Source organism: Ylistrum balloti, unplaced genomic scaffold, assembly GCF_031769215.1.
Source record: "Ylistrum balloti isolate Yb309-2 unplaced genomic scaffold, AGI_CSIRO_Ybal_v1 Utg369894, whole genome shotgun sequence".
NCBI classification, from domain to species: domain Eukaryota; kingdom Metazoa; phylum Mollusca; class Bivalvia; order Pectinida; family Pectinidae; genus Ylistrum; species Ylistrum balloti.
Genome location: NW_026782025.1, coordinates 381,026 through 453,114, shown reverse-complemented (window position 1 = coordinate 453,114; position 72,089 = coordinate 381,026). Strand labels below are relative to the sequence as shown.

Sequence of the window (72,089 nt, the reverse complement as noted above, 5' to 3'; positions counted from 1 at the left end):
AATAAAACATAATTTGTAATTAACATGGTATCTAGGTCTAACCAGACACCAGAAACCAAATGATGGGTCCAAGAGGTCGCCGGTCTATAGTTAAAAGACCTCGCCGTGATTCAGAATCGAAGCTGTGAGGTAAAAAAAAACACCCCCCTAAAAAACGTGCTATCTGTTGCACGAACCATGTAAAGTAACATCATTATAAAGTTTACGGCAAAAGACACCTGCAAATCACCACATGCATGGATGAGACCTATTTCCTGTCACCAGCAAGGTTCCTTTATCAGTCGGTTAAATAATTTGACTGACTCATCACACAATGTTCAGGCTGAAGTCTAGTTAAACAATGGTCATCAGAATAGTGGAACAATTTCAGTGTGTATACCGTAGCTTAAACATAATGACCAGAGGCTGTTTCATAGTATGTAGTATTATAAGCGACGTTGTAGTCACCAAATAAGTGTCGCCGACGCAATTTTCAAAACACAATAAGGTTATCAATCTCCTAATTGTGAGTAGTAATACCTGATCGAACAGAAACGTAATATTATGCTTGTTTCAAAACATTTCACTTATCTAATTTTCTTAATACACCCTCCGACGCGACAGCCGATGTCAAATGAAGACGACTTAATTATGGTTTCGTCAGTGTCCTGAAAACTGGAGTTCTAAGGCTACAATATGGTGCAGCTGTTTGATGACAAGATATTTCAATACGACAGTAGCTGCTCTCAATGATTTTGTGTTATTTCTTGTGATTAAGTATGATCACTTTCTGTTTAGTATTTGTCCACGTGATCATATTCGAAAATATTATTTTAATGCGACCTTTCAATCGGTCATTTTCGCCAGATATGATAATGTGGTCTATTGGACATCTCCAAGGTAATTTTACAACAGGTAAGCATGGTTTCTGTACCTTAAAATGCGTGCATATTGACCTATAAATATTCTGCATTGCACATTGTGGGATAAATATAACGAAGTGAAACAGTATGGATTTAACTATACGGTTTGTTATTATAAATAAATATTTGAAATACGGAGACAAATTCAAACATTTAGAATGTGAAAGCTCATTAACGACATACCTATAAACAGTACATGTACAACTACGGTGGTCGCTGCTGCCAAATATGAACCTATCTTAATTAATTATAAGTTCGGCCATTACATTAATGGATTAAAAGTAGAAATGTACATGTTCCAGGTGTTCTCTAGTGGATGTTATCATGATCTTGGCCGCTTCCATGGACCATCTTCAAAAGGAGTTAGACATTATACACAGATATTCATGCAAGTGGCGACTTACCTATAGCCCTAAAAAGTAAGGTTATGCAGTAAACGCTAAGCCATTAGAGATTGAAACTCAGTCACAGTTTGTGAGAAAGAACTCGCATCATTAACCACCACCATCTTCGCGGAATTGAGTTTCACCCTACAACCTGAAAGACGATGAAGGTTTAGTTGACTCTTGTAAAAAAAGCAGGCGGACACTCAAATCACTTAAAAGTATTGATATTCATTATTCGCTATGTAGCTTTATGTATGGTACCACGCTTAAAGAAAAAATGAGTTTTATCGCGGGCATTTATCAAGTAATGAAAAACATTCAAATCGAGATTTTTTTGAAGATCAAATTACAGACTATGTTTTATCTTTAAAGAATGCATGGGCAATGTTTATTACAAATGTTGTGTCGTATTTATATTATGATAAATGGAAACATGATCTCTCTCCAAAGTGGAGTTAAAAAGGTATTGTGAAATCCATGTATCAAGTGGTCCTTATCTAATCCTGAATTTGTGTGCAAAATTTCCTCAATATACTTGGAAATTAGCAGATCTTATGTTACTATCAGTGAAAAATGAATTTGGAGAGGGTACATGTAGACTGAGTGAGAAAACTACAATTGATAACTTCAACACAATGTCTTTTTCTTGATAAGATAGTAAATATTGTAAATGATGAAGACTATGTAGACTTTTTATTTCTTGAGGACATCTAACAAACTGATTTTCTGTCGGGAAGTCGTGCGCGCGCCAATGTGGCTGATGACGAGTGGTAGAGTTGGATGCTGGTTGTTGCAGAGGGAGTTGAGTTGCTGTTCTCTGACATGAACTCGAGACTTTAAATTTAATATAACCTGATCTTATTTGTCTTTGATGTTCTGATCGATTTTCAAGTTGGAAACTGTAAATATCGTTTGTATTGTTTAGTGTTATTTTGAAATATCCGTGCAGAAGAAATAAATAATTTATCTGTCTGTTTGTAGACGTTTGTGTATACCGCTTGCTTTGAAGTTCACACGCGTGAACGTACGATGGATAGCATAAATCACGTGCTATTACGATAACTTTTGATAAACAAGTCAACGATTTTGGAACTCATTATATCTTATATATCTATAATATATAACATACATGTTACCGGCATTTTTATTAACAAAATTTATCAAAATGTGAAAAGCGTACAATTTTTTTTTTTGTTTTTTTTTTGTGTGTGTGTGTGTGTGTGTGTGTGTGTGTTTCATTATCTAAACTTTACTTAGACATGTACATGTATACAATTCTGAAAGTCGGACGTGATAAATGATGATCTTCGGCGAGGAGGCAAGGAAAAAAACAACTAAAATATCGCCGCTGTTATTTCACGTAAGAGAAAACCAGGAAAATACGACATGTTTTTCACTAAAAACAAATTCCTAAGGTGTTCACAGCGTTAGGCGTTGATATGAGGAGTAGTGACAGTGATTAAAATTTAAAATTGTTAAAACTTTGTGTTCTATGTCAAAGGTGAATGAAAATGACTAAACATGGTGCAAATGCAACAATATGAAGATGATTTTCTGAAAATATAAGACTTTCGATTGGTCGCTTTAGTTTTGCACCATTGTTATAGCATTGCGATGTACATATCCTTTACCTTACACCGTTGTTACAGCATTGCGATGTCTATATCCTTTACCTTACACCGTTGTTACAGCATTGCGATGTCTATATCCTTTACCTTACACTGTTGTTACAACATCGCGATGTCCATGTCCTTTACCTTACACCGTTGTTACAGCATTGCGATGTACATATCCTTTACCTTACACCGTTGTTACAACATCGCGATGTCCATGTCCTTTACCTTACACCGTTGTTACAGCATTGCGATGTACATATCCTTTACCTTACACCGTTGTTACAACATCGCGATGTCCACGTCCTTTACCTTACACCGTTGTTACAGCATTGCGATGTACATATCCTTTATCTTACATCGTTTTTAAAGCATTTCGATGTCCATATCCTTTACCTTACACCGTTGTTACAGCATTGCGATGTCTATATCCTTTACCTTACACCGTTGTTACAGCATAGCGAAGTCCATATCATTTACCTTACATCGTTGTTACAGCATTGCGATGTACATATCCTTTACCTTACACCGTTGTTACAGCATCGCGATGTCTATATCTTTTACCTTACACCGTTGTTACAGCATTGCGATGTACATATCCTTTACCTTACATCGTTGTTAAAGCATTGCGATGTCCATATCCTTTACCTTACACCGTTGTTACAGCATCGCGATGTCTATATCCTTTACCTTACATCGTTGTTACAACATCGCGACGTCCACGTCCTTTACCTTACACCGTTGTTACAGCATAGCGAAGTCAATATCATTTACCTTACATCGTTGTTACAGCATTGCGATGTCCATATCCTTTACCTTACACCGTTGTTACAGCATTGCGATGTCCATATCATTTACCTTACATCGTTGTTACAGCATTGCGACGTCCACGTCCTTTACCTTACATCATTGCGATGTCCATGTGCTTTACCTTACACCGTTGTTACAGCATTGCGATGTCTATATCCTTTACCTTACACCGTTGTTACAGCATAGCGAAGTCCATATCATTTACCTTACATCGTTGTTACAGCATTGCGATGCCCATATCCTTTACCTTACACCGTTGTTACAGCATCGCGATGTCCATATCCTTTACCTTACACCGTTGTTACAGCATTGCGACGTCCACGTCCTTTACCTTACATCATTGCGATGTCCATGTGCTTTACCTTACACCGTTGTTACAGCATTGCGATGTACATATCCTTTACCTTACACCAGTTCATTTGTTGTGCACACTCAGGTCGAGTGTTGTTTACCTTCATGTCACGAGTTGTTCACATGCAGGTCATATGTTGTTTATACTCTAATCAGGTCATTTCCTGTCTTTAGCCATGACCTTACATCCGGGATACATGTGATACAGTTACATGGCATTTAAGAATAGTCTTCTACCTATCAATAATTAAGTGTTCTCATAATAATGCCAAAATATGCAAATATTTTCATATACCGTAATGATTCCTCATTTATTGTTTCTATTTCAAGGGGTTCTATCTAAAGTGGTTTGGAATGCTTTAAAAATGTACATTTAGTACAACTATGGTGTATTTTTATTTTACATAAACATTTATGAAACTTCTCCCAAATGAACTTTGAACTTTTTTTTTCAATTATGGTGTTTTCTTTATATGTATGCTTAATTATTGCTTTATTTGTTATACACTGATACTGGTCTGGTACTTGGTAATGGATGGTTGCCTTTTTATTTGTCTCTAAAAAGCAACCTACATACAGGAAAATTTACTTGGAGATGACTTGTCATAGTTATTACCTATAACTGTAGATAATAGAGTTTGTGGAAAATTTAATATTGCCAACAAGTTTTCTCATTGTTATAACCTATAATTGTAGATAATAGACATCAATTTACAGTATAGTTTAGAGTTTTATTTTGATAAGAACATAAAATGCATCATTTCAACACTTGAAAATTTTATTAAACATACAAAGTAATTTTTAGTATTTGCTTCACTCCATAAAAAGTATATGTGTATACAATAAAAAATATATTTTTCTCAGATGCGACTGTCAAATTTGACACGAGTATATGAAATGGCCACTATTATAACTGGTGGTGACAAGATAAAATTTCCCCGAGTTGACATCACAATAAACTGGAAAATTCTAGTGGTAGATTTGTATAACACGTCATCAAGTTTACATTAATGATCAAATAAGCTTTGAGATATATATGAGTGAAAACATCATCTGTATACAGTTAAAGATTCATGTAGTTTTTTCATCTTTTCTAAGTCTATAACAAGCATAAAACTTAAGAACTGAAATTTATTATAAAAGGCCTCACACTGTGGCAGACTCCAAAACTGAAAAAACAAGGAGCTGCAAAGCCTGGCATTATCCCCTGTTGGTGTAAACCCAAATATGTTATATATATACCGGTATAACAATTTGTGAGATCACTTGATTATGTACCACTACTATCAAGTGAAGATCTGATACAGTAAAAGCACTAGTGCAAAATGTAATGTCAGCTTTTGTCAGTTATTAATTAAATTTCCTTACATCTGCACAACTTCAACATTTTATACATATATATATATCTTTTATATATCAACTTATAGTAAGAGTTTATATCTTGTTGTAGATCCTGTGTGTTTGACTGCTGATATTTGAATAGAGACTGGTGTTGTCCATGAACAAATGGATGCAACACTCTGTAATCGCTGGAGTAATAAAAGAAATCATAAGAAATTGAAAAATTTGATGGTAATAGAAAAAAGATAAAAAATAAAACGTCCTCAATAAAAAAGGCACAACTAGGGCACTAACCCAATATATACAGAAAGTTCTGTGGAGCTGAGTGGAATGGTTTCGAAATTGTAGCCTGGAAAAGAAAGTTAACACTGATTTTGTGAGGTGTTTTTGACAATGTTTCCATGGTAACAGAAAATATAACAAAAATGAAAGGTCGTCAATAGCAAAAGGAAAAACTACAGCACTATCTTACGATATACAGCAAGTTTTGTGAAGCAGAGTTGAACCGTTTTGAAGTTAAAGCTACCTCACTGATTTACATACAGGTGGCCTATTGAATGTTGGCTACCTCACTGATTTACATACAGGTGGCAAAATTAAATGTTGGCTACCTCACTGATTTAGTCAACAGGTGGCCTATTGAATGTTGGCTACCTCACTGATTAAATTACAGGTGGCCTATTGAATGTTGGCTACCTCACTGATTCACATACAGGTGGCCTATTGAATGTTGGCTACCTCACCGATTCACGTACAGGTGGCCTATTGAATGTTGGCTACCTCACTGATTCATGTACAGGTGGCCTATTGAATGTTGGCTACCTCACTGATTTACATACAGGTGGCCTATTGAATGTTGGCTACCTCACTGATTTACATACAGGTGGCCTATTGAATGTTGGCTACCTCACTGATTCATGTACAGGTGGCCTATTGAATGTTGGCTACCTCACTGATTCATGTACAGGTGGCCTATTGAATGTTGGCTACCTCACTGATTTACATACAGGTGGCCTATTGAATGTTGGCTACCTCACTGATTTACATACAGGTGGCCTATTGAATGTTGGCTACCTCACTGATTCAAGTACAGGTGGCCTATTGAATGTTGGCTACCTCACTGATTTACATACAGGTGGCCTATTGAATGTTGGCTACCTCACTGATTTACGTACAGGTGGCCTATTGAATGTTGGCTACCTCACTGATTTACGTACAGGTGGCCTCACTGATTTATACAGGTGGCCTATTGTTGGCTACCTCACTGATTTACATACAGGTGGCCTATTGAATGTTGGCTACCTCACTGATTTACATACAGGTGGCCTATTGAATGTTGGCTACCTCACTGATTTACATACAGGTGGCCTATTGAATGTTGGCTACCTCACTGATTGTTGGCTACCTCACTGATTCATACAGGTGGCCTACAGTTGTACCTCACTGATTTACATACAGGTGGCCTATTGAATGTTGGCTACCTCACTGATTTACATACAGGTGGCCTATTGAATGTTGGCTACCTCACTGATTTACATACAGGTGGCCTATTGAATGTTGGCTACCTCACTGATTTACATACAGGTGGCCTATTGAATGTTGGCTACCTCACTGATTCACATACAGGTGGCCTATTGAATGTTGGCTACCTCACTGATTTACATACAGGTGGCCTATTGAATGTTGGCTACCTCACTGATTCACGTACAGGTGGCCTATTGAATGTTGGCTACCTCACTGATTTACATACAGGTGGCCTACTGAATGTTGGCTACCTCACTGATTCATGTACAGGTGGCCTATTGAATGTTGGCTACCTCACTGATTCACGTACAGGTGGCCTATTGAATGTTGGCTACCTCACTGATTTACATACAGGTGGCCTATTGAATGTTGGCTACCTCACTGATTTACATACAGGTGGCCTATTGAATGTTGGCTACCTCACTGATTTACATACAGTTGTCATGATTATGTAAGCCAATGCTTCAACCCACTGAACTATCATGACCCTAGAGAACCATTGGATATACAGACATGTTTTGTTAGCTGTTTCCTGGGATGAATCCTCAGAAAAATCTGCTTTCCTGGTCACAGACCCAGAGGTAAAAAATGCAAAAATTCTCCTTATTCAAGTAAATTGGTAACTAGTCAATGTAGAGTACTATAACTGAGGTTTTGTCCATAGAGCAATTTATGACATACAGATTCATTTTAACATACTGGTTAAATTAATTTTTTTTTTTAATTCTCATCAAAAATCTCGGTACAGGGTAGGATACAACAGACATTTCCAGTCAATTTAATTCTTCTGTAACTTACCATTCAGCTTTCCAATCAAGTCATTCATTGGGACATGAACTACTTCAATGAATTCTGTAAAAAGATCAGATGAACTTTTATTTCATAAAATCTCTGATACTTAGTAGATTACATGTAAAAATGTTGAATGATGATCAAAGCATATGCATTTTAATTGTTTGTTTAACTGAAGAAAATTACTACCTCCAATATTACTAATAATTATCATTGTTAATTGTTAGTACAAAGTGATGTTTGTTTACAAGTGTAAAAGATGTTGTAGATAAAAATGACCTCGATGTGGTCAATTGTCAATAGGATCACAAAATCTTGCCACAATGATATTTTATTCCAAAATCACTTGTGATACCTCACTAACTCCTCATAATTCCAGAATCAATTGTGATACCTCACTAACTCCTCATAATTCCAAAATCAATTGTGATACCTCACTAACTCCTCATAATTCCAGAATCAATTGTGATACCTCACTAACTCCTCATAATTCCAGAATCAATTGTGATACCTCACTAACTCCTCATAATTCCAGAATCAATTGTGATACCTCACTAACTCCTCATAATTCCAGTCACTTGTGATACCTCACTAACTCCTCATAATTCCAGATACCTCACTAACTCCTCATAATTCCAGAATCAATTGTGATACCTCACTAACTCCTCATAATTCCAGAATCAATTGTGATACCTCACTAACTCCTCATAATTCCAGAATCAATTGTGATACCTCACTAACTCCTCATAATTCCAGAATCAATTGTGATACCTCACTAACTCCTCATAATTCCAGAATCACTTGTGATACCTCACTAACTCCTCATAATTCCAGAATCAATTGTGATACCTCACTAACTCCTCATAATTCCAGAATCAATTGTGATACCTCACTAACTCCTCATAATTCCAGAATCAATTGTGATACCTCACTAACTCCTCATAATTCCAGAATCACTTGTGATACCTCACTAACTCCTCATAATTCCAGAATCAATTGTGATACCTCACTAACTCCTCACATTAATTCTTCGGTGAAAACCAAGTACAATGTACATGAGGTTTAGCACTCCAACAAACTGAACTCAATAGTTTTTGTGGGGTATGATTAGTAAGCAAAATGTGACATATCGACAGGTATATAAAAGAATATCTGTTATTCTCTGCTCCAATCAGCTGTCAAGCTTATCGCTATACAGACAGAGTGAACTGAAGGGAAGTAACTCTGATGAATCAGAAAGTGTTGGTGTGTACTTACCAGACTCATCTTCAATCAGCCAGACAGGACACCAAATCATAAAGGAAAGAAAGGAAGTTTCAATAAATTATTTACAGAAAAAATGAAAATCCTTATAAAAGAAATCTATCATTTGTTTTCTGTTACAACCATCTTCTCTACATTTTCTACAAATTCTCCTAACTTTACAACAGTAGTGTAGTGTAAATAATTTCACACATTTTGTGGTTTGATGGGAATGAATGTATATTTCGTAAATTCTTGACAAATTAAGGCTCAAACTTCAACAACAGAAATGCAACATTAATTCAGGCATAGGACAGCATCATGACATTATTTTTATACGTCGTATAATCGTAAATTTTTTTTATTTATTGTACTTCGGGAGAGAAAGGCAGTTCTACTCACCTGGTGTAGGCTTTGGGTTTTTGTTGTCCTCTGTATCACCATCAATCTGAAACGGAATCAAATATAAACATATTTAGTCTGATCGTAATATGGGACGCTTTAATGTTTCTACACACTTGGATGAACTAAATCCTGTTTAGTAAATACAGATCAACTTAACCTTTAACGACATATGAATTATATGTCTGACATCAAATACAGGTGTATTACCTCTGCAGTGACGATCTGCAGTGTAGCACTTTCTGTCCCTGCATCCATACAGGTAACTGGAATATAAACATCAAAAGGTGGAAAGTATGAAACAAAACAATATATTAAACATTTGTTACATTTTAAGTCCTATTGTAGTTAGTACAGGATCACGTGTATCATATTGCGTTCAATCTGAGATTTTACATTTGAAGATAAAATCAGGTCTAAGTGTGGTAATTGAAACTCTCAAATAACCTGGTCGTCAAAAAGCATTCAGTGTTGGAAGTCCACTTTATTTTGTCAGGTCAACCAGATATCCTTAACTGTTTAAATCATGAAAAAGCTAGAATTTACTTGATATTTCTTTATTTTTGATCAAATTAAAAATAAACAAGAGACACATGGGCCTTAACGGTCATCTGACTATAAAGACCTATATATGAAAGAGGCCAAATAGGCCTAAAATGAATTGCTCAACTTCTCTACAGCTTACATAGAAGACATTGTTGGTTTATCAAGACATTTTCTGCAAACTTGAAATCTTATTCTTTATACATGCACTAAACAATTGCCATTACTCCAGACATATTGCTTGTTCAAAAAGCAAGCTACAGGTCCAATACTAAGACCCTTGGCCTTTAGGTTATTGAGAAAAAGTTGCTTAAGCAATGTGGTTAAAATTCATTCAAGAATTAAGAAAGAGCAGCATTTTGAAGCAAAATCTTATGTAACTTCCCCTTTTGGGACCTTGCCTACAAGTCCCTAGGGGTCGAATTAAATTTCTGATTTTAAAAGATAGTTACCTACCATTAGTGATGAACCAGACTAAAGCTTGTTGATATCAACTGAAGAAGAAAGGAGGAGTAGAGTTTTAAATCTAATTTCAGCACCTCCCACTTTGGGGCTCTGTCCCTAATGATGCATCAGACCAAATCTGATTGAAATCTATCCAGGTATGAAGAGGAGTAGGGTTTAAAAAAAAAGTTCACACATGAGGAACGATGGACGGCATACGGCGACAGATGATCTACTTTTTGGATCTTATGAAGTCAAAATGACAATTACAACAAAGTACATAAACTGATACATACAGATGTGATAGCTATACAATAGAATTGATTATAAGGATGTTACTCAGAATGAATTATCACAAAGAGATGTATATTATCACTTACTAGGAGATGTATGTTTTACTGTAGCAGTATAGCCTGTCTCCTCCTTCAGCTCCCTAACAGCAGTCTGCTCTGGTGTTTCATTTTTATCCATCAATCCTAAAAGAAAATCAAACACAAATAGAAATAGATTTCTTCTTAAATGAGAGAGTTTACTCATTCAACAAAATCATAATCAATGTTTTCAAAGCCTAATGCAAACCATTAAGAAAGTTTGTGTGATATCCTTCAAGCTTTTTAATCAAATACCAAAATTATGTTGATTTCACCTTTAACCCTGCCAAGAGTTTGTCTTTGTGTATCACCACATCTGTTGTAAAACTTACCTGCTGGCATTTCCAGTGTGTATCCTCTCATGGGAGGTCGGTATTGCTTAACAAGGACAAGACTATCAAACTTCAGCAGGCGTTTGAGGACAGCAATCACACAAACAGCTGCAAACAAACATACTTCTGTTAAATAACAATGAACAAAAAAACAAAGAGTTATTGACATGGATATCTATTAAAAAGGCAGGTGTCTTAATTTTAGGACGGAGAAAGTGAGAGTTTTAACTGTTGGTTTCATTGTAGGAAAATGTCAAGTTTAGGCACTGATATTACCATGGTTGGTGTACCAGTCAAAGGCAGCGCCCTCATATTCCACAACTACAGCCAGGAATCAATATACCCATGGTCAGACTTTGCATTGACTTCATGTACTTTTCCAGATATTATGGGATGTCTCTCTGGGTAAATGCTCTCCCAATACTAGTTGTTCTTCCAAAAAAGTTGACAGAATGTCTAAATAACAAGGACCGAAAGCACAATGTTTCCACAAAAGTGATTGATATAAATTGATCAAATTTGATTTGTCAGTCTGTTAAATAAATTCCTGTAAACTTGAAAGACTATTGAGTAATATGAACCATGGCCTATCCTAATTGCCAACATATTCAGCTCCTGTGACCTTGAAAGTTGGTCCAGGCCATTCATTTGACCAAACTTGATAGCCCTTCATCCAAGCATGCTACAGGTCCAATATCAGTACCCTTTACTTTCTGGGTATTGAGAAGTAATTGTTTAAAATATTTTAAAACACTTGACTTCTGTAACCTTGAAAGTTAGTCAATTGGTCAAAGTCATTATTTGGAACAAATTTGATAGCCTTCTACCCCAGCATGCCACAGGCCTAATATTTGGGCAGGTGAGCTAAAAATGCTAAACTGTATAGTTTACATTAAAGGTATATATTTGGAGCAAAGGATATTACATACATATATATTTATAGACACAGAAAAAGACAAGGCAAAGATCATTTACAACAAGTGAAATGAAAATATATGTTACAGGACTACAGAGCTATCTTTGTCGTGGTTTACTCACCATCACAGCCCGCATCAGTAGTGGTAGTTCTTTTGGCTGCTTCCCACAACCTGGGAACAACAAGGTCACGCTAGTGAGTAACAGCATTGTTAAATATACATTGCCCTTCACAGTTCAATATCGCAATTTTCAATTGACAGCATGTTATCATATATTGAAAGATATAAATACTCAAATCTGACATTCTTGCAATAATGTGCATTTTTGCAATAATGTGCTTTTTGCAATAATGTGCATTTTTGCAAAATGTCTTACAAGTCCAAAACTATTGTTCACAGATGGTTTACATATGAATTCAAATTTTTGTGAAAATTTATGACATTTTGTTCAAAACTATTTTGTTTCATTCATTGTTTAAAATCTGGCCTCTCCTTTGCTTTGGTTACTTTCAGGAGTTGAAATATATTATGAAAACGTATGTATTTGCAATTTTCATTGATGCATGAATCACTTTCAATTTTCTCATGAGCTCCTATGAATAAGCAAACAAAGGTCATCGACTTCTTGGATGGCTGTGTACATACATGGATGTAATAATTCATTAAGTAACTATATAAGTATCTTGTAATATAATGTAAAATATTCAAGTCTTAATTTCTTATTTTAAAATATACCAAAATACTCGGATTATGTGTAAAATTTCCATACCTGTAATTAACACCAAGTTTTAACAGGATTGAACAGAGCTATGTCTAAACATCACAATTTTGAGATAATTAAGAAAGGTCGAAGGGAAATAAGGGCATAATTCAATATCTTGTGTCCCTCTGGCCTACATCTTGTTACTGTGTAGTTGAAGTTGTTGGTTTCAGCGTCAACAATTTCAACATTTTCCTGTTGCTAGGGCACTTCTCTGAATAAAACTCTGGAAGTTTTAGCTGAATTCAACTATTTTTTTCTGAAATATCACCACAAATCACAGATTTTTATTAATACATTAATATATGCTGATTTGGTGAATCACTTTTCTATTAGCCCAAATATAAACACTTTGTATTTCTGTCTGCTTTTTGAGTTTTGAAAAAACAATTACATTAGGGTGAAATAACAAAACAATCAGTACAACAACTCTTTTTTTTGTTTATACTATTTCAAAATATTTTTCTATCAAAGCATTTCGTTTTCAAAAATGTTAGATTTTAGAACAATACCAAAAAAAAGATTTATTAAATTTTTCAAAATTTAATATTTTTTAGTTGTTATGGAAACTAGGGGTTGTCAAATCAAATTGAAAATTAGCATTATTCTAAAATGTAATTTTTGCATATTACCGGGGTATCTGAGAATCATTATTTTGCACTGTATTGAAAAAGAAAAAAAATTGCTGAATACAAAGTCTGCTTCAAAAATAATTCAGAGTTCTTGTTATTCAGGAAAAGACCGAGAAAAACAAGCAAAATTCAAGCAAAAATAAAAAAGGAAACTCAACAACACGAAGATTTTGTGTTGTTGAGTTTCCTTTTTTATTTTGATTATGTTTTTTTTTATTTTGATTATCTTTAAGAATTGTAGAAGTTTAAATGTATTAACATTAAAGACTAAGGACTCCAAATAACAGGATTTTTACCTGCTTTATCTAATGAAATATTTATCACCCACAACAAATCAAAGTTTTTTTTCATAAGCTTTTTCAATCTGAACTTACATTTAAAAGGAAATTCTCATATATGACTGTATTACAGTCTATTTAGGATGTTTGATTTCACAAACCTTTCTCTTCCTCGGGCATCAACATAGGTAATCTTGTTCAGAGCCATCCATTTACATCTCGCCACCTCCTGTTACAAAACATAACACATGATAAGTAATATAGATGTCAGAATAGCTGAGATAGGTCTCCACGGTTTATCTCAGTGTCAGATTTTTATACATTGTGCCAAATGAAGCACAAGCTGAGGTTGGAAAGCTACAATGTACAAAATGAATTTCCAGAGAGAAAATTTAAAATATTGTCTCAATTGCTGTGTTTCAACTTCCAACTTAGAAATTTCTCATAAATATGAAATGACTGCAGAGAGGAAGAATACAACCAGGCTAAATAGCACAGACACATGACAATGAATTAGTAGTTTTTAAACCAATTTTCATATTGTGTCAACATTAGCACTAACTGTTCATTGCCAATGGGTGCTTCATAAAAAATCTGTAGTGTCATGATAGGGCATCAGTTGTCGTTATAAATGACAGAACAGCTCAGAAAAGCATTACATATTATGTTACATGGTATGTTTGCCAGCAACACGTATACACTGTCATTTATACCTGCAATAAATGCCCGAAGACACTAGACAGTTCAAATCTTAAAATACATCTCTGCCGGTTAGGCTGATAACGACCTGATTTAGACTAAAGAAAATATTCATTATATGTAGTCAATCCATCAATATACATGTACACAACATTGCATATGTACAGTGCAAACATACATTGTTAATTAAAGTTGGTCATCAGAAGACCATGTCAGGCATGTGTGACTGCAATACATGTAATTTTTACCTCCTCTTTGACAAATCGTGGGTTGCTTGTTCCATCCATCCTTACAGTGCTCCTGATAGTTGCCGATAAAAATAAATCAGATGTATGCTTTGGTTTGGATAGAGTGACACACACTTTCCTAGTGAATAAAGTTCCTGCTATGAAGATCATAACAACAAATACACGTGGTGGGGTCTCAAGGTCTCAAAGGCGCTTATAGGTATTAGCCAAAATAATATATATGCAAGTGTTTATGGTGCAAACTTTACTAGGACATTTTCTACAATATATTACACTACTCGCTGCATGTCAATATCGTTATCGAAACGAATGTTGATAGCACACGAAATATGTTTTAACTATACAGCTTCGGATTCATGCAGGGGCCAAACAGGCATCGTTAAATGTCTACCAAACTAGATCTAGAGTTATCGTTCTTTCCAATTCTCTAGATCGTTTGGTGAATGGTTCGACGCTCACCCGGGGCATCTACCCTGATTTACTTTCATTTTTATCCCTGCACCAACCATGATATGATACCAAACTTCAATAAATAATTTTAGTTTTCATGACAAAAAGTGGATGGACACTGCAAGTGAAAACAGATGTTTACCTTCAAATTCAACAGAATGCTATTTCCCGAGTTGCTTAAACAGGATTTAGTGAGAACATAACTATCATTTCTAAAACAATGGCTCCTCTTAGCATTGTAGTTTGAATACTTCAAGAATATGACAAACCTTAACATGTTTCATTTCAGTATTCAGTATAACAAATGAGACTCTAGGCACAAGTTATAACAACTCTGAGAAACCTTCGTACGTCAGTGCTAGTATGCTAAACACTGGTCATTTGTCTGATCAAGGTGACCGTGTAGTCATCAAAACGGCACACTCTAATCTTCTACTGGTATTATTATGAGAACTTCTATTCTACTGACATTACCAACCTGCAGAAAATGTTCCAAAATGCTAGAGTACTAGCTTGATGCTTGTACAAAGTTTTGATACTGGGTAATCACCTTGAATGGTTTAAGAGAACTGGTGTGAAAAAACTGAACTTTGTAATTTGGCCTATCTGTTTCCATAGTAACAGGTAAATGGAGAAATTCTCCATAGCAAAAGATGCTACTAGCTTAATAAGAGTAAAATGTTTTGAGTAATTATCTTGAATGGTTTCAGAAAACTGGTCCAGAAAAACTGAAATTTGTGATGAGGGTTATCTGTTTCCACAGTAAATTCAATTAGGGCACTAACATAATATATACATAAAGTTTTGTGGAAATGTGTGGAATGGTTTCGAACTTGTAGCCCAGAAAAGAAAAAAATTACACTAATTTTGTTTTTTTACTTTGTTTTCATGGTAACAAAGAAAACATAAAAAGTTAAATGTCAAAAGTCACAACTAGGGCACAAACCTAATATATACAGAAAGTTTTGTGGGGTTGAGAGGAATGATTTCAAAGTTGCTGCCCCAAAAGGAAAGTTAACACTTATTTTGTATTTTTTGACTATGTTTCTGTGGTAACAAAAAAATTTATTAAACGAAATGTTGTCAATAGCCAAGGCACAACTAGGGCTCTAATTTGATATATACAGAAGGTTTTGTGAAGTTGAGTTGAAGGGTTTTGGAGTTATAGCCTGGAAAAGCCCTCCGACAGACAGAGCCCAAATTGATATCCCCTGTATACACGTTTTGCAGTAGATAAAAACACTGATATACAGTAACTCCATAAACTCAGGACTATACCAGCCAAACAATCATCATCCTTAATTAGTTGCTTGATGTCTTGACCTTTATAACCTTGAATATGGGTAAAAGTCTATTCTTTCCAGACTTTGTTGCACTTCATCCAAGATGACGACCAGCAAAATATTATGATTCTTGGCCTTTTGGATATTGAGAAGAAGTCATTTAAAGGGAGAAAATGGAAGTCACTAAAAATGGCTGATTCTTCTCAAACATTAGCTCATACATGTTTATGCTGCCAATTCAATACAACATGTATAGTCTTCACAAGTACTCAGAATAAATCTTAAAGATCCTTTGTGATTTTGTTTCCATTTATCCTCCAGAACTAAATCACTGTGCAGATAGCATGAATACTATAAAGAATCATGATAATTTTTTCACAACAGGAAAATGATAACAGAACAAGAAGTTCACTTTATCTTTTATTACATAGAAATTAAGATTCATATAATCCATTTCATATATCACTCCACGTGGTATTTCTCATATCAAAACATATTAAATAAGGAAGTAAAATCTTCATCTATCTTTTAACATGTATATATATCATGTTAAATCATCTGATATAGACAACAACACATGGCAACTGTTATATAACCTACTAGAAATATTCTAATTATAATTCAAATTTTTCATTAGTCAGTCAGTAATCAACTTAAGTCAATAAAATACTCCACAATATAAAGACACAGTCACAAAATTATAAACCCAATTCAGGTTTATGTACAGGACTTGCCCGTGTGTAGCCACATGAAATAGTTTGCTAAGACGTGTCTTTTAAAGAATACACATGTGGTAGCCATTGGTTTTGTGGCATGATACAGAGGTAGGAATGATGACCGTTTGTTAGTCAGTCAGACAACAATATGTGGTGTACCAGGATTTGTTCTTGTGTTTTTACAAACAAAGTAGAATGAATCAGAAGAAGAAGATGATAGTACTATGATGAGATGACCTGTCAGGATACATCCATCTGTTGAAGATCCTCTTCATCACCTTCACTTTCTTGAGAAAATTCATTGTATTCATCATCAAAGTCCCATAATTCTCCTAAGGCACTTACTGTAAAAAAAAACACACAATAAAATGATTCAGAGTAGATCTCAGCTAAAAATACTCTCACAGCTTTTAAATATGATTGTGAAAAATGAAACCTTCCAGCCATATTCAAATTTAGAAAAGAATTGTGCCAGGCCTCCTCCATGAAAATCTCCCAACAAAATCCACTGCATCGTGAAATTAACAGTGTATTAAAGGATGTTTACGAAATAATTGCTGGTGTACTTTGTTAAGGAAAATAAATAAAGACTTAACCAATGCTTTCATAAAGAAGCATAATGCCAATAAATTAATAACAAGACATTCAATGCAAGTAAGAGTTATTCTAGTAAAACATCTGGACCCTAGGACTCCAGGTTTTGTTTCGGGCTATTCTAGTAAATCTGGACCCTAGGACTCCAGGTTTGTTTACAGCTATTCTAGTAAAACATCTGGAGGACTCCAGGTTTGTTTACAGCTATTCTGGTAAAACATCTGGACCCTAGGACTCCAGGTTTGTTTACAGCTATTCTAGTATAACATCTGGACCCTAGGACTCCAGGTTTGTTTACAGCTATTCTGGTAAAACATCTGGACCCTAGGACTCCAGGTTTTGTTTGAGCTATTCTAGTAAAACATCTGGACCCTAGGACTCCAGGTTTTGTTTACAGCTATTCTAGTAAAACATCTGGACCCTAGGACTCCAGGTTTTGTTTGAGCTATTCTAGTAAAACATCTGGACCCTAGGACTCCAGGTTTTGTTTACAGCTATTCTAGTAAAACATCTGGACCCTAGCTATTTCTAGTAAAACATCTGGACCCTAGGACTCCAGGTTTGTTTACAGCTATTCTAGTAAAACATCTGGACCCTAGGACTCCAGGTTTTGTTTACAGCTATTCTAGTATAACATCTGGACCCTAGGACTCCAGGTTTGTTTACAGCTATTCTAGTAAAACATCTGGACCCTAGGACTCCAGGTTTGTTTACAGCTATTCTAGTATAACATCTGGACCCTAGGACTCCAGGTTTTGTTTGAGCTATTCTAGTAAAACATCTGGACCCTAGGACTCCAGGTTTTGTTTGAGCTATTCTAGTAAAACATCTGGACCCTAGGACTCCAGGTTTTGTTTGAGCTATTCTAGTAAAACATCTGGACCCTAGGACTCCAGGTTTGTTTACAGCTATTCTAGTATAACATCTGGACCCTAGGACTCCAGGTTTGTTTGAGCTATTCTAGTAAAACATCTGGACCCTAGGACTCCAGGTTTGTTTGAGCTATTCTAGTATAACATCTGGACCCTAGGACTCCAGGTTTTGTTTGAGCTATTCTAGTAAAACATCTGGACCCTAGGACTCCAGGTTTGTTTACAGCTATTCTAGTATAACATCTGGACCCTAGGACTCCAGGTTTGTTTACAGCTATTCTGGTAAAACATCTGGACCCTAGGACTCCAGGTTTGTTTACAGCTATTCTAGTAAAACATCTACCCGTCCTAGGACTCCAGGTTTGTTTACAGCTATTCTAGTAAAACATCTGGACCTAGGACTCCAGGTTTGTTTACAGCTATTCTAGTATAACATCTGGACCCTAGGACTCCAGGTTTTGTTTCGGGCTATTCTAGTAAATCATCTACCCCTCTCTAGGACTCCAGATTTTGTTTGAGCTATTCTCGTAAAACATCTACTCCACTCTAGGACTCCAGATTTTGTTTGAGCTATTCTCGTAAAAGATCTACCCACCCGAGGACTCCAGGTTTGTTTACAGCTATTCTAGTATAACATCTGGACCCTAGGACTCCAGGTTTGTTTACAGCTATTCTAGTATAACATCTGGACCCTAGGACTCCAGGTTTGTTTACAGCTATTCTAGTAAAACATCTGGACCCTAGGACTCCAGGTTTGTTTACAGCTATTCTAGTAAAACATCTACCCGTCCTAGGACTCCAGGTTTGTTTACAGCTATTCTAGTAAAACATCTGGACCTAGGACTCCAGGTTTGTTTACAGCTATTCTAGTATAACATCTGGACCCTAGGACTCCAGGTTTTGTTTCGGGCTATTCTAGTAAATCATCTACCCCTCTCTAGGACTCCAGATTTTGTTTGAGCTATTCTCGTAAAACATCTACTCCACTCTAGGACTCCAGATTTTGTTTGAGCTATTCTCGTAAAAGATCTACCCACCCGAGGACTCCAGGTTTGTTTACAGCTATTCAAGTAAAACATCTTCCCAAACAAAGGACTTCAAATTTTGTATATGGATACATTCATCCATAGAACTAAACAGATAATTTTCTTAGAGGTAATTATATAATTGACAATAAACTGAACCATGGATAGAAGAGATTTATTTTTGAGTCCTGAGGTTAATCAGATGTTTTAGTAGATTAGCCCTCGGCAGAAAGGTTTGGTCCACAATAGCCTGAGAATGGAATTCCTACAGAAATACTTACACTCATGAGAATTGTTGGCAGTGAGATGTTTGAAGACACTAGTTAGGCCTGTGACGAGTCTCACATACTGATGTTCCACAAGGAATCGGTGATCTGAGAATCGATCATCCTTCTGGTACAGCGTATGTAACAACAGTACTCCTTGGCTCAATGGTACTAGAAGGTTGTTTTCTTCCTCACATTTAGATCCATCTTTCTCTCTCTCCTCATACAATAAAAGGAGGCGATGCAACACCACAACCACTGTCCGAATAACCTGACAAATCAACAACATTTACTACATTTTGTGCATTTTTATCCATTCCAACAGTATATAGTAATATAGTAATATGTTATATACATTACAAGGAACTCTAGTGAATACCACATAGCTGCTTTCTTAAACTTCAAGAGTGTTGGTTCTCTCATCTTATCATGTTTCTCAGTATATAGTAATGTGAAATTTACAAATTTGGTTGCCGTCTCCTTTGCGCTGAATTAGAAAAAATATGAAAACAATATCACACAAACCTGTACACTGCACCGACAGTCACTCTGTAGAAGGAGAACTGCACCTCCTTTGTGAACACTGATGATGTTGTAAAGACAGTGGAACAGCTAGAAAACATCCACATATACTGTAAACATACATATTTTAGTGGAAATCTTATTTTAGCATTTCATGCTGAACGTATTGCACTACAATATAATTGCACTATACAGTTTCTGTATGTAGATTAGATAGCAATTATTATGGTTGAACTAATTTATCATTGCACCACTTTACCAAGAAGTCATGATGCACAAAAAATTTACAATAAATTAATAGCATATTCTTCTACAACTTTTGCTGCTACATCTTAAGTTACTTTCACTTTTTATAGGTTGAATGTTTACTTTTTATTTTCTATTGATATGTTTATCACTATGAGAGTTACAGTTCAAAAAAGATTATTATTGAAAAGTTTACACACATTAATCTATTTTCTGACCAACAGGTGAATGTAGCATTTACCTACCCATACATAGAGTACAAGATTCACTTTTCTAGTGGTAATACAAGTACAAGTTTTTACTAGAGTTGAAAATTCCGTAAAGTGTAACATGCATAGGTGAAAATTTACCCTTTTTAGCAAGAAAGAAAAGCATTAATTAGAATTGAAACCAAAAGAACCATCTCTAAATCATATATGTCTGTAAGTATGCACAGCTTCATTAACCTGATGTCCTAGGCTAGAAACTTCTGTCTCAGGCATAAGGAAAGTTGCTATTGAGTGGGTTGTTTAGGAAATAAAAGGCAAAAATTGCCAATGACTTTTTTTATTCCAGATCTACTTTAAAGCTTAAAAAGAAATGGTAAACTCTTTGTCTTCCTCTCACACAAATGTGAAACAGATATACTCACTTGTGTACTTGTCTGCAGCCGATATTCTGAAGAGACCTCATCCACAGGACCAATACACACATTGTACAAAAGACACAAAAGACAGCCATCAGGCCCTACATACAGGCTAGACACAAAGGAGTTAAATTTGACCAGAGTAGTCAACAGCTTCAGTCCACGAATCACCACAGACTTGTCATTGTCACACTCTAAACAATTGGCTAACACACTATTGTGAAGCAATGGCAGTAACCTGCAACCAATAAAATTCATTTGATATGCGAAACAATTGTACGCGATATGGAAACACTTTTACAGTGATTTACACAGGTTCCAAATCTTATTACATATAGTTAAATGTTTCAATGGCAGAAGTTGGAAATTAGAGGTAAAATCATATCATGTCCTGCACTGGCTGGGGCTTGAACCAGTGACCAATCAGTTGTAGATGACCCTCATAATGACTTACTGTTGGACCTGGTCCTCTTCCAGGTGTGTGGCTAGCACTATCAGAATGTCTAAAGCTCTCTCTACAATATGGACATTATATCTGTGTACCTAAAACACCAAAACATAAAAACACACTGGTAGTTAAAGAATCACTTACGACCCTAATCTGAGTTACTTTGACAAATACAAACCAATTCCTCATAAGATTTAAGTGATAGATTTAAACAATTTTCAGTTGATTCGTCTTACAAAGTCTTCTGATAACCACCCTTAAGTTGTGTTGATTTGTCTGCAGAATGTCCCACGAGTCCCATGAGTGGATCAGTCTACAGACTCTAATCTATATACAATGCTGTTGTTCTTACATACCCCCTGCCCTGGGTTTGCCAGGCTAAAGATTTTTCTTAATAAGTAAATGTCTTCAACATATTGGTGAATGCCAGATCCTTGTGACCTTGAACAGGACCCAGATGAGGAAATATCAGTATCATGGTTGCTACCATCATCTCCACCATGTCTGTGTTTAGCCATCTGAAAATAAGAATTCAGAAGGAAACATTAGGTAGCATAGTCAATTGTGTGTAACATTACTACATACGAACAGCAGCTGTTAGATAAAATCTAAAAATTTTGTCAGTACAATACTGAAAACATTTGTCAAAGGCTTCTTTCACCCTCACTTGAAACTGTTCACTTTCACCAAAAAATTACATTCCTGCTTTAACATCAATCTTCAGTGCAACTTTTATTTTTGCATTTATTGAAGTGGATGAAACAGGTGAAAATTGAACTGTGGCAAGCACTTACTGGTACACAGTAGTGTGCCAGTCATGTCTAACAGTCACAGAGTTGGCCCAGACAAGAATGTATTAAAAGACCCAAACCAGATTCACAATATTTCTTCTTTAATTTGAGGGGGAAACATAATAAGAGATATGACTTTTAGATTTGTTTTTTGTCACAGCCTTGTAATGTTGAATGTCTGTCTGGGGATTAACTTTTAATAGATACTGCAAAATAATCATATAATATGTTTCAGCCAACTTTCATTTATTTCCACATGTACCTGTAAATGAACTACTGTAATTTTCTTCTGTCAATAGTTACATTCACGAGAACGCTTCAGGTATTTGTATTTTCATTAAATAGCATTACGGTATCTGTACCTTTACTGATGCTGTGTCTGTATGTACTGAAGATATGCTGTCTTAGGTGTACGTACCTGTCCATTTGTAGCGTCATGTACACTTGTGGTTGCATTAGATTCTGGTGATTCAAACAAAACCGCACGGACACTTGGGCAGTAAGAGACGAGTCTGTGAAGGATGGATAGAGCTGCGAGTGCAAGAGCCTCCAGATTGTTAGCAAAAAGAGCAGAGTCTCGGAGAAGGAGGGACAGGGAACTGCTGAGTGATTCCACTGAGCTGTCTAGACTACTGCTACCTCGGGAGGATGGAGGGCTCTGTGGGCTGACTTCTACGGCACAAGTCAGTAGGTCCTGGTAGTGGCCGAGGTAGTCAGCCAGCAGAGGCAGCAGTAACACTGCACCATAGTCAGTAGGAATGTCTTGGTCAGTGGAGACCTTCTCTTTGTTTCTTGTTACTAGGGATGTGTCTGCCAAATGTTTCTTAGGATCAGCATCTGACTTCGCAGCATTTCTTAACACATTGACACTAACTTTGTCTATAAAATTGTCACCACTTTGCCGGTTGTGTAACAATGTCTGCATGCCTTGAAGTGCTAAAGTACGATGTTCAGAGGATCCAACAGAAACCCACTTTTTTGGTGAAACCTTAGGGTCAAAAGGCCTGAAAATAGATAATAGAGGAACAATTTCCAGTCTTTCTGGAAAAGACATGTTAGATATATAACAAAGGATCTTGCTGACAACAAAGGAAAAGTTTTAAAATTTTGGTGGTATTCTTTTTTTTTTAAATTCCCACTGTAATTAGACAAGACTCTTCAATATTGGTCTTACCATTTTGAAATAAAACTAATTGAAATTCTTACACCACCATAAGCCTATGAGTATAACTGACCATAACCAAATCAGAACCTAACCTGCATATCAACAGCAGTATATATAACTATATATCAAAATACAGCTCTCTAACTGTGTCTGTTTAGGTACATGTAACTAAGTGGGATCCTAATTATGGTGGAATTACAGGCAAATGGGCAAGAGTAACAATATGCTCACGACCATGAAATCTGATTGGTATTGATTTGAGAGTATTTCCAAAATCATGTGCAGATATCAGTTGGTAGGGCAGTGTCTAGTCAAGTACATTCTATACATATATCTAAAATAAAAATTCCTTATGTCTGAAATTAATCCAATCAAATAGCAATCTATAATCCTGGATTTTGTAGTGACATAATTCATGGGTTCAGAGAATATAAAATGAAACCCTTGGATTTTTCAGGCAATGCTTTAACATAGAGAACAGGACATCACTGTGATGTTTATTAGCAGGGTTTTGTACCAAGCTATTTCTTGGTGCAGGGGTACAACACACAAGAAGATTATACCTTTGTCTGTTAGGCAGAGGAGACAAAATGCTACTACTGTTGTCGCGGTCAAAGTGGAGACGTTGAAGATCACAGTTTCCTGTGTGCATGTGCAACAATCCCACAATGCCCTGATCCACACCTCCACCACAGGGAGATGCCTCCAGAAGACTGGACACAAGCTGAGGTCCACTCAACACCCCTGTGGAAAGAACAAAAACACCAAATAGGACTTCATTCATTTTCTGCTGTTAACATTTATGTATATTACATACCTATATCCATTTTGATCAAGGACGAGTATGGTTTCATATCTCTAGCCATGATTTGATATCGAAGATGAACAAAGATGTATATTCGCATAAGGTATGGTAAATGACAATATTTCAGTATATGGTATTTCAAGATTCTAATATGAAGTATGTGGGATAGCATTCAAGATCAACTTATACAAAGTGATATATGGTGAAGAAAGGGCAATAACTGTACATATAAAGGAGAACAAGACAGTTTAAAACCAATACTTTAGTTCCTTCTACCATCTCCAGAGTTATGTGCTTTCAAAATTTGACAGAGTACAGTGGAAAGTACTCAAAATACGTCCTAGAAGTTTAAATGAGATAGACTGATACATAAACAGAATACAGATCTATATTCCACTTTAAGCTAGCCGGAGGATTAAAATACTGGCGGAGGTTTATAATATTCTAATCAACTAGCATAGGTCTACTCCTGGGATCTGTGAAACATTGACCAGATTATATCACACTGAAAGCTCCAATGGAAGAGATTAAGATTTAAACAAGAGATCCCAGAGGATCTTGGCACCCACCATTTGAGGATCTGTTTTCAGTTCTTGAAGATTTGTTTATTTTTTTTGGTTTGTTACAGGTGTTGTAAATGTTCATGAACTGGTCTTCATTGAATGTACTCAATGATGGCACAAGATATTTTTATTAAGCACCTATTAGCAAATATCATTTGAAAAAGATCCCAAAGTATTATTAGATAGCAGTCAGTTACAGGTGGATAATGGACAATATGCTTGTGCTGTATTATTGTCGACATCCAAGATGGCTGCCTGTGGGCCACCTTGATTTCAAATCAGTCCAAAAAAGGTACAATGCACAACTAGGGACCAAGGGAAACCAATATCTATGAAATATCTGAAGGATCCATCCAGTACTTCCTCAGATATAGCAGTAACAAGATTTTACTCTCAAAATCCAAGATGGCTGCCATTAAGCCATCTTGAATTCGGATCTGTCCAAAAAGGTACAATGCACAACTAGGGACCAAGGGGAAACTGCATATGAAATTTAAGAAAGATCCATCCAGTACTTTCCAAGAAATAGCGGTAACAAACTTTTACATCTAAAATCCAAGATGGCAATCTGTCGGTCATCTTGAATTCGAATCCGTTCAAAAAAGGTATAATGCACAACTAGGGACAAAGGGGAAACTGCATATGAAATTTGAGAAAGATCCATCCAGTACTTTCCAAGAAATAGCGGTAACAAACTTTTACATCCAAAATCCATCTGTCTGCCATCTTGAATTCGAATCAGTCCAAAAAAGGTACAATGCACAACTAGGAACCAAGGGGAAATTGCATATGAAATTTGAGAAAGATCCATCCAGTACTTTCCAAGAAATAGCGGTAACAAACTTTTACTTCCAAAATCCAAGATGTCCACCTGTCAGCCATCTTGAATTCGAATCAGTCCAAAAAAGGTACAATGCACAACTAGGGACCAAGGGGAAATTGCATATGAAATTTAAGAAAGATCCATCCAGTACTTTCCAAGAAATAGCGGTAACAAACTTTTACTTCCAAAATCCAAGATGGCCAACTGTCGGCCATCTTGAATTTGAATCAGTCCAAAAAAGGTACAATGCACAACTAGGGACTGAGGGGAAACTGCATATGAAATTTGAGAAAGATCCATCCAGTACTTTCCAAGAAATAGTGGTAACAAACTTTTACTTCCAAAATCAAAGATGGCCAACTGTCGGCCATCTTGAAATCGAATCAATCCAAAAAAGGTACAATGCACAACTAGGGACTGAGGGGAAACTGCATATGAAATTTGAGAAAGATCCATCCAGTACTTTCCAAGAAATAGCGGTAACAAACTTTTACTTCCAAAATCAAAGATGGCCAACTGTCGGCCATCTTGAAATCGAATCAATCCAAAAAAGGTACAATGCACAACTAGGGACCAAGGGGAACCTGCATATGAAATTTGAGAAAGATCCATCCTGTACTTTTCCAGAAATAGCGGTAACAAGAATTGTTTACGGAAGCCTGGACGGACGGACGGACCACGGACGCAGGGCGATTTGAATACCCCACCATCTGATGATGGTGGGCTAAAAATTTAAAATAAATGTAGAGTTTGTTTTTCTAGTCAAGAAACAGACTCAGGTTTTTTCTTTTATAATTGTTATTATTTCACAGCATTTTTACAATTTTATTTCTTTTTTGAAGACATTCAAAAATACAAATCCTCTGAAATAACAATCATAACATATTCTATGATAACAATAAGCTGCAGTTTCTCCAGCAAACACAAGTCATATAATCTCATTATTTCAGGAATCTTCCAAAGTAGCATTGATGTTTTACTGGCATGTACATACCTGTAGGGTGATCAGCTGTAGATAGAAATAGTCTTCGCCTTAGATACCTTGTGACAGGAGATGGACTAGTAGACCTAGGTGTGGCTACAGGTGGGTAAACTCCCACAGTACAAGTACCTAAAAATAAAAACATCACATTCGAAGGAGATCTACATTACAGAAATAATGTTTCACCTAGTTTTGCATATTCATGATTAATATACCAAAAATAACAAGACTGCATAAAATCCTGATATCTAATACAACAATGATATATGAACTAAAATCATACACACAAGAACAATATGGAAACATTATGGTGTCATGTTTAAATATTGATGTACTCTTAAGTATGAAACAATTTTTTTTCATTATTTTTATTTTCAAATTTCAAAATTCACTCAAATACAACATTTATACTGCGAAATATTATTCTTCTGAAGGAGGGAGAAGAAAACTCATAATATTTTGTAGTATTTTACATTATATTGTATTTCATTAAAATATGACTATAAACTAATTCGAAAAGAACAAGCCACAAAGACTGGAAATTTAAGTTTTTGTCTTCATGCAGTCTATGAAATTTCAGGAAAATCATAAAATTGATGGAAACAAAATTTGGTTAGCAACAAGTACATACTACATATGTACAGAGATTCATGCATATGAGCGTATCCCTAAATTCACTCACAAAATTTGTTGCACTTACATTAGACAAACTGAAGTTACTACATGTATTAAGTATTGATTGTGAAAAGGGATATTGTTTATCAGTACCTTACCAATATCTTTTGTATTCTTGTTTTCTTTTTGAAGCACTGACAGCTGTGATTTTGCCTTAGGTGAGCGGTCATCAGCCATAAAACTGTGTTGAGTTGGAAAGCCGACATTACCTACTGGAGAGTGAGACCTGTTTCTGTGTGGCTTAGGACTATGTTGAGGGACGATAACTTTTCTAGGACTACTGCTTATATAACCTCCCTCCGCTGACTGCTGTCTTGCCTCAAAGCTACGACAACGTTCTTGCAGTTCTGTTATATCCCTATCTTTAAATTGCAGCTGAGTGTTGAGTCGATCTACACTGGCTTGAAGATATTTTTCATGCTCACTCTGTTCTCTTTGTTGCTGGTTTATTGCTTGCATTTTCTCCTTCTTTGCCTGAGTGATCTCCCCTTCTTTCTTTTGTAAGGTATCACGTAGAATCTTTATCTCTCCGTCTTTTTGGAAAAGTTCTTTCTTTATTTCTTGCATCTAAATACAAAATAATTAGAATCCATAAGCTAAATAAATAAACTCTGTACATAGAATCTGTCAGTTAATAAAATAAATTTTATAATCAAAATCTTTAAGTTAATTAAATAAATTCATAATTAGAATCTATAAGCTGATTAGGTAAATTTCATAAATTATATAATCAGAATATTAATTGAATTGAATAAAAGGTTCAAAATCTTCTTAGTAGATTTGAAGTTTTGTAAGATGCATATATATCTATAATGCGCTATTTCCATAACTCCCATAATATCAATGCAGTAGTAAACACAATCATAAAATACTATAATGTACCATGATTTATTGCAATTAGCAAGGGAGATAACTCTAAGGAAAAGTTTGACAAATATTGGAAAAAATGGGAAAAACTTATTGCATCATAAAATTATACTTTACTTGTTCCCCAGCTTTGACTAATTAGTTGACTTCAGTTAACCCTATGTTTATCCTCATATTATATTATCAGTTATCCATCCCCCCACTCTTTCTCTCTCACACATAAGTCACAACATAAATGTATGCAAATGTTTGTAAACTATTTCTAAATATGCTATAAGTGATAAGTGATTATACATTTAAAAGGTATGTATGTCTACTGATTATGGTTTAAGCATGAATGCAAGGTGAAATGCTTTTGATATAGATGTATTAGTTTTAATCAGTGCTATTATGTATGTATGATGTATATTTATTACTAGTATGTGTGGTTAGTATGGTATGTGTGGTGTATATTTAATACTAGTATGCATGTGGATTGTTTTGTATGTGTGTGGTGTATACTTAATATTGATGTATAATCTGTTATGTATGTGAAGAACAAGAGGTCAACACAATTTGCCATCATTTGAAGATTTATGATGGACAATGTATCGCTATGTGTTTGTGATGGTAAATCTGAATAAAAAATATAAGTTACAAAAAAAAATCAATTGAATAAATTTTAAACAAGAATAGGCATTATAATATTTTTAGAAATTGAAGCAGACAACATTGTATCCAGCAACATGAACAATACCTATATTTTAATGTCAATGTAACTTTTTGAACTGACTCATTGTGTTCCTGACCTGAAATGTTGACAGAGATACATTGTACAATTACAGGTACATACTAATAAAACACTGCTTTCTCTTTTATCATGAAATTAACAAGACTGTCCTAAAAGGAAATTGTACCTTTGATCCATGTCAAGGATATTGTAAAGAGAAGTATTCCTTCATGTTTAATCTTGAACATTTTTTTATAAAACCCAACTGCAAATTAACCCTCAACTTTGCCTTGACTCTGAAAACAGGTAGTAGAATGTCCTCCAAGGCATTGTTTTACAGCTAATAATTCATCTCAAAGCTATTTTGACCTGTGATCCTTAATATGGTTACATATTATTATGATTTTGTGAAGGGAAACAAGATATGCCCAGTTCTCTAGGCAATGATTTTTTTCCACAGAATCATTTACCTCTTTGAACATTTACTCCAAGACCCAACACATTTGATTCTAGCATGAAGTAGGAAAACTTTGCTAAGTATGATTATGTTCCATAAGGTGATTTTCTATGAATTGTTGACAATTTATTTCATGTCCTGAATTAGTATTAAATGTTACTCTGTTAAGGTGACCAGCTCCAGTGGTCTAGCGAGAAACTTGTGATTTTCACTACCGGGGTAATTTGTTAAAGTTATTCCCTTTAGACAGATTGTTGGACAGTCTTCTGGCAGTAAAGTGGGGGAGGGGGTAAGAAAAAGCCTCTGATTTTAGCAAACATGGTTGCAACTGTCCCATCTATTGGAACACTTATTTAGAACACTAATTTCCACATTTTCAAGTCAAAATGACGGCCTCATTAAGACTTTGCAGCAGAGAATCTAATACCTGTCTAATCTCCAACACTTGACATTGAAGAAAAAAATATTTGTCAATCCAGACCACTCCTAACACAATATCATGAACAATTTGGTGAAAATCATTATTTTGCTGGAATTGGGTCGCTTTGTTTCACAGATGGAGTTTGTTACCTTGATTATAGAATGAGAGCATCAATGTACGAGGCCAGTACCTACACTTTGAATATCGATAAGAGTCATCCCCTTATGAAGGAGAAAAATATATCATCCACGATAGGGGTAACTACGACACATATAAAATAAATCCTGATGAATAATACTTATAACAACCAATAAGTCAAGGATACCATATCTTTTTTTACTTTGTTGGCAATAACTACTTACTTGGAAAATGAATTTAATTTTCTTATTGAAACAGGAAAGAAATTAATCAAAAAGAAAAGAAAAAGCCTTGTCAATAACTCAATTTTGAAATCACCAATATAATCTTCATTCATTGTGGCTTATACATAACTGTACACTGATGTTGTGGTATCTTTACACTGGGACACTTAAGTGTACATATCTAGACATATACCTCACCTCAGTTGGCTCTGCATTTATGTCCGTGCTATCCCTTCTGTGTCTAACCATATCTCCATGGAAGCTTCTTGTGGAAACTTCAAGGGACTGAGAGTCTAAATTGGCTGAAGATGTGGTGTTTGACTTCCTTGATAACTGGCCATGGCCTACAACCATCTCTACAGAGGAATCTACAAAAAGTCACTTTATATGAGGAAAAAATGGAAGTTAAAAGCTTTTATTGAAAACTTCTGCAATAATCCAATTTGTCTGTTAGGAATTCAGGTCTATGATCAATATAATACATACTGAAGCACAAATACACATAAATTGATAATTTCATATCCTACATGATTTGATAGAAAAGTTAAAAAAAAAGAAAAGAAGTCAAATTAATCAGGAAATTAAGATAACTTAGTCAAACATTAAATATTATATCTGGCATGTACTCCACTAAGGGACCAGTGTTATCCTGGTCATCAATGCAACGGTCACCTATATATGGTTATCTACTCACCAGATCGCAGGCTAGATGAGCTTTGGTGGCTACCTGCTGATCTAGGTGTAACTGGATATGAACTTGATGAGGAATAAGAAGACATTGAATTGTTCCTTGATGATAAAGACAAGGATGTATTCCGTGAAGAAGATGAAGAATTGTTGCTGGAAATATTTTGTGGTTTCACAAAAGACCCTTGGCTACCTGTGGGCAATGGTACAGCAGGTGATTTGTGTGGTGGAGGCCTTGGACTGTTTTGGTCAGCACAAACTATTGCTTCCTTTGTTATTTTCCTGACCTGAGCAATGCTGCTTGTTTGGGGCTGTGTTATTGCTTGTGACGCCATTGTGTCTATGTGCTCTAGCTCTGCTTGAGTCAACTGTAGGTCAAAATCATCATCATCCCATTCATCTTGTTCAGTTGCCTCCCCTTGATATCCCTCGTCAGTTTTCCTTCGTTTGGAAGGTGGATGTCGCTCCATGTCCAATCTGAAGCAACTAACTGTTGTCTCCGATATTTGATTGGATCCTGAAAATACCTCACCGGCCCTGCATTCAATGAAAGTTTTATCCACTTTATTTTTCTTCGGATTGATGGAGAATTGTCTCCCTTTCATACAGGAAAAGAATGGCTTTAAGGCCATTAATCAAAATTTCAATCTTTAAACATTTGTATATCCTATACATTCTTTTTTATAAAGAATAAATACGTCATGGCGAACACCAGTTAATTTGAAGCGAACTCGTGAATTATGAACACAATACGTATACGGCTACCTAACAACATATATACACAGTCATGTTGTAGGTCCTTTTATGCATGTTAACATGCATAATAACTCATGAATGTCTTATTGGTAAATAACAGCATTTCATGGTTTCACATGTCTTATACAAATATGTAACAATTCTTTGATGCTCAGAAACGAAACTGTCCGAATCGAAGTGTAAAATTTTCTTTTACATTTACCGCCATTTAGACTGTTGCACACTGGGAAAATAAACGCATCGGGATCATTGGAGTGTTTATCATCAAGCTTATGACGGCTGAGAGCTTAAAGCAACATTGGTGAGGTCTCTCTCAGTAGAATGGCGACCTTACTCAGGACAGTCGCGAGAGCAAAACATTTACTTGCTGTTTCTCGCCATACTAGGAAGATTGTCCAGCCATCGTGTTTGATTTCAACATCGAAGAAAAACAAAGAGGAAATAAGTGCAACGGTCGAAAATGTCAGCAGTAAAGAGGAAGAACTAAGGCAGTTGGAAGAGCACTTTGCAAATCAGGATCCGAATTCACCCAAGGTTATTTTCACGTATCCGAAATCCTATTATTGGTCACATTCAGCAATGCCTGTATTGATGTATGGTGTTTTATTAGCTTTGTAAGGGACGTACAACGAGATTGTTAATTGAATTATTCATGTTGTACATCCCAGTTTTGCATACATTAAATATGTATACACCACATGTACATTACACACAGGAGTCAGACTTTATATGTATGTGAAGTGTATTGATGTATTTTAACGTACTAAAGTAGCAGGAATTATAAATTATACGAGCCAGGCAGTCCATGGAAATAGCTCGTGCCAAAATGGTATTACGTTGATAAAATTATCAACAAAAATAAGGCAAACAGAAATTTTGGTTAACTCTCGGTTAAACTGGTTAAAAGAAATGAAGATAATTTGGCATGCTATAGTGAATGAGCAATGAGGGAATCACGATGTCTGGTATGCTAGTGAATATGTTGTGATTTCATGATATCGGCATTGTTCTCTGGATACTTAGTGTAAAATCATCTTCATGTTAAGTAACACAGAGTCAAGCTTCAAATAGTGCAAAGCACCTAAGCTTCATGCCTTTTCAATTCCACAATAATTTTTCTCTTTTGCATCAATCACTGTTGTGTATCCTCTAGACATTTGATTTCTGTGATATACACTCGGTTACACTGTACACTGTCATCATATCAAGGTTATAATTATAGTCTAGTCAGGCTACTCTGGGCAGTGCTAGACTGTAATTACCACAACTGGCCCATTCATATCAAATTCTTTTTATATATCAGGATTTTTTCAACTCAGTTGTGAAAGGGCTCATTTTATCTCTTTTTGGAAAGAAAATTTATCAGCTGTGAAGAAACTTTAAGGAGTAAACTATATTTTGGAAATTTGGTCATAATAATAAATAAATCCATTGTGAATGCTGAAGGCCCATATTCAGCCCTGCATAGCCTCTAGAAATCAAGCTAGCCCTGATTACTTTTGTATGTATTACATTTTAGTTTTATTATTACATCAATCTATGTTTGAAATCCGACCAAGATGTAGGTTACTGTTTCCTTCACTTTTTATTGGGTAGAAGTTCTGAATATCATTGATGAGTTTCCTTTTTAACATAATAACAATGACAAAGACCCTGTCAATATATGGTCACGATATGTTCTCATAGGGTCCTGGATGGCAATGTTATTTGTTAAAAGAACTTGTTTATGATATTTACTACTTAAGGTCATAGAATCAAGTTTGGTTAATGCACTGAGGATCAAGCCAATTAGCATAAAAATTTTCAAAAAAATTACCTTGGCCACTATTCAAAGTTAAAGTGGTCAAATTTGTTGAAAGTTATGAAACCACTTTTTCTGTCTGAAACTCTAACCAAAACAGAAGCATGTGTTCATTTTTATATTCCCATTATCAATATGTTCAAGGTCATATAAAATTTTTGTAACATGATGAAAAATTCTTGACTGATTGGCTTATCAAATAGCTATTTACCAGGGTATATACTGTTAGTAGCAACTTTCAGCTGTGTATCACCAGCTTATTGGCTGTGTCTTTACTTCAACACATGTAAAGCCTCATGTTAGGCTTTTCATAACAGTTGAAATTATCTTTGTCTTGATCTGTCACTGCAATATTGACATCACAAACAGCATTTAATGATTGATTGTAGTCATCATCATCCATCAAACCAATAATGATAAATGTCTCAGTTTCTTTTTTTGTATGGGCTAATCATGATAAGGGTTTTAGTGAGGTTGATAATGGGCCTCATTTCCAATTGAAATTATGTGATGTTGAAGCCAAATTCCTCAAATTTCTTCCAAATCCAGTTCACAAATTTTCATCATATTCCAGCCATCCTCCCCCATCCCCCACAAAATTTTTTTTTAAAAACACACACATGGAAAGTGGTTACTGTGACTTTTTATTTATAATTATTACTCTAACCATTGTTTATTTTCAGAATTATGTTTCCTATGGCTGGAGTACATATGACCAGGAATATGACCAATTCAGTCACAACATGGTATTATTCACTGGTATAACTCTGATGGTGATTATGGTTTTCTTCCTCTCCTACTGCCCTGATCATAAGTAAGTATTCTCAAGACTATTTCAGGGTACAGAAATAGATATATGAATGTAAAGTGTACATGTTAATCTTGAGAATTTTAAATGCTCTTTAATTCCAAGAAATTTAAAAAGTGCAGGTTTTGGAACATATCTCGTTTGAGGTTTCAAATTTATACATTCTCACACTTTGTGTATGTATTTGTTAGATCATCTCATTATCAGGCAAATTAGAATGTCATAAAAGCCCTTATATAATTATACAAATGTCAAAATCCAGGATTGTAGCTGATCTGATACCTGTATATTTTAAGCATTTTTCCTTATAACATGTAAAGCAATATCTACCTCCAATATGGTAGGGCTGTATTTTTAGTTCACAATCTCTATCAAGGGTACTGTAAAATATGCTCCGTTGGAAAATCTAAAATTTTCACTGTAAATATTGTGATTGGTCAAAAGTTATTAGAAATATATAAACTTGATATAATCACTCTGATGCCAAAAGTGATATAAAACATTAGATATGGATAATAAAAATGCAGCTTGTGACTCAACTAGCAGAACCTGTGCAGGCTTGCTGAAAATAACAGTCCAAAACCTCACAGTTGAATGAAACAATTCTGTGCTGCATTTTTGGATCTGCCCAAAGCACATGGGCAGAGGTCTTAGGAAAATGTTATCTTTGTTAATTATATATTATCTCAGAGGGTGTGTGCTTTGATTCTGATTGATATTTTTTAGGTTACTATTGAACTTTAAGACAAAATGGCCATTTTCTCATTCACTATCAAACTATGAAATCAAATGTCATGTTATGACTCAAATATTTTAATTACAATCTTATGTGAAAATGTTTCATTAAATTAAATTTCTAAAAACCACACCATGTTCATACTCACATACTCTGAGCAGGTTTAAGTGTCTCTGATTGTTCTTTATTAGCCCTGTACAATAATTATCCTCTGAGCAGGTTTAAGTGTCTCTGATTGTTCTTTATTAGCCCTGTACAATAATTATCCTCTGAGCAGGTTTAAGTGTCTCTGATTGTTCTTTATTAGCCCTGTACAATAATTATCCTCTGAGCAGGTTTAAATGTCTCTGATTGTTCTTTATTAGCCCTGTACAATAATTATCCTCTGAGCAGGTTTGTGTCTCTGATTGTTCTTTATTAGCCCTGTACAATAATTATCCTCTGAGCAGGTTTAAGTGTCTCTGATTGTTCTTTATTAGCCCTGTACAATAATTATCCTCTGAGCAGGTTTAAATGTCTCTGATTGTTCTTTATTAGCCCTGTACAATAATTATCCTCTGAGCAGGTTTAAGTGTCTCTGATTGTTCTTTATTAGCCCTGTACATGTAAGTTTTTCAGAAACAAGAGGTCTAAGTGTTCTTTTTCTGTTACAGATTAAGGAATTGGTCAATGCGAGAAGCACATTTAGAGCTGGCAAGAAGAGAGAAGCTTGGTCTCCCCTTAATTGACCGTAATGTTGTGGATCCCTCCAAGGTCATATTACCTTCTGAGGAGGAATTAGTAGGGGTTAAAATTCGTTTATAAAAAACTCGTAAATTGTACATAGATTGTGTTTTGTAATGGATTATGAGAGATTGATAGAAAGAAAAATAATAAAAGGATAAAATATAAAAGGTGTGTTAAGCTAGTCATCTTGTTCAAAGGCAAGTCAGATTGATGATCGACATATTTCGGGTTATTAATAGAGTAACACAGAAGCATGGTATTTGGCTGACAAGTTCCTAGGATGAATCCTAACAAAGTTTGCGAAAAGAAATTATTTTGACAATTATTCCAGGACACGGGAGTCAAATATGTTAAAATCTTGAAGCAACGTCATCTGACTAATCAAAAGGCACAGAAACATCTTACTTGGGTAATAGATTCTTAGATTGAAGTCAACAAAGTTTGGTGTGGTGAAAAGAAATAATGACCTTGAGCCTTATTCAAGATCACAGGTGTCAAATGTATTAAAACCTTTAAACAACTTCTGACTTACCAATAATGCAGAAGCATGGTATATGGCCGATAGATTTCTAGAATTAAACCAAAAAATATTTGCAAAAGAAAAAAAAAATAATCATTGGTTCTGGGGCCTATAGGGCAGGGCCTAAATGGGAAAGTCTGAAAGTTCTTGAAAATCCTTCCTCTCTGGTAGGAATTAATGGATATTGTCCAAATTTGGCTTGAATCATTCTTAGGTGAAGGGGAATCAATCCTGTAGACATGTACCATCTCGACCCCCTTGGGCAGAAGGGGTGGAGTGAAATTCAGGAAATAGAGTAAAGTTTTAAAAATCTGACTCCTTCTGTAGGAATGGATGGATATTGCCAAAATTTGGTCTGAAGTATTCCTGGGTGAAGGGAAATCAGTTCTGTGTAAATGGTGCATCCTGGCCCATTTGAACAGGAAGAGTTGTGCCCAAATGGGGAAATGTAAGTTGTTAAAAATCCTCTTTTCTATGCAAGGATATTGTCCAAGTTTGGTCTTAAGCAATTTTTATGAATAATGAATCTTGACTTCTGTTTGACTAGAAGGCAGGGACCAAATAGGGAAATTATTTTAGAAATTATTTTTCATATTTGAAATTCCTTTTTAAATGACTGAATAGTTAAATTAGCAAGGTGAGTGATGCAGGCCCCTTTGGCTCCTTTTCTGTATTTCTGTACTACCCCTTTAAGTAGCTCTATTTGTGTTTTATACTCCACTTCTTTCTATTGATATTAGCTTGATAAATATCGGGTGTGGACTTGTAGTGAAGATAATATGTATAAGTATGGATAAAGGGTTATAAGGACCCTTTGGTGGAATGAAGTCTATGGAGACTGAGCACTAAAGAGGATCACAGTCTATTTTCAAATTCTGTAAGGATGAAAAAAAACTTTTCCGTTAGATCTTTCTGCAAAAGTCAGAAGTGCAGATACATAGGATCTTTAATTTGACCCTACCATGATATACATGTATATATATCTTTATATTTATATACAGGAGTTCAAAATAAAATCTGGATGTCAGTTAAATATTGAAAAATAAATTCTATCCTTTTCTTTTGTATATAATTGTATATGATTCACTCACCTGGTCTAAAGGACCTAAGAGCTTTTTTATGACATGGGGTCCATAGCCCAATATCTGGCATCCACCAACTTTTTACTAAAAATAGCTACAAGTCATTAAGGCTGAATAGATTTCACCAAAATTGGTCAGAAGCATCATTGGGAGAAGGGGAACCAAGTTGTATAATTCTTGGTTTTTGGCTTGAGGGATGGGGCCCAACAGGAAAATTTTACTTTTCCTGTAGGAATTAATGGATATTGACCAAATTTGGTCTGAAGTACTCTTGGGTGAAGGGGAATCAATAAGGTATCAACCCTTGTAGGCTGAAAGGGTTGAACCCAATTGGTGAAATAAAGTAAATTCTGAAAAGTTCCACTCCTCATGTAGGAAAGAATGAATACTGCCCAACTTTGGTCTGAAGCTTTCTTGGCTGAAGGGGAATCAGTCTTGTATACACATGAGGTCTCAGCCCCATTGGACTTGAGTGATGGGACCCAATACAGTAAGTTCTTAAAAAAATTTATTCTTCTAGGAATGAATGGATTTTCCCCAAATTTGCTCTGAAGTATTCTTTGGTGAACAGTAATCAACCTTGTATAGACGTAACATCTCTGCTCCCAGGGATGGGAGATGCGGGACCCAGTATGGGAAATAAGTAAAGAAAAATAAGCAAAATGCTCGCTAGTGTTTTAAATTCTAAACACTCATAAATCAAGTATGATAGGGAAGCTTATGCCAGATCCTTGGACAGTTTCCCAGTGGCTTTGCACTGTCTGGGTCTCAATGTGTGTTTTGCACTGAGTATACTTTCTCTTTCTTGGAGCTTTCCAGCTGACCTGAACGCTTTTCTCATCTCTCATCTGACATTCTTGGCAAGTTGGCCCTCGCTTTCCGTGGTGTAATAGTAATCTCTGTGGCTGTGTTTCCTTGACTCCTTCACTCCCTCTCAAGTCAAGGGTCTTGGTTGTAAAGTGACTCATCAGCAAAGTGATATCCAATACTGTGACTTTCCTCCTGTTCCTGACTGGTAACCTCATCCGTCCCCAGAAGAATCGCCTGTGTGTTGCTTTTGCGTACCTGCTGAGCAACCCTGTCTGGTGAATATTCTTGCATACTTTCCCACAAGGACATGTTGTGGTGTAGACACCTTAAGTAAATTTCAACAGCAACATTCGACTTTGGGGTCTTGTTCACGCATTCGTGCCATGCCTGTGTTCGTTTCCGTTAAATCCGAACCTCTCATCCTTCTCCTCTCAGGAGACTCTTGGGATGTAGCTCATGTCGTTGCGTTGTAGCAATGTATTGGTGTCCTCTAACAAAAAACAATATGTTGGGGGCTTGCCCACACATGTCCAAGAACCAGTCTATATCTGGTTGCCAGTTTGATATCGAGCATCACAGGTCTTTCCCTGTTGCCATCCAGACTTTCCCAGAAGTCACTGGTTTTCTAGGTGTGCAATATGAACTGACGGATTTCTCTGCTATTGGTAAACCCAACCGTTGCTTCGGATAGGCATTGGCGACGTAGATATCTGGAGACTGCTGTTGACAGCGTCGTCTGGTGGATTCCAACAATGATCGGTTGTTTTCACCCCTATTCCACGATGAACTCTAGTTGGCGGGTCAGCAGTGGTGATCATTCACTGCTCGCTGTTGTCTGGTCTCCAATTTGGCCCATCTCGTTTGCACCATAACCAGCATGATGCTCTCTCTGCCTTCTTGGCTATGGTCGTAATAGTTGCCTTTCGCCGTGCTCCTGTCAGTCCGACTTTCTGGATCAACTTTCATACTGAATGTGCAGGGAACCCTCTGGCGCCGACCTCTATTGAGAACAGCCAGTGCTTCATCCCTTCAGTCTGCACTGCTCTGTTAATTCTTGGTACTTAGCAGTTTTCCGCTCATGCGCCGCGTCGCACCGTTCCTCTCATTGAAGCATCGGCTTCACCAGGATGGTCCACTGGTGCTGTTATGACCATATCACGATGCCTGATCTCAGTGTGGTTTACATAATATCCGGAAAGACGAGATGTCTATTGGGGTCTGCTCTCATTTCCCGGGATGGTGCCTAGCGGAGATTATATTAAATGATGCCAAGGCTATTATATAACTACTTAATTACACGTCATCATCGATTCTTGACAAACAAACATGTAACACCCTTATGTTTTATGTTGTCAATACTACTCCCCGACATGTCGTCACCACAAAGAATTTACAGCTTTCCAGGTGCTTTGTAAGTGTCTCCATGAGAGATTTAAGATATTCTTTTGATTGGGAATCGCTGATCGCTTTGTTAAAACGGACTTTTGAAATCTAAACAGTCGTAAGGAAACCTCCCTACAAATAAATACCTTGTGCTCACTGAGTACATCGGTGATTGGTTGTACTTTGCTTATCGAATTATACTTGATACAGTTGTGCAGGTCAAACGCCATCCTTTATATTGTTAAAACGTAAAAAAAACCAAATAGCAACGGTAGCGAAAGAAATGTCAAACAGTAGTAACTGTAAGTATGGAGATAACAAATAGCAGCAACGGTAACTATGGGGATGACAAATAATAGCAACGATAAATATGGAGATAACAAGCAATAGCCAGGGTAGCTGGAAATAACAAAGAGTAGCAACGGTAACTATAGAGTTGATAAAAAGCAATAGCAAGTGTAACTAGAGAGATACCAAACAAGACATCGGTAACTATTGAGAAAACTAGCAATAACCAAGGTAACTGGAAATAACAAAAAGTAGCAACGGTAACTATAGAGATAACAAACAGTAGCAAAGGTAACTAAGTTGATAACAAGCAATAGCAAGTGTAACTATAGAGATACCAAGCAAGACATCAGTAACTATTGAGAAAACTAGCAATAACCAAGGTAACTGGAGATAACAAAAAGTAGCAACGGTAACTCTTCAGAAAACAAACAGCAGCAACGGTAACTATTGTGATAACAAACGTAACATCGGTATATATAGAGATAACAAGTATTAGCCAATGTAACTGGAAATAACAAAAAGTAGCAACGGTAACTATAGAGATAACATACAGTAGCAACGGTAACTATAGAGATAACATACAGTAGCAACGGTAGTTATAGAAATAACATACGGTAGCAACGGTAACTGTAGAAATAACATACAGTAGCAACGGTAACTGTAGAGATAACAAACAGAAGCAACGGTAACTGTAGAGATAACAAACAGTAGTAACGGTAATTATAGAGATAATGAACATTAGCAACGGTAACTATAGAGATAACAAACAGTAACTATTGAGATAACAAACTTTAGCAACGGTAACCGTAGAGATAACAAACAGTAGCAACGGTAACTGTAGAGATAACTAACAGTAGCAACGGTAACTATAGAGATAATAAACAGTAGCAACGGTAACTATAGAGATAACAAACTTTAGCAACGGTAACCGTAGAGATAACAAAGAGTAGCAACGGTAACTATAGAGATAACAAACAGTAACTATTGAGATAACAAACTTTAGCAACGGTAACTGTAGAGATAACAAACAGTAGCGACGGTAACTGTAGAGATAACTAACAGTAGCAACGGTAACCGTAGAGATAACAAAGAGTAGCAACGGTAACTGTTGAGATAACAAAAAGTAGTAACAATTACTTTAGAGATAACAAACAGTAGTAACGGTAACTGTAGAGATAACATACGGTAGCAACGGTAACTGTAGAGATCACAAACAGTAGCAACGGTAACTGTAGAGATAACAAACAGTAGCAACGGTAACTGTAGAGATAATATACAGTAGCAACGGTAACTGTAGAGATCACAAACAGTAACAACGGTAACTGTAGAGATATCAAACAGTAACAACGGTAACTGTAGAGATAACAAACAGTAACAACGGTAACTGTAGAGATAACAAACAGTAACAACGGTAACTGTAGAGATAACAAACAGTAGCAACGGTAACTGTAGAGATAATATACAGTTACAACGGTAACTGTAGAGATAACAAACAGTAACAACGGTAACTGTAGAGATAACAAACAGTAGCAACGGTAACTGTAGAGATAATATACAGTAGCAACGGTAACTGTAGAGATCACAAACAGTAGCAACGGTAACTGTAGAGATAACAAACAGTAGCAACGGTAACTGTAGAGATAACAAACAGTAACAACGGTAACTGTAGAGATAACAAACAGTAGCAACGGTAACTGTAGAGATAACAAACAGTAACAACGGTAACTGTAGAGATAACAAACAGTAGCAACGGTAACTGTAGAGATAACAAACAGTAACAACGGTAACTGTAGAGATAACAAACAGTAACAACGGTAACTGTAGAGATAACAAACAGTAACAACGGTAACTGTAGAGATCACAAACAGTAACAACGGTAACTGTAGAGATAACAAACAGTAGCAACGGTAACTGTAGAGATAACAAACAGTAGCAACGGTAACTGTAGAGATAACAAACAATAATCAAGGTAACTGTAGAGATAACTAACAGTAGCAACGGTAACTGTAGAGATATTATACAGTAACAACGGTAACTTTAGAGATCACAAACAGTAACAACGGTAACTTTAGAGATAACAAACAGTAACAACGGTAACTGTAGAGATAACAAACAGTAACAACGGTAACTGTAGAGATAACAAACAGTAACAACGGTAACTGTAGAGATAACAAACAGTAACAACGGTAACTGTAGAGATAACAAACAGTAACAACGGTAACTGTAGAGATAACAAACAATAGTCAAGGTAACTATGGAGTTATCAAAAAGTAACTGTAACCAAACCTATCAACATCAGTTATGATGTAAATATAAATGTAATTTAAATTCAGAGTTTAAACACCTGTTATAACATCACCATCAACAGCTCAGCAAGATTTCGACATTTTATTTTCTCAAATTACATGAATTATTTTTTATTTCAATCATGTAATCAATCAATTTGCAATGTCTTTGACTTCAGCCACCGCTCACCTACACCAGTCATATACACAGGACATTCCAAATACTGGTTCTTAGTGAGAAGAGTTGTCCTCATAGAATCGTGAAACTCACGTTACTACTTCTAAAACCAAACCAAGAAACACAGTCTATGATTATTATCGACATTTACCGTCTACAACGCCTTACTGCCGAACCTTGTTGATGACGTCACGACTGTCCTTGACACAGGTATTTCGCGAGCACGGCATCCTTATTTTCGCCGACCATGAACTCAATCCATTCTGACAGGTACAGGTCACGTGATACTTTGCCTGTTTTGTTCTTGTCAAGGTCGTTAAAGATGGCTCGGGTGGCATCATCATGCTTGATGCCGAAGCAGTTGAATCCCTTGATCATATCATCCACTGTGATGAACCCATCACTGTCCGCGTCAAACATGTTGAAAAACATGGTGACCATTTTTGTGAATGTTTTCACGAAAAGATCCTTGTTGACTTCGACAAGCTGGCCAAACGCTTTCACATACTGGTCCTCGGTAATCCGCTGTTCATTTTTCAGGATTTTCTCAACTTCCAGTAAATCAGGACAATTATCTTGTGTGATTCCTCCTGGCTTACCCGCCGCCGTCAGATCTTTGCCCTCGCTGATGATAATGCTCCAGTGGTTATGCAGCCAGTGTCGGAGCTCGGCCTCTTGTGCAGCGGTTGGTTTAAACTCCCTGATGAACACATCCGTCATATAATCAAAGTCTTCTTTTCCCATGCCACCATCACGCTTTAAATTGTACATCTTGTACCACATTCGAATTTTACCTTCAATGAATTTGCTGAAGGTAACGGTAGAAGCGACAGCCATGGTATCCGTATAGATCGTTGTGTTTGGACGTCAAAAACACAGAGTTGAGTCTGCTTGCAGCTCCGTTGAAATCTGCTCCATGGTCGGGTCCGAAGAGCCGTTTTATACCAATCTGGTCAGATCTTGTGTTCATGACACATAAACCTCGGACTCGTACACATCATTAATCGGATGAGGAATATTATGTTTTAATATGAGACTTGTTAATCAGATTGGATATCACTCGCCTTATCATCATTTTGACTGATTTTCATCCGAGGGCTGGTCTCATTGGTGTTGACTTCTGTTTGACCTATAGCGTGACATCTTTAGCATTCACACAGATGAAAGTTTTCCCCCATGGTATTTCTTCAGTCAGACTTCATTTCAATTGAAATTCAGATTCAAGATAAGATTGATATAAAAAAAATACTCGTCGGCGATGTAAAGATGCGTTTGATAAGTTCATTTAACATTGCATACTTCTCAACATACCATACACGTGCAACTTTGTTTTCAAAACTTCCACGTGCTGCAGATGCAAATAATTGAGTCACGTGTGACTGAGACAAATCAGCTTGTCATTCTCAACAGTAGCTGATTCAACATAATCCCCGATGTTTACTTATGAAACACTATCAGAAGCCGTTATGTTGAGGATGAGAATCACGTGTTTTAAAATGACTATCGTGTCAGAAATACTTGTGAGGAAAAGCTATCAACATCTTATCCATGTATCATAAACACTAATAACTTCAGGTAAATACCCGATAATATATACCCATACACCACAGTTATGATATACACACACCACAGTTATGATATACACATACACACACCACAGTTATGATATACACACACCACAGTTATGATATACACACACCACAGTTATGATATACACATACACACACCACAGTTATGATATACACATACACACACCACAGTTATGATATACACATACACACACCACAGTTATGATATACACATACACACACCACAGTTATGATATACACACACCACAGTTATGATATACACATACACACACCACAGTTATGATATACACACACACACACCACAGTTATGATATACACACACACACACAGTTATGATATACACACACACACCACATACACACACCACAGTTATGATATACGCAAACACACCCCACAGTTATGATATACACATACACACACTACAGTTATGATATACACATACACACACCACAGTTATGATATACACACACCACAATTATGATATACATATACACACACCACTGTTATGATATACACACACCACAGTTATGATATACACACACACACCCCACAGTTATGATATACACATACACACACCACAGTTATGATATACACACACCACAGTTATGATATACACATACACACACCACAGTTATGATATACACACACCACAGTTATGATATACACACACCACAGTTATGATATATCCATACACAAACCACAGTTATGATATACATAAACCACAGTTATGATATACACACACCACAGTTATGATATACACACACCACAGTTATGATATACACACACCACAGTTATGATATACACACACCACAGTTATGATATACACATACACACACCACAGTTATGATATACATATACACACACCACAGTTATGATATACACACACCAGAGTTATGATATACGCATACACACACCACAGTTATGATATACACATACACACACCACAGTTATGATATACACATACACACACCACAGTTATGATATACACATACACACACCACAGTTATGATATACACAAACACACACAGTTATGATATACACACACACACCACAGTTATGATATACACACACACACCACAGTTATGATATACACACACACACCCACAGTTATGATATACACATACACACCACAGTTATGATATACACACACCACAGTTATGATATACACATACACACACCACAGTTATGATATACACATACACACACCACAGTTATGATATACACATACACACACCACAGTTATGATATACACACACCACAGTTATGATATACACACACCACAGTTATGATATACACATACACACACTACAGTTATGATATACACATACACACACCACAGTTATGATATACACAAACCACAGTTCTGATATACACACACCACAGTTATGATATACACATACACACACCACAGTTATGATATACACACACCACAGTTATGATATACACATACACACACCACACTTATTATATACACATACACACACCACAGTTATGATATACATATACACACACCACAGTTATGATATACACATACACACACCACAGTTATGATATACACACACCACAGTTATGATATACACACACCACAGTTATGATATACACACACCACAGTTATGATATGTCCTTACACACACCACAGTTATGATATACACATACACACACCACAGTTATGATATACGCAAACACACACCACAGTTATGATATACACACACCACAGTTATGATATGTCCTTACACACACCACAGTTATGATATACACATACACACACCACAGTTATGATATACACATACACACACCACAGTTATGATATACACACACACACACACCACAGTTATGATATACACATACACACACCACAATTATTATATACACATACACACACACACACACACAGTTACACACACACACACAGTTATGATATACACACACACACACATTTATGATATACACACACACACACACACAGTTATGATATACACACACACACACCACAGTTATGATATACACACACACACACCACAGTTATGATATACACACACACACACCACAGTTATGATATACACACACACACACAGTTATGATATACACACACACACACAGTTATGATATACACACACACACACAGTTATGATATACACACACACACACACAGTTATGATATACACACACACACACAGTTATGATATACACACACACCACAGTTACACACACACACACCACAGTTATGATATACACACACCACAGTTCTGATATAAACACACCACAGTTATGATATATCCATACACAAACCACAGTTATGATATACACATACACACACCACAGTTATGATATACACACACCACAGTTATGATATACACATACACACACCACAGTTATGATATACACATACATACACCACAGTTATGATATGTCCTTACACACACCACAGTTATGATATACACAAACACACACCACAGTTATGATATACGCAAACACACACCACAGTTATGATATACACACACCACAGTTATGATATACACACACCACAGTTATGATATACGCATACACACACCATAGTTATGATATACACACACACACCACAGTTATGATATACACATACACACACCACAGTTATGATATACACATACACACACCACAGTTATGATATACACATACACACACCACAGTTATGATATACACATACACACACCACAGTTATGATATACACATACACACACCACAGTTATGATATACACAAAAACACACCACAGTTTTTATATACGAAAACACACACCACAGTTATGATATACACACACACACAGTTATGATATACACACACACACACACACACACAAAGCACAGTTATGATATACACATACACACACCATAGTTATGATATACACACACACACACACACACACCACAGTTATGATACCACACATACACACACCACAGTTATGATATACACACACCACAGTTATGATATACACACACCACAGTTATGATATACACACACACACACCACAGTTATGATATACACACACATACACACACACCACAGTTATGATATACACATACACACACCACAGTTATGATATACACATACACACACCACAGTTATGATATACACATACACACACACACAGTTATGATATACACAGACACACACCACAGTTATGATATACACACACAACAGAAATGATATACACACACACACACACACACACACACACAGTTATGATATACACAAACACACACAACATTTAACAAATACACACACCACAGTTATGATATACACACACACACACACAGTTACACACACCACAGTTATGATATACACACACACACCACAGTTATGATATACACACACACACACACACAGTTATGATATACATACACACACCACAGTTATGATATGTCCTTACACACACCACAGTTATGATATACACATACACACACCACAGTTATGATATGTCCTTACACACACCACAGTTATGATATGTCCTTAAACACACCACAGTTATGATATGTCCTTACACACACCACAGTTATGATATACACATACACACACCACAGTTATGATATACACACACCACAGTTATGATATACACATACACACACACAGTTATGATATACACATACACACCACAGTTATGATATACACACACCACAGTTATGATATACACATACACACACCACAGTTATGATATACACATACCACAGTTATGATAAACATAAACCACAGTTATGATATACACACACCACAGTTATGATATACACACACACACACCAGTTACATACACACACCACAGTTATGATATACACAAACACACACCACAGTTATGATATACGCAAACACACACCACAGTTATGATATACACACACCACAGTTATGATATACACACACACACCACAGTTATGATATACACACACCACAGTTATGATATACACACACACACAGTTATGATATACACACACACACACAGTTATGACACACACACACAGTTATGATATACACACACACACACACACACCACAGTTATGATATACACATACACACACCCCACAGTTATGATATACACACACCACAGTTATGATATACACATATACACACACAGTTATGATACACACACACACACACCACAGTTCTGATATAAACACACCACAGTTATGATATGTCCATACACAAACCACAGTTATGATATACACACACCACAGTTATGATATACACACACCACAGTTATGATATACACATACACACACCACAGTTATGATATATGCAAACACACCCCACAGTTATGATATACACACATCACAGTTATGATATACACATACACACACCACACTTATTATATACACATACACACACACACACACACCAGTTATGATATACACATACACACACCACAGTTATGATATACACAACACACACCACAGTTATGATATACACACACACAATATATTTTTACAGTCCAGAGTTTTGATATTCAGATACACACACCACAGTTATGATATACACACACACACATGATATACACACACACACACACACACACCACAGTTATGATATAGACAAACACACACCACAGTTATGATATACACACACCACAGTTATGATATACACACACCACAGTTATGATATACATATACACACACACAGTTATGATATACATATACACACATCACAGTTATGATATACACATACACACACCATAGTTATGATATACACACACACACACACACACACCACAGTTATGATATACACATACACACACCCCACAGTTATGATATACACACACCACAGTTATGATATACACACACACACACACACACACCACAGTTATGATATACACATACACACACCACAGTTATGATATACACACACACACACCACAGTTATGATATACACACACACACCACAGTTATGATATACACACACCACAGTTATGATATACACACACCACAGTTATGATATACACATACACACACCACAGTTATGATATACACACACCACAGTTATGATATACACACACACACACCACAGTTCTGATATAAACACACCACAGTTATGATATGTCCATACACAAACCACAGTTATGATATACACACACCACAGTTATGATATACACACACCACAGTTATGATATACACATATACACACACAGTTATGATACACACACACACACACCACAGTTCTGATATAAACACACCACAGTTATGATATGTCCATACACAAACCACAGTTATGATATACACACACCACAGTTATGATATATCCATACACAAACCACATTTATGATAAACACACACCACAGTTATGATATACGCAAACACACACCACAGTTATGATATACACACACCACAGTTATGATATACACATACACATGATATACACACACACAGTTACATATACACACACACACAGTTATGATATACACACACACACACACACACCACAGTTACACACACACACCACAGTTATGATATACACACACACACACACCATACACATACACACACCACAGTTATGATATACACACACCACAGTTATGATATACACACACACACACACCACAGTTATGATATACACACACCACAGTTATGATATACACACACACACAAACCACAGTTATGATATACACATACACACACCATAGTTATGATATACACACACACACACCACAGTTATGATATACACATACACCACAGTTATGATACCACACATACACACACCACAGTTATGATATACACACACCACAGTTATGATATACACACACCACAGTTATGATATACACACACACACACCACATACACACACCACAGTTATGATATACACACACACACCACAGTTATGATATACACATACACACACCACAGTTATGATATACACACACCACAGTTATGATATACACATACACACACCACAGTTATGATATACACATACACACACCACAGTTATGATATACGCAAACACACCCCACAGTTATGATATACACATACACACACTACAGTTATGATATACACATACACACACTACAGTTATGATATACACATACACACACAGTTACACACACACACACCACAGTTATGATATACACACACACACAAAGCACAGTTACATATACACACAACACAGTTATGATATACACACACCACAGTTATGATATACACATACACACACCACAGTTATGATATATATATACACACACACACACCACAGTTATGATATACACATACACCCACCACAATTATGATATACACATACACACAGTTACACACACACACACACAGTTATGATATACACACACACACCACAGTTATGATATACACACACCACAGTTATGATATACACACACCACAGTTATGATATACACACACACACCACAGTTATGATATACACACACCACAGTTATGATATACACACACCACAGTTATGATATACACATACACACACCACAGTTATGATATACACATACACACACCACAGTTATGATATACACACACACCACAGTTATGATATACACATACACACACCATAGTTATGATATACACACACACACAAACCACAGTTATGATATACACATACACACACCATAGTTATGATATACACACACACACACACCACAGTTATGATATACACATACACACACCACAGTTATGATATACACATACACACATCACAGTTATGATATACACATACACACACCATAGTTATGATATACACACACACACACACACACCACAGTTATGATATACACATACACACACCACAGTTATGATATACACATACACACACAACACTTATTATATACACATACACACACCACAGTTATGATATACACATACACACACCACAGTTATGATATACACATACACACACCACAGTTATGATATACACACACCACAGTTATGATATACGCATACACACACCATAGTTATGATATACACACACCACAGTTATGATATACACACACCACAGTTATGATATACACACACCACAGTTATGATATACACACACACACCACAGTTATGATATACACACACCACAGTTATGATATACACATACACACACCACAGTTATGATATACACATACACACACTTCAGTAGGCATGACTGTATTTTTTTCTAAATTGGTGTCTGTAACATTCTTAGATAATAGGGAAAATGTGGGATGAAGTGATTCTGTTCCAATTTGATTGTTTTTGTTTACTTGATCAGTATATGCTGTATTTCACATTTTACGTACATACTTTCTGTATTTGATCTTTTTTGTGCTTCAAAATTTCTATGCTTCAAGTTTTCTGCATTTCATTTCACATTTTGTGTACTCTACCTCTTCTCTACAAACATTTTCATGTAGTTCAACTGTACCTGCGCTTCCTGTGTATTCCCTTCTATTTTTTCACATTTTCTGTACTTCACTGGTTTGGTTTTTGGTTGGTAAAAAGTTTCCTCTAGCGTGGACATACTAAGGTTGATGTATTTCATTGTAATGCTGGCGCTGTACAGACCCCAAGATTAGGGCCTATTGCTTTTCACGACCGAAGACGTTTAAAAGTGACCCTCTTCCCCTTCCGAATTCTGCATTTTCCTCGTGTCTCCAACCAAGGAAACGGTGAAGAGATCGAAATAGACCGACTTCTCACTTTAACGATTGTGATCTTGATGTTTTTTTCTTTCTAGCTTTATTTTTCTATTTTTGGTGTCCCTTTAATGACCCTGGTCATTGCGAGGACGTTAAACCCTTTTCCAAACATAATCGAAACAAACATAGACATATCTCCCGCCAGGCCTCCATCTGAACAAATAAGACCTGTCTTGTATAACACATTGCTACAGTAAATTATGTGAAAGTACTGTCAGGCATGTGTGTTCTTGAGGTCAACAGACACCTGCACAGTTTTAATTATGGCGGATAATTACAGCGAGCTGTTCGCGTGCTGACTTATCGTCGGAGATTGGTGAGCATTGTGATGAGGTTCGCTATCACACACCGTACAAGTATCATCATCTGTAAAGTCGAGTTGTGATTTATCGATCACACAGCTGCATTCATACTTTTCGCAATATGCTTAGCATTCGGGCGTTGTTTTAATCACATAATGTAATATGAGACACTATTGGTACTGGTTGCCGACCTGCACTCGTCAACTACCTATCCTCTCCTTCAGGTCTCAAATACACGCATCTCGTCAGTAAGATTACAAGGGGCTTACCAAATAAAAATGTCTATCATTAAAATCATTTCATTTTTTATTTCTTTTGAAGCTGAACTAAACACCATACTCACAGACAACGAGATTATTTCAGAAAAAAAATTATCTGAAAAACTTTTTTTTTTTTAAGATAAGGAATTGATCTATTTAAAAAAAGTAAAGTTCTCGATCTTTCACTACTTTTTTCATATAAATATTTTCTCTTGTAAGTAAATATGATGGTCAGTTCGAGTTCTAAACAAGAAAGCATTTGAACAAAAGATTGTTTTACTGAGTTAGCCTCCTGTGGGTAGGGACATAAACGCCGGGAATAGGACACAAAAATTTCGGTAAAACAGATCACTTACTGTGAGTTTCCTTTGACACTACTTCTTAACTGAATACTGAAATTATACAGCTGTAAGTGAAACTCGATTTTAACCAAAACCTCAAAATCTGTAAGGAATCTAGGCTAAGAAATCGGAAACAAGACTGGATATACGGCACTCATAGTGTCTAATATGTGTAATTTGTACACGTAAACTCCTTGTGGTTTATATTGAACGAGTTTCTGGTTATCGTTGTGGGGAAGGTCTACATATTCTCATCCTTTTTCAAGTGGTGCCTTGCAAGAAGACTACTCCAAGACCGTCAGATGTCAGTTACGTTATTTTTTTATTTAATGAAAGTTTGTGCTTTTTTTTTGTTATTTTGATTTGTGGCTAGCTGTGATAGAGAGAAAACATTGAATGAGTGTAAATGATACCTTATTTTGACCAAGTTTGATCGACATGACATGGCTTCAATTTGCGTAGTTTACAATATTTAGACATATCTTATATCGCTATGTGTAAATTTTAATGTTTGCATTATCTTAATGTCAGAAATGACAATGCAGGTATGATGAAACGGTTTATATACATATTAAATACACGAGTGCATGCCGTATGTCCCGTCGTGTTTTCGATTTTGAGAAACGCGAGTATTAGGTATTAACAATTAAAACATCGCTATTTTTGCACGAAGGGTTTTCAAGAAAAAATATAGATCGGCTAAAACGGTTCTAAGAAAAACTGGGGATTTCTTTGCAAATTAACAAAATTTTCCCTCAGCATTAGCGAGAATAGGTTAGCGACAATAGAATTAAAGTAATAGAAAAGTTTGCCGTCGTCAGGATGTGAATCCGTGTGAGACGTTACGCGTTTATGTATAAGACTGGAGTTCTAGTGTGGAGTGAGAGAACGAATTCTTTAATTGATCGGCTCTGCATTAACAGATAACAACTCCAATAAATTCAACAAAGCCAAATATAAATGATATTTGTATATTCAAGTTTACAGCAATTAAAGTAGAATTTACTACTACAGATAAGTACTCAATTGTACGATAGTTCTTGAGATAATAACGGTGTGTCTTATATAACAACATTCGCCACATGATAACCCAACAGTGACGTTATGTCATTTAAACGTGTTCAACCAGACATCAAGGGAGATAATTAAGTCCAATATAGGTTCATGATGAGCAAAACACGCCCACAACTAGAATTGACTAGTACAACGTTGACTGTGTCACGTTGTGCTTGTTTGGTAGAAACACAAGCACATACATGCAAACTCCCACATACAAGCAACAATGCAAATTCGAGCACAAAACTGTAATACAATGTAGGAGAGAGTGACATGTTCTGCCCCAGGTAAGACTCGAACTAACGATCTAGCCTCTAACCGGACAATAGAACCATACGACTTAACGTTAGGTCTCATTAGTCCAGGTTATTAAGGTGATCAGAGTTTTGAAGCTCTACACCACCTCCCTCTCTCATAAAGTCTTCGGCCACGAAGACAACCACGCACCAGTTTCTTTATCTCAAAAGAAACATCTTTATTCTCTTATCTGTTGGAACTGTCAACAGCACCAAAAGAAAGAGGGCTGAACATTTCTCCTGTCTCGTTGTGGTTCGAACTTGCGACCTCTCCTTCTCCAGAAGACATCTCACTAGTCCAGGAAAGAAATCAAGTCAAGTGACCTGAACTTTAGGACCCAATTAAGAAAGGGGCTTGATATACGGGAGTTAAATATCTTACTGTAACGAAATACACGAACACATATTTATATATCGGGATGGGTTGCTTAGAAAGGATACGTATATTCAATTAACAAATATTTTCAAAAGTACACAAATGATGTCATACGTTAGGCGGTTTAAGGTTTTATCTATACAAAGACAGGATCTGATAGTGACGTGTCGTGACTATCAGCGGTAGAAATGTAGATGATTACGGGTCCGAATTACATGTCGTGACCTATGATAGTTGTGTAGTAAACACCGTGTATATGAAACGTGCAGTTACCAAAGAAGGCATTGATGAGGCTGAATGACGTGTCAGCTATTTGATACAGTGTCATGGTTCTACGTGACCTATTTTTATAACCAGTAAAATGAAGATATTTTCGGAATGTGAATGATGCATGCTGGGAGAGATAGTTGATAATAAAGAATCGAGGATAATACAATGTAAAGTAAATCCAAAAAAATAGTCCATCTGAGGAACGGAAAAAAACACCATGGTACAACAATACCTTCAACAGAAGGCACCATCACCACGTGACTACAATACTTTCAACAGAAAATATCATCACCATGTGACAATGCTTTCAACAGAAAACACCATCACCACGTGATCACAATGCCTTCAACATAAAAATATCATCACCATGTGACAATGCTTTCAACAGAAGGCATCATCACCAGGTGACACAATACCTTCAACAGAAAGCACCATCACCACGTGACTACAATGCCATCAACAGAAGGCACCATCACCACGTGACTACAATGCCTTCAACAGAAGGCATCATCACCACGTAACACACTGCCTTCACAGAAGGCATCATCACCACGTGACCATAAAGCCATCAACTGAAGGCATCATCATCATGTTACCACTTCAATAGAAGGCATCATCACCACGTGACCACAATGCCTTCGGCATCATCACCACTTGACCACCAAGCCTTTAATAGAAGGCACCATAATCATGTGACCACAAAGCCTTCAACAAAAGGCATCATGAATACTTGACACAATGCCTTCAACAGAAGATATCATAACCAGTGATATAAAGCCTTAAGTAGAAGACATCAGATATCAACACTTGTGACTAACTCAGTGAATAATTAGATCCGGGACACGGAATGTTGAAAATTACGTAATATCCTTTAATAATCGTTGTATGTTGTTAGAGACGTCGATGTCTTAAAACATCCCTTTAAAGGTTATCTTTAGTACGCCCTAAAAACTACAGTCACAGTCCTTTGATTAAAACAAAAATCCGCAAGATTTTATTTTTGTTTGGAAGTGGGTGGGGATGTCATCGGTGACAATTTTCTCAATAATCCAAACAAACAACGGATCAGTTTTTATGATGTTCTGCAAAAGATGTTCTATCTCGATGTTCACCCCTATGGTTGTCACTATGGATGTCAATGTCTTGTACATCATCGTAAAAATCTAGGTTATATGGTTGCTATTGGTGACAGTGGTTTACACCAATGGTTACTACCCATAACTCCACTGCAAGGCGACACAATACCTCAGCGATGGCAACATCACCTGGTAGACACCTTGTTCTGCGCCAACTTTTCCCGGTTGTTTGTATTGAATTTTACAATTGAAACATAAATTCGTTGATATTTATGTACCGCTACCATCTCCATCATAATCCCTGTTCAAACATCATCTAGCACGACTGAAAACCAGTGTCAATAAGCATTAAGGCGCTCAGCATCACAAGGACGCCTGTTTCCAGGAAGCCACGCCCACTGCGTAGTTGCCCAGCTCCGTTACAAGCGTCACTGTCACATGTTAACACACAGCCACTGTAGCGTACGCCCTCCAGTTCGAATATACCACACATACTCTCCAAGCTTTCAATGGCACACGATCGTACAACCGTCACAGTGTTGTCTGTCACTGCAACCAATACAATAGTTTAATTCAAAATAATTGTTAAGATGTTTTGTGGATTTTATTGTGTATTATTTCGTTCATTTTCCACTTTCCTATTTTCTTTAAGGGGTATACATTCGAACTGAAAGATCTCTCAAATGGTTAATGAATTAAACTACGATTAGAAAATTATTAAAAGAAAATAGTCACCTGTGGCAGAAAATGGCTGAACGTGACAGTGAGAGTGAGGTTAGTAAACATTGCGATATGCGCATGCCCGATATTTGGTTGCTTCTTCGCCGGCCACAACTTTACAGAATAAATCGCATCCCAGCGTTTATTCTTAAATCAAAAATCAAATATTGCGCAAAGTTGTTTTAAAACGTAAATTAGAACCAAAAGTTCGTATGTATACCCCTTTAAGAATAACGACAAATCTTTTGTATTTTGACGACGACGACCGATCTATCAAACTTTTCTGTTACTTACTGCTGACGCCACTTATCTTGGTACAGTAACTTGCTGGGAAGAGTCCACTTCTTCCATCACGTGACTGGCGGCAGTCTTTAACGAGTTGGCCGTAAAGAGGATGGAACGGGTCCCCACAATGTGGATTTGTGTTGTTCTTGGAGTCACACTTGTAACAGTCAATCTCAGCAGCTACAACACAAATAGGAAATGATGTATATCAAGCTTTATTAGTTAAATGCCCACTATTCACAATTTTCACTAAAAAAGCGAAGAGAAAATGCTTGTAATGTGTAGCCTATTTGTGCGGTATAATAAAAATTAAATTCTGAGAAATCTGTTAAACATTTTCGTTAGAGGTCGTTTTTTACCGTAAAAACATATGCATGCTACTTGTGCGATGACGTCACCAAAAGCACGCAGCACGAACTCGTCTACTCCACCGATACAATGAAGTATACACTCGTCATTTTTGTGACAGTCAAATAGATACTATCCATACATATACATACCACACTTACTACCGTCACACATACATACCACACTGACTACCGTCATACATACACCCCACACTGACTACTTCACATATACACACCACACTGACTACTTTCACACATACACACCACACTTACTACCGTCACACATACATACCACACTGACTACCGTCATACATACACCCCACACTGACTACTTCACACATACACACCACACTGACTACTTTCACACATATACACACCACACTGACTACCGTCACACATACACCCCAAACTGACTACTTCACACATACACACCACACTGACTATCGTCACACATACACACCACACTGACTACTTCACACATACACACCACACTGACTATCGTCACACATACACACCACACTGACTACCGTCATACATACACACCACACTGACTACCGTCACACATACATACCACACTGACTACTGTCATACATACACCCCACACTGACTTCTTCACACATACACACCACACTGACTACTTCACACATACACACCACACTGACTATCGTCATACATACACACCACATTGATTACCGTCACACATACACCACACTGATTACCGTCACACATACACCCCACACTGACTACTTCACACATACACACCACACTGACTACCGTCACACATACACACCACACTGACTACCGTCACACATACCCACAACACTGACTACGTCACACGTACACATCGCACTTACGACAGTACACATCGACACTTACACACCACACTGACTAGTCACATACACACCACACTACATACACACACACCACACTTACTACACATTCACACCACACTGACTACCGACACATATACACACCACACTTATTACCGTCATACATACACACCACACTGACTACCGTCACACATACCCACAACACTGACTACGTCACACATACACACCACACTTACTACCGTCACACATACACACCACACTGACTACCGTCACACATACACACCACACTGACTACCGTCATACATACACCCCACACTGACTACTTCACACATACACACCACACTGACTATCGTCACACATACACACCACACTGATTACCGTCACACATACACACCACACTGACTATCGTCACACATACACACCACACTGACTACCGTCACACATACACACCACATACATACATACACCCCACACTGACTACTTCACACATACACACCACACTGACTATCGTCACACATACACACCACATTGATTACCGTCACACATACACACCACAATGACTACCGTCACACATACACACCGCACTGAATACCGTCACACATACACACCACACTGACTACCGTCACACATACTCACCACACTGACTACCGTCACACATACACACCACACTGACTACCGTCACTCATACACATCACACTTACTGCCGTCACACATACACACCACACTGACTACCGTCACACATACACACCACACTGTCGATTGTCACACATACATCACACAGACGACCGTCACCCATACAGCAGTGACGACACAACCACTCAACATTATGAAGCTGTACTTATCGATCGCAAAAATAACTATATGCCGCAGCCATTGTGTTAGTTTTGTACGGCAGGTTTGTTTACAAGAAGCCCGACTCTTTATCGTCTTCATCGTCTATTGATTAACACATGGGAACCTCTATATTATACTGTCATTGGGTCAAACAGGCGCATTCGTGATTCAAAACCAGCTCTACGCGTGTCAAAACACGCAGCATGCTTCATAACGTTATAGTAGGGTTTCTGTACTAGGGGCAAGAAATAAAAACTCATTTAGCATTTAGTAGTAACAGTTGAAGCAATTTCATGCAATTTTTTTTTAATTTGACGTCATAATGATGTGTTTTTGTGAAGTCAAATTGTCGCAACGACTGGTTATAACAGTATAATCTAAAATTGTGAGGTATGGTGATAAAAGTCTGTCCTGTGATTGTGAGATTTGGTTGTAACAGTCTGTCCTGTGATTGTGAGATTTGGTTTTAACAATCTGACCGGTAATTGTGAGGTTTGGTCATAAACTCCTGACTTGTGATTAAAAAGGTTTGTTTGTCAAAGTCTGTCTTGAATTTGAGAGGTATGGTTGTAACAGTCTGTCATATTGTTGCGAGGTTTGGTAGTAACAGTCTGTCACGTTGTTCGAGGTTTGATAGTAACAATCTGTCACGTGGTTGTAAGGTTTGGTAGTAACAGTCTGTCCCGTGGTTGTGAAGCTTGGTAGTAACAGTGTGTCCCGTGGTTGTAAGGTTTGGCAGTAACAGTCTGTCCCTTGTTTGTAGGGTTTGGTAGTAACAGTCTGTCCCTTGTTTGTGGGGTTTGGTAGTAACAGTCTGTCCCTTGTTTGTGGGGTTTGGTAATAACAGTCTGTCCCTTGTTTGTGGGGTTTGGTAGTAACAGTCTGTCCCTTGTTTGTGGGGTTTGGTAATAACAGTCTGTCCCTTGTTTGTGGGGTTTGGTAGTAACAGTCTGTCCCTTGTATTTGAGGTTTGGTAGTAACAATCAGTCCCTTGTTTGTGAGGTTTGGTAGTAACAGTCTGTCCCGTGGTTGTAAGGTTTGGTAGTAACAGTCTGTCCCGTGGTTGTGAGGTATGGTAGTAACAGTCTCTCCCGTAGTTGTAAGGTTTGGTAGTAAGAGTTTGTCCCGTGGTTGTAAGGTTTGGAAGTAACAGTCTCTCCCGTGGTTGTAAGGTATGGTAGTAACAGTCTCTCCCGTGGTTGTAAGGTTTGGTAGTAACAGTTTGTCCCGTGGTTGTAAGGTTTGGTAGTAACAGTCTGTCCCGTGGTTGTAAGGTTTGGTAGTAACAGTCTGTCCCGTGATTGTGAGGTTTGGTAGTAACAGTCTGTCCCGTGGTTGTGAGGTATGGTAGTAACAGTCTCTCCCGTGGTTGTAAGGTTTGGTAGTAACAGTCTGTCCCGTGTTTGTATGTCCCTTGTTTGTAAGGTTTGGTAGTAACAGTCTGTCCCGTGGTTGTAAGATTTGGTAGTAACAGCCTGTCACGTTGTTGTGAGGTTTGGTAGTAACAGACTGTCCCGTGGTTGTGAGGTTCGGTAGTAACAATAAGTCCCGTGATTGTAAGATTTGGTAGTAACAGTCTGTCCCTTGTTTGTGGGGTTTGGTAGTAACAGTCTGTCCCTTGTTTGTAAGGTTTGGTAGTAACAGTCTCTCCCGTGGTTGTATGGTTTGGTAGTAACAGTCTGTCCCTTGTTTGTAAGGTTTGGTAGTAACAGTCTCTCCCGTGGTTGTGGGGTTAAGTAGTAACAGTCTCTCCCGTGGTTGTGGGGTTAAGTAGTAACAGTCTCTCCCGTGGTTGTGGGGTTAAGTAGTAACAGTCTCTCCCGTGGTTGTGGGGTTAAGTAGTAACAGTCTCTCCCGTGGTTGTGGGGTTAAGTAGTAACAGTCTGTCCCGTGGTTGTAAGATTAGGTAGTAACAGTCTGTCCCGTGGTTTTGAGGCTAAGTAGTAACAGTCTGTCCCGTGGTTTTGAGGCTAAGTAGTAACAGTCTATCCCGTGGTTGTAAGATTAGGTAGTAACAGTCTGTCCCGTGGTTTTGAGGCTAAGTAGTAACAGTCTGTCCCGTGGTTTTGAGGCTAAGTAGTAACAGTCTGTCCCGTGGTTGTAAGATTAGGTAGTAACAGTGGTAGTCTTTGATCATCATTATTTTTGTCTTGATTTAGGTGTATGTTTTCAATCATACTGAAGTGATCAACATCAGATTGTTATTTACTACACAACAACTATTAACTTACATACAATCTGCATGATACAAAGTAGGTAAATCCCGCGTATCACGGTTGAGTCCAAATGCGCGTTCATTTTAGCAATTGTTTTGTTTCATTGGTGGAACAGCATGACTGGTAAGCTGATTTTAGATGATGTTGCCCAAATAAACATCAACGGATTCCTTGTTTAACGTCACAATGGTTTACGCATGTTCAACGAATCATCAAAGGCATACAGTAGAGGGTTTAGAGAATTCCACGAATCACCATCGACGGACAGTCAAAGCTCAAGGTCCATATATAATTTTCAAGAAGTTTCACGAATAACCAGTGATCTTTTGTCTAATGTTTATCTAAGCACTGAAATACCCGTTCAGAATTTGTTGTCCCTTCATACGACAATGGTATTCAATGGGATTTTCTTTCTAACAAATGCACGGAAACACGAACAAACAGAATTATTACACATATGAACGCTAGCAAGTGACGTTTGTGAAGTCTGTCCGTCAGGATACAGATTACCTCCCTTTTCTAATCTTACGATCCAATGCGTTGCTAGCTGGTGCACGAATTAAGAAGGTTTTTTAAATAGATTGTTACTAGCTTTGAAATATAGATGAGTATCCAAAGTCACCGCTGATGCAAAACGAATGGCGTCGCCGAATGTTTACTGAATGTCGCGATTACATTCCGACATTGCATACACATGCAAATTCCCGTGCCCGTCGATTTCACTCCACTGCGTTTTCTTAATGTCTCCGCCTGTAAGAGAAATCACGAATCAATTGAAGCCGCACGCTAACAATATATGGAGCCATGTGTAGTTCACCACATCTCGCAAACAGGATTGGTACCCGTGCTGGCGTGTCTGGTCGTCAAGGATGAAAATCCACGGTTGTCTGCGACAGGAACCCGCGGTGCTGATCGACTCCGGGTGTAATCACAACTACCTATTATTGCTGATGGATTTGGTCTCGTCAGTCGATATAGGACAGTCAACGGCCTTCTGGACAACGTGAGTGGACACACGATGAATAGCGCTGGAACGCCTCACGACATGACAGCTAGTCATGGACACGGACACTGAACGGCAGAGGCGGCCTCTCCACATAAAGGAACCAGAATATCGCTTGCTAAATCGATATCTTCCGATCCCTGCGTATTGACAAACAACGTTACTAATATTGCAAGCAAAATATAAGAAAAATACGTCACTACTCAAACCTCCCCGGGCCGAAGGACTAATAGGTTCTTCCGGTACTGTTAAACCCGTGATCACTGTCATTGTTTTATTAGCCTAATCAATCAAATCTATACAAACGTTTCCTCTCATTTTGTATAGTCTATAATCGTGCGTACTTGCAGAATCGTAGCAACACTATATGAACGCATTTGTCGAACGTCAGTGCTTTCAAATAGAAATACATTGCTTTGTGTATTGCTTTGAAAGACAATAGATTTTTGTTTGTGCTCATTTTGCGAGTTTGTCTAACGTTCGAGGATAACCTTTTGTTAATATTGTGCTTGGTTAGTTCGTTTTATAAAGAAGACTACCAAATCCTAATAAGGACGGTCAGTATTACATGAATTTGATGCAGTATAATGACGCATGAGTTACTATACCAAAGTCGCCATACTTTGCAAAGCAATATTTGTGTGATGTCACGTGATATTGCAGGTGAACGCCAGTTATCTTGGTTGAGAGTGCTAAAATCAATATAATTTTGATATTTAAGTTTTTTCTCTTATAATCGTGTATGGTTGCTTGAAATGTTATGTCACGAATGTGCTAGATGTGCAATTCATCGTCCCAGATTAAGTTTTTCAGTTTTCGACACAGGTAAATTCTCTGAGCTCGGGACTCAAAAGACAGACATTTGATGTGTCACTCGACAAGTTAGTTGAATCCGTTTCAAATGAAAAGGTTGGTGGATCTGACTACATTCACCCTGTTCATGAACAGTATTTTAGGAGATTATGTTTCGAGATCAGCCTGTTCTTCAGAGCCAAGATACCAGCTCCTTTACACTTTTAAGACAGTTTAAAACCCATTTAAACACAACAAAACTAGTAGAAGTAGTGTGACGTTTCGATGACTATACAGTCACCTTTATAAGAAAATGACCAGTGTGGAGCGTACTAGCACTGACTTACGTAGTGTACGAGATCTACACTGTCACCTTTATCAGAAAATGACCAGTGTGGAGCGTACTGGTATTGTCATATGTAGTGTACCAGATGGTGAGGAATCAACCAACTTTTTCGGCTTTACTAAAACTCTATGTACAGTAAAGTCGAAAACAGCGTGACGGAATTGTACAAGATGGTAACAACGTGCTGAAGTCAGTTCGGCTACGCTCTGTTTACTAAGATGGCTTTCTTATCAAGCGCCTGAAAAGGTTGTTTCCCTTGTCAATGGTTTTCGAATTTTCCCAGGCAATGATATGATTGGAACTATCTGTAAGTGCCAATTTATTGATCTGGGAATAAGAATGTCTCGTGATTTTTCCCTTCCTGGGATTCCGCGTCCTTCTGATGTTCATCACGTCGAACCCCAAATCTCCTTCCTGTTTCTCCGATATACGTTGCGTCGCAGATCTTGCATCCGATTTTGTATACTCATCATGCGATGTTCTCTTCGGATGTTTTATCCTTATGATGGACTAGGATATTTCAGAAAGTCTTGTGAGGTTTTATGGCTGTTGCAATACCATGACAACGGTAAATCCTCTGACAGGCCTTTGATCGGATGACTATTTGTCCTTTCGTTTTGTTCTTTTCCTAGGTGTTTCCTCTCTTAGTCTTTTAATTTGCTCTCATCAAACCATTGTTAACTTTCTGGATTACCCAATCATGATATTCACATGTTTTCATAAGGATGTGATTTCATTATAGATTCTTGGTTTGTTCTTCTGTGCCAATCCTTTCACATCTGTTGAGCAAGGTTCGGACAACGTCCTCCTTCTGGTGTAAGGGATGATGCGATCGGATTTTGAGGTATAGGTCCATGTGCGTATTTTTCCTATAAACAAATACTTTGATGGTACCGTCATCTTCCTTCATAAGGAGCGTGTCAAGTAATGGCATAGTGTAATTGATTGAGGTATCTACGGTGTTGATATGTTCAGTAAAATCCTTCTGGTAGCTTATTATGTACTATTTCCATTATATGTCATCATCATATAGCTTCCACAGAATGAGCTTGCATTCTACGGGGATGTGGCTATAGTCTCTTTCTCCAAGTGCTCCACAGCCGGAAACACTGGTCTGCCTATGGTTGTGCCAAACTGTTGCTGATATATGGTATACCGGAATTTCCACAATGTCTTGCTCTAGGCCTAACTAACTCCGTTCTTTATCAGTGGTTGTGTTGTGAAAAGGAGACACTACATCGTGAGAAATGAGTTCCTGATCGTTTTAGATAAATACCTACCGTGAACATTCTTACTGTCAGGTCTGGAGACATTGTAACCAATGGAACCAGTTTAGACCACCTTCTATGACGTAATGAGTTCCCTTCTTTGTGGATCTTGGGTGTGCAATACATTCTGAGCATGCGCTCTACAGTGGAAGACAGATTCGTTGATTTTGTTTTCTTGCTTTAGTTTTATTAAGATACAGATGTAGATACAAGACGTTTTTTGAAATTTTGAGTAGGGCTGTTTTTGAGATTTTCAAATGTTTTGCAGTCATAATCACGACTTTGTTCTTGTATTCGTCAGTGTCCATGACAACTGTGGCTTTCCCTTTATCTATTGGTAAATATGATATATCTGTCCTTGCGGTAATTATACTGTTATCATAGATTCATGACCTCTTTTTTCGCCAAATGTTCTAATTGTTACTTTTTGGGGAAAGGACTTATCTAGATAATATTGTAATAACTTGTGCTAAATCCTATTGCTAATTATTGGTGGAATTGAAATTTGTGTTGCACTCCTAACACATTTGACTAAGGTTAACACAGAGGAGGTATCCAAAACCTGAAGGCTACATTTCAGAGGTATGTCTGCTACCGATAGCACTACGTAGACAGGTATGAAATATAAAACATTTTAAGGACTTTCAACTTGTACTGATTATAACTGTTCTTCACATTTAGAAAAAAATAATAACTTTCACTTACAATATATAGCCTACCATATTTCTGGATAAGACGAAACAATTACCATTTATGTTAAAAATGATGAAAATATTGACCAAAATGCGAGAAGCGTCAATGATGAATCAGTTTATTATTTTGAACTTCCGAGATTTTCATTAATGAAAATGTCTATCTGAAGAATCAGAAACGCTTTACACTTTGGTCACCTGTCTGACCAATGGAGTTTTCCCAAGTACTTTGGTGTCATCTCATCGTGGCCAGCAAGTGTGATTAGTATAAGTTGGGGCCACCCTAGTCTTAGCGTAGGATGGTAACCAAATCCTAATATGGTATTAAGTTTATAAACCCAGAAAAGTATACTTGGCATCGCCTCGATTGAAATCTGATCATAGATTTACGAGAAACCATAGCTCCCATCCCTTCACCGGGTTATAACCGCTCCGCTGAATCCATATGGTTTATTCACCCTCCGCTAAAACAGTTGTAATTTTAGCCACCAGTTTGGGATCACCATAGTCAATATGATTTTGTTGTATGGCTTCATCTGTATGTGTTGAGCAATTGATCTAGGACCGTTCATACCTGTTTACTTTCAGTTTCCGCTGATTTCTGGTGTTGGACCTATTATCTGGCTCTCTCTTCGATCTTTGGAGTGTACGATCTTTAGCCGTTTGATCTTTAGGACTTGTCAGGTTATTTCGGAACATCTAGATGGATTCCATGGCTGTTACAAAGCTATGACTGCCTCATATTATCTGGTTGCCTCTGATGTATAATAACCCTTTATGTAGGGATTCACTACTTGCGTCCTAAAATGAAGTTTTGTGATTGCAGTGAAAAGGCGAAGTCCAGACGCTGCTTGGGTTGTTTATGTTTATTGTAGAGTAGACTATGTAGAGTTGGTAATACTCATACACCTTCAGCAACCGATGTCTTTATCATGTTACATTATAGATAAAGAGATATTCTAGCTCAGACAAAAACCCGAGAGAGTGGGTGTCCCGCCGGTTGAAACTGGCCTCTCTCCTGTCTGGCCTCTGCTCTTCTCATCTTGTAGACCAAGAGAGGTCAATTTATACCCAAATGTTATGAAACTGTCAATTAAGTAGTTTTACACAGTAGATACACAAGCTAACAAAGATTAAGTATCACATGAGTTATTGATATCGACTTAAACACGAGAATGGTCGTAGATTAGATTGTTTTCCACAACATAAGTATACACTGACCTTTATGCAAACTGACCATATAGAGCTTAGGTAATAACTTATGTAATCAGGGAATAAATTAATAGCATTGACCATGTGTAGATTAAGTAACAACAGTATGCCCCTGGCCACTGGTCAATACGTAATTGGCCACTGGTGGATCGATGTCAATAACTAAGCTAGTCTCTGGCAGTTAAATTATGATTATTATGGTTAAAAACCTGATATATGTCTAACTGAACACATTTTTTTTAATAATTTGATTAACTCACATATTCACTTTTAATTGTTCATTCGTCCCTTTCCTCTAGCTTTTCCGCCCTCTCTTTGTGTTTTGATGTTAAATAGGAAATATTGAATAATGTGACATAACATAGTAAAACATTTTAACATGTACCAGGAACATATCAATCAAGAATGCCTCTAGATACAAGTACATGTTATAACACATTGGCCAGTAATACTTAAGATGTTTTAGACAGAACCTGATGTTGTTGGTTTAACCTCTTGCTTGTCCAATCAAGACATTTATACATGTATGTTTCCATGGCGCCATGGAAGCGAATTTGCTCTAGTTTTGTTATAATTGTACCTCTGTACAACGCCCAGTTTCTATTGTAAGTGATGGTGAGATAAGAAGTGGAGGTATTGGTCCATGTTTTTAGACCAATAAATTGACTGTATCTTATCAATCTTTACAAGAACTTGTCCAATAAAGGGCAGACTAATATTGATATCTTAAATTGGCATTTAATGTCGTTGGAGGCAGTATTGATCTACGGTATTTATCTTGAGCCGGAACCTGTTCTAGACATTTCTTGACTACTGTAAAACCAGTCATTTTCGCGTGCGATTTCTTTGCGTTGTTTTCGTAAGTACACAAAACAATAAACTTTTCAAAATTTAACATAAACTATAATTAGTTAAGTGGATTTCGTAAGTATTATAAATCAACAAAATGAAGTGCCCGTGAAAAAGACATTTTCTTAATCGCGAAAATTTGAGCCCCTTAATTGAAAATATATTTCACAGTATACCTAATTCATCGTACGTTGGATGTCAGCGTGTGTAATTTCCATTGTCTTCGCTTGCACTCTAACAAGGTATTGACCAAAGGTTATTTTTCCTCAAATTCATTATATGTTGGTTACAATTGGAAGCAGTGAGCTGCCCGTTAACGCGCCGAAAGCGTAGTTGATAGATATTTCGGAAAATGAATTACAATGTATATTGTTTTAACCACGATTTCTAGTAAATCCCTGATGCATTTTAACTGATTCCACGCCAAGTGAAAAACTACCACTTTGAATCAGAGCTGTGGACGTATGCAAGTTTTTGACACAGTGGTCACCAATTTTCTCACCATGGGTCCTAGTAATTTTTTCTAGTTCTGTTGTTAAAATATACAAGTATAATGCATTGTTGTCAATACAATGATATGTTGTTTTATCTCGGCTTGCTAATAACGGCGGTTTTATCTATATCTCAAGTATTCTTGTGTGTTGCTATTGATCAGACGCGATATAACGCAATTATATCAAGTTCACACTAAAGATATAACCTTAGATCACATTGAGTTCGTAATTACTGAATAATACCTGGAAATACTACGGATTTAGAGATGACATGTCTGACATTACTTATTCTCAAATCCTGCAACATTGGTTAGAGTTTGCTTATTTAGGATAGATACGTAGGAAAAATAGCTTTACCGAGACTCATGTGGAACCCTGATCCCGAAATGTTGGAGAAGACGGTGAAGACACCGGTGAATATTACTATACAATTAGATTTCCACCAATGTACAAAGCATTCACGAATTTCCTGGGGGAAAACAGTGTTGAAGTTAAATGTGCAACGACAGTAGAATATAACACCTTCACTCCCTAGTGTGTGGACGTCAATGCTTCTTCTATATTGTTCAGAGGTGCCGTAGATGTATGGTTTTAACAGGGAACCGCAGCACCATTTCGATTATGATCGGAGGGTTTAAAGGTCAGTCGGGACATTTTTATGCTCCCATAGTGGGAGAGCATATAGTCGCCGCATTGTCCTCCCGTCCGTCCATCCGTCGGTCATACTTTAGAAGTAACTAAAATATTTGTCAACTTGAAATGTCATAGGAGATAGATCTTGATACGTAGAAGTGTAGTGTACAAGAACCATCACTCTATTTGAATCAAAATTTTCATTTAAGTCCCTCAACCTCAATATTAGTTCCAAATGAATCCCTCAAACTCGCGTGCTTTATCAAATATCACGTCTACTAAAATCATATGACACATTCATAGGCCTGTTGTTTTGTTATGAAGGAATATTACATCATATGAAATATCAGTAAGTATTGAGTAAGGTTATGTTGGCATTTCCTGTAGTAAAATCCATTATATCTGTTAATTAAAGAAATAAATACTTTGGAAAATATTATTAAAATATTTTCAATGTTTCAATGTACTTACCAGGTACATTTTTTTTTACTTCTTTTTCTTATTATTAACAGTATGTAATGATTTAGGAGTACATGTAATGCCTCGGCCCCTTCGAGTTTAGATTATCCCCATGATTCCCTATGTTTGTGTGGTTCTCATAATTGGCTTATTTTAGTTTATTGTGTTTTAACAACAAAAATGTCCATTTATTTCATCTATAGCAAATATATACGCTCTTGTATGTTTTACATGTGTTCCTTAATATAATGTTTAATTTCTTGTTGCAGGCAGATAGAGATGTCAGCCCACTAGGCCTATTAGGTATTTGACAATGTCATTTGATGATTTTGTTGAAAAAGTTTAATATATCCATCTGTTTCTGTAAATAAAAAAAAATAAAAAAAGTATAATCCACAACATTCCACAATCGTGGGTGTACAGTACATTCATATTAGATGAGCATTCTTGTGGTTCAGTGATCTTATTTTCTTTAATTTTGACAGAATGGCCAGAAGTGATTTACTTATTGTAAGTAGGTTTACTTATCTGTTCGTATAAATTGGTATATAAGAGTAAATTACACTAGTGACATATACGCGAAGAATAAACCATAGTATTCAAGTACATGTGTTTTTACAAGCTGCTAATAATCTTTCACGTCGTATGGATTTTTTTTCAAAATGAGGTGCTATGTGGAAACCCCATATTTCAGATTCATAACTTAAAATACTATTGACGTAAGTATAAGAAAAACTGACAGTTGGGTTTCTATATTTAACTACTTCTTACGATTTATACCTGAGAATAAGGCTTTCCGTCCCTGACGTGCAATTGTTTGCTACGTTTTAACATGCCGAGGTAATTTAATTCATTTACAATTTCTAATTGACATCTACTATATTTCCAATATCATTATTTCTCAAGATACCACCATTTCAGAGAAACACAAGAACCTTTGTTTTATTGATATCAAGCGTCAAATCCCACATTTTTGTTTACGTTTTCAAATAATTGACCATATCCTGTAAGACCTATGGCACTTCTGAGAACATTACCATGACATCTGCGTACAATAAACGGAGCATCTCACGATCATTTACGTATAACAAAACAAAAATAGGGATAAAAATTCTCCTTGAAACAATCCATTATCATCATTAAATGCTTAGATATTGAGCCGTAGTATACTTGCAGTTTACGTATCATGTCGTCGATGATACTGAAGACGCTTACTCTTCAGGAAATCCGATATAGTCTTATCCTTATTGTGACTTTTTCAGCTGTCTCCGTGTAAATATTTCTTTTATTCGTGTTTTATCTTAAAATCATTGATTTTGAGTTTACATTTTAATTCTGTTGTCAGGTTGGTATTTCCTCAGTGTCGTTTTTTTATGCGGCGATGTTCTATTAGAAAAGTTCATTTTTGTTTCACAGTATTGAGTATAGTAGATATTTTAATACAGGTCAATGAATGTTATGGTATCGTTATATTGTAGTACGTGGTGTGCCTGATGTTTTGTTATACGTAAATACATGCACCGGATGGGAAGGTTTGAGTTCCTTGTCATGTGTGATGCTAACTTATGGTTCGGAGACTGAAACTTAATTGATGACCATGTGATGTTCGGATCCAGTAAGATCAGTTACAAATTAATCCCTCTTCAGAAGTGCAATGTATAGATGAAGAAGTAACCTTCAACACAGATGGTGAGAAAAGTAACTTGTGAATTACAGTCATCCGATACAAAGATATTCCATAGCATACCCAAAGCATTTTAAAATCAAAAACAGCATACGCATCGCAAAGAAAACTCTATTTAAATATAAATTCAATTATCTCCATATAATCAAATAAGTAAGGGAGGTAACTCTAACAGTAAAAAAGTGCATATAGGTATTGCGTGCATAACATTAATAAAGCGTTGTTAATCGCTTGTAATGTGATAACAACAACAATGCTAGCTTCAGATTTAAATCAGCATCAACGAGAGGTTATCATTATTTTTTTTTATCTTTTCCCCTGCGTTTATGACTAAGTTGTTTCAGTCCGTTTAGTAATTATATAGAGGAAACGCAAAGTAGAAAATGCTACGCTTGTTTAAGGCTTTGTATTTTATTATTATTAATATTATTAGCAGAAGTATTATTATCATTATTATATCATATATCATTATCATCATCATCATTGCTTTACATATATAACGTCCAATCAGGGGCGTATAATACAGTGACTGTATTATACGTCCGTAGTTTGATTCTTGTGATTAGATTACTCAATAGCAAAAGGAGAGACAACTCTGGTACTTCCGGTAAGTCAGCACAACGTGAGAAAACGTAAACAATCCGCAGTCGAGGATTTTATCGTAACACCACACATCTTGGTATACATCAATGTGAAATGTGTCATTCAACATAAATTCATGGTTTTATTTTGACAGATTACTAACTAGCTAACTAGCCAACAGCTAGCAGTTACCCAAACCAGTCAGAAACAGTACACACTGAGATATTTAACATGTATAACATCCGATTCCTGTGATACACATACGCGCTATGCAGCAAGGAATATAAACAAATTGTACATGTTTGTGAAAATAATACTACCGTGTATGTTGAGTCCGGCTTGAGACTGTATGGTCACTAATTCGAACCCTGGCTGGGAAAGGGTGATTTTCATAACTCCTTCCTATTTTATATCGCTAGCCGTTTATTACAGGGCATGGGTGTATGACACAGAGGTATAAACTGCCATTATCTCTTTATAATGCTATAGTGTTTAAGATATTAACAGCTGAAATAAATGCCTATATTGTATACTACTTTCAGCCCAAATTGTGAAGGAAATCTTTAAGTAAATGGCATAAACAGTAAGAAGAGGAGACTTCGCAGCTTAGTAAACAAATACAATAGCTAATTGAAGAAGTCACTACTGGGCCTAGTTTCTTAATCCTCTATATCATACATCTTTGTACAGGGAGATAGATTTACTTACATATGTCTTTTTAAAAAAAAACACCACTTGTTTTTTTTTAATTTGTTGTTGTATGATGTTGGTCATTTGAAGTTAACAAACTTGAGATGAATAATAATATACATTGTAGTAACTAAAAAAATTTCTCCCTCGACCTGTTCACACACTCATTTGCATAACCTTCATTATTTGGAAGTACATAAAAGTGGACTTCTGACCACCGTTGATGATTAAACCTCATAGACTGAGTAGAAGACAAGGCCTCGTTGTTACATGAGTATAATTATAAGTTTTTAACTGACTATGCATTAACCAAGATAATATAATGAATTGAAAATATTCTTATTATACATACATTTATTTAAATGGACATTATCACATGAACAATTCTTGAAAATTATTATCATTTGGTGAATGAACATTTATGTGCATTTTTTGAAAATCAAAATGAATTTCTTTGTTGAAAGATCATTTTATATATTTGTTTTCTTCAACACAGAGCATTAAAAGGCCCAAGGTTATCTTTATAACCAGCTGGATGTATCAATAGATAAAGGGAGAGAGCTTGTGGAACAGAGAGAAGATTGCTGATCAGAATGAGTGGAGGACTTGCCCCAAGCAAGAGTACTGTTTATGTTGGAAATCTCC

General features: G+C 36.7%; 5 protein-coding genes across 5 annotated transcripts in view; 2 read left to right on the top strand and 3 right to left on the bottom strand.

Moving 5' to 3' along the window:
- Positions 1–5,684: 5,684 nt before the first annotated feature.
- On the bottom strand, positions 5,685–14,737 carry LOC132546552 (ADP-sugar pyrophosphatase-like). The gene is made up of 9 exons (XM_060210269.1): positions 14,588–14,737; positions 13,802–13,869; positions 12,092–12,141; positions 11,054–11,161; positions 10,731–10,826; positions 9,574–9,629; positions 9,364–9,409; positions 7,726–7,779; positions 5,685–5,752 (listed from the first exon to the last, which is right to left on the bottom strand). The coding sequence occupies exons 1-9, from the start codon at positions 14,735–14,737 to the stop codon at positions 5,685–5,687; spliced, it is 696 nt and encodes a 231-aa protein (XP_060066252.1).
- A 2,045-nt stretch (positions 14,738–16,782) lies between these two features.
- On the bottom strand, positions 16,783–31,830 carry LOC132546542 (uncharacterized). The gene is made up of 12 exons (XM_060210261.1): positions 30,949–31,830; positions 30,453–30,622; positions 27,537–28,005; positions 26,776–26,892; positions 24,154–24,334; positions 22,844–23,429; positions 21,991–22,152; positions 21,641–21,729; positions 21,193–21,424; positions 20,319–20,405; positions 19,809–20,064; positions 16,783–17,380 (listed from the first exon to the last, which is right to left on the bottom strand). The coding sequence occupies exons 1-12, from the start codon at positions 31,571–31,573 to the stop codon at positions 17,277–17,279; spliced, it is 3,078 nt and encodes a 1,025-aa protein (XP_060066244.1). The 5' UTR covers positions 31,574–31,830; the 3' UTR covers positions 16,783–17,276.
- A 160-nt stretch (positions 31,831–31,990) lies between these two features.
- On the top strand, positions 31,991–35,935 carry LOC132546537 (NADH dehydrogenase [ubiquinone] 1 beta subcomplex subunit 11, mitochondrial-like). The gene is made up of 3 exons (XM_060210257.1): positions 31,991–32,231; positions 34,182–34,312; positions 35,696–35,935. The coding sequence occupies exons 1-3, from the start codon at positions 32,019–32,021 to the stop codon at positions 35,844–35,846; spliced, it is 495 nt and encodes a 164-aa protein (XP_060066240.1). The 5' UTR covers positions 31,991–32,018; the 3' UTR covers positions 35,847–35,935.
- A 6,571-nt stretch (positions 35,936–42,506) lies between these two features.
- On the bottom strand, positions 42,507–43,154 carry LOC132546526 (uncharacterized). Its single transcript, XM_060210244.1, has one exon. The coding sequence runs from the start codon at positions 43,152–43,154 to the stop codon at positions 42,507–42,509; it is 648 nt and encodes a 215-aa protein (XP_060066227.1).
- Positions 43,155–70,798: 27,644 nt separating this feature from the next.
- The window catches only part of LOC132546538 (zinc finger CCHC-type and RNA-binding motif-containing protein 1-like), a 4,885-nt gene continuing 3,594 nt past the window's right edge, over positions 70,799–72,089 (top strand). The window contains exons 1-2 of the mRNA XM_060210258.1: positions 70,799–70,851; positions 71,941–72,089. The exon at positions 71,941–72,089 is cut by the window's right edge and continues 61 nt beyond it. Coding sequence (XP_060066241.1) covers positions 72,038–72,089 — 52 coding nt within the window. The 5' untranslated portion in view covers positions 70,799–70,851; positions 71,941–72,037. The remainder of the gene's footprint in view (positions 70,852–71,940) is intronic.

Coding starts and splice junctions, on each gene's coding strand:
- LOC132546552 (XM_060210269.1), bottom strand. CDS start 14,737: ATGATCTTCATAGCAGGAACTTTATTCACTAGGAAAGTGTGTGTCACT. Junction 11,162..12,091: donor TACTGATGCGGGCTGTGATG/GTGAGTAAACCA, acceptor GTTTGTTTGCAG/CTGTTTGTGTGATTGCTGTC. Junction 10,827..11,053: donor CACACTGGAAATGCCAGCAG/GTAAGTTTTACA, acceptor ATTTTCTTTTAG/GATTGATGGATAAAAATGAA.
- LOC132546542 (XM_060210261.1), bottom strand. CDS start 31,573: ATGGCCTTAAAGCCATTCTTTTCCTGTATGAAAGGGAGACAATTCTCC. Junction 21,425..21,640: donor GAAGAGGACCAGGTCCAACA/GTAAGTCATTAT, acceptor TATTGGTTGCAG/GTTACTGCCATTGCTTCACA. Junction 17,381..19,808: donor TGCCAACAATTCTCATGAGT/GTAAGTATTTCT, acceptor TTTTTTTTACAG/TAAGTGCCTTAGGAGAATTA.
- LOC132546537 (XM_060210257.1), top strand. CDS start 32,019: ATGGCGACCTTACTCAGGACAGTCGCGAGAGCAAAACATTTACTTGCT. Junction 32,232..34,181: donor AGGATCCGAATTCACCCAAG/GTTATTTTCACG, acceptor GTTTATTTTCAG/AATTATGTTTCCTATGGCTG. Junction 34,313..35,695: donor TCCTACTGCCCTGATCATAA/GTAAGTATTCTC, acceptor TTTCTGTTACAG/ATTAAGGAATTGGTCAATGC.
- LOC132546526 (XM_060210244.1), bottom strand. CDS start 43,154: ATGGCTGTCGCTTCTACCGTTACCTTCAGCAAATTCATTGAAGGTAAA.